The sequence below is a fragment of the Juglans regia genome, chromosome 8 (assembly GCF_001411555.2).
Source record: "Juglans regia cultivar Chandler chromosome 8, Walnut 2.0, whole genome shotgun sequence".
In the NCBI taxonomy this organism is placed as follows: Eukaryota; Viridiplantae; Streptophyta; class Magnoliopsida; order Fagales; family Juglandaceae; genus Juglans; species Juglans regia.
The window spans coordinates 7,348,895-7,416,911 of record NC_049908.1 but is presented as its reverse complement, the minus strand read 5'-3'; the positions used below and the strand labels follow the sequence as shown (position 1 = coordinate 7,416,911).

Genomic DNA, 68,017 nt, shown 5'->3' with positions numbered 1-68,017 from the left:
AATTTTAAAAATAATGTTGAACGTCAAAATAACACAAAAATCTTACAATTTCAGTCCGATTGGGGGGTGAATATCGTCCCTTTTCAAAATACTTAAAATCACGTGGCATCACTCATAGACTTACTTGCCCTCATACTCATACTCAAAATGGTATCATTGAGCGTAAACACCGTCACATAGTTGATACAGGTTTAGCTCTGTTAGCTCACTCATCTGTCCCTCTCCATTTTTGGACTCAAGCATTTCTTCATTCAGTTTATTTAATCAACTTGTTACCATCTCCCACTTTACAAAATAACTCACCCCATTTTCTACTTCACAAGACCCAACCAGATTACCATTCTTTACGTTTCTTCGGATCTGAATGTTGGCCTTTTACCACATCTTACAATCCACGAAAATTTAATTTTCGTTCACTCTCATGTGTCTTCTTGGGTCTAAGTCCAAATCACCGTGGCTTTTTATGCTACCATATTTCCACTGGCCGTACGTACATCTCTAAAGATGTCCGTTTTAACGAAAACTCATTCCCTTATTCATCTCTACCAAAGCCCACTCTCCCTTCCCAGCCCACTCACACAATTCTTCCCAATTTTCAGTCCAATCCGTCAACAAGTTTAGACTCACCTTCTTCATCTATTCTTGGACCTCCCCCTGCACTGCCGTCTTCTCCATTATCTACATCAACTTCAGCAGAACCATCACAGAGCTCATTGTCACCATCATTAAGTCCATCATCTTCACCTCCTCAACTGCACATGCACACAATGGTTACTCGTTCACAAACCAACTCCCTTTGACCTTCTACCTTTCATGATGGCACCACCAAATGGCAATTACCCCGTGCCTTCCTCACTGATCTCAATCTCATCCCTAAAACTCCAGCCACTTACACCATAGCCAAACAGTACCCAGAATGGCGCGACGCCATGGCTAAAGAATTTCACGCCCTCCTTGCCAACCAAACATGGACTCTAGTCCCTGCTTCACAAGCACCAAACACCATCACTTGCAAATGGGTGTTCCGAACCAAGAGACTTGCTGATGGTTCGGTTGAACGTCACAAAGCCCGACTGGTTGCTCGGGGTTTTCTTCAGTAGTCTGGCATTGATTTTGAGGAAACCTTCAGTCCTGTAGTCAAGGCAACCACGGTTAGAACTGTGCTTGCACTTGTCGTATCTCAAAATTGGTTTGTCCATCAGTATGATGTGCAGAATGCGTTTCTGCATGGGCCACTTAATGAAACGGTTTTCATGGCTCAACCACCTGGCTTCTCACATCCTCAATATCCCTCATTTGTTTGCAAACTAAATAAAGCCATCTATGGCCTTCGACAGTCACCTCGTGCTTGGTATGCACGCCTAAGCTCTCGGTTGGTTGATCTTGGTTTTGCCATTTCTATAGCAGATTCTTCTCTTTTTATTCATCACTCTGCAACAATCACTACTTTTGTTTTAGTCTACGTTGATGATCTGTTGGTTACAGGGAACTCCATGCAATACATATCTGAACTTATTGCAGCTTTACGCCGTGACTTCCCCATCACCGACTTGGGCAAACTGCATTATTTTCTTGGGGTCGAAGCTTCTTATAATTCCAAAGGTCTTCTCCTCACACAACATAAATACATCACTGACCTATTGCAGCGCACCAACATGCAAAATGCAAAACCAATAAAGACCCCCATGTCCACTTCAGAGAAGCTCAGTATTTTTTCTGGACAACCCTTTGAAGACCCCACCCTATATCGAAGCACCTTTGGATCCCTGCAGTATCTATCTTTTACAAGACCCGATCTTGCCTTTGCTGTAGTAAAAGTGTGCCAGTTCATGCATAGCCCTCGAGTGCCTCATTGGCAAGCCGTAAAGCGAATTCTTCGCTACCTCAAGCATACGTCCACTGTTGGCTTGCAACTCTCTCCCTCATCACTTGTTCAGCTTACTGCGTGGTCTGATGCCGATTGGGCAGGATGCCCAAACGATCGGCGCTCTACAAACAACTACTGCATGTTCCTTAGATCTAATCTTATCTCATGGTCATCAAAGAAACAACCAACTGTTCCAAGATCTTCAACTGAGGCCGAATTCAAGGCTGTTGCAAACGTTACAGCCGAAGTCATCTGGCTCCAACATTTATGTCGTGATCTTGGTGTACATCTAGAGTGTCCACCTCTGCTTTATTGTGATAACATGGGAACCATGTACTTATCCTCTAACCCTATTTTTCACGCACGTACTAAACATGTTGAAATAGACTTTCATTTTGTGCGCAATCGGGTGCAGAACAAATCTCTGCGGGTCGCTTTCATTTCTGGTAAAGACCAACTCGCAGACATGTTCACCAAACCTCTATCCTCTTCTCGATTTACATCACTTTGTTCAAGTCTTCATCTACAATCTCAGCCGCTCGACTTGAGGGAGGATGTTAAAGACAAAGATGCCCCTGCACTACCTGTTAGCCAAACTACATCACAGCAGCAGAACAATAGCTCTCCATCGTAACAAACTCTGCAGTGCATGCGTTGGATGTGTACACTCACTGCCATTGTGTAACAAACTTCTTCTACGTTAGAATATTCTGGATTCTTTAGTCTAGCTTCTATAAAAGGAAACCATGTACATTGCTTTTGCATCAATGAAAATACAATTATATTTTCAGTACTTTTAGCACTGGGCGACGATTGTTCTTGGTGCAAGGTGGCAACTGTGTGGTTGTTGGCTTTTGTTTGGCTCTCCAAGGTGGCAGCGATTTGCAGTGACTCATGGTTCTGCGAAGTGAGAGAGTTTTAGCACAGGAGAAAGCTGTGGCTGTTGCTGCTTGGGTCTTCTTCATGCATGAGGGAAAACGTGTATTATAGAGTTTGATTGGAAAAATCCTAGATGAGAAATAACACGAGGATAACCAGGCATGAGAGACGTGCAGAACGAAGAGAAGGGAAAAACTTGGAAGTTAAAAGTATGAGAGTTATCCTAATAACAATAAAATCTTAAATAGTAATAATAATAATACGATAATAATTCTATTAAAATTAACAATTTATTAATAACATAAAATCTGCTAAAATAATAATAATGATAATAATAATATTTATAGCTATATGAAATAAAACTTATTTTATGGCCTAATCTTAGGATCGGATTGTTACAAGTGCAGTCGAGCTAGCTTTAAACTTATCACTAAATTATATTTAAGTTTATGATCAATTTATTTATTTTTCAAATGAGTTTGAAATTGTCAATGAACAATTGGATTTTCTCATTGCTTTCTTATAAAAATAAATTACATTATTGGAATAGTTTATATATCATAAGTTTGCTTTAATAATTAGTTAGTTAATTAAGTAAAAATTATAACATTTAAATTAGTTGGGTAAACCAATATCTATCCACTTGCAAAAGCTAAATTGCAAAATATTGCAATTTAGTAAATCATATATAAATAATTTTCCCAAATTGTTTAAATTATATCATATATCATGACTTTATCTATGCATCGACTAAATAATTATGAGTTTGTTTATAACCTTTAGCATGTCTATGTCGAAATTAATATAGTTAATTAATTATTTAAAAAATATCATTTATATTTACAATTTTATTTACGTAATCTTACTATGTGTAGACTATCAGTTATTGAAATGTATGAAAATTTTTAAATTTTAAATTTAAATTCAAATTAAAAAAAAAATTGATAAAATAAAACTGACACTCGGTACTTATAATATTATACATAAACGATCAACACTATTCTAATTATTTTGCATAGTTTAGTTTAGAGGTAAGACTTGGATTAAATTTTTGTTATAATTCCATTGTCCGGAGAGAATTTCTAATTACAATTTTTGTTATAAATTAGTTTCCATTTATGTTATAATTCTAACATAAATGGAACCTAATCGAGTAGGGCATGGGACAAAGCTTGGTCACGTTTAATAGTCACATCATATTAAATTATAAAATCCTCATTATTAACGTATTGTCAGATATATTTTATTTAAGAACAGAATTTATGGGACACGTTAATGAGACAGGTGAGGGGTAGACAAGGAATCATAAAAGTAATACGAAAAAATGGTAAGTTCCGGTACGCGCCATTACGACATTGACCTAAGCCGAGAAGGGCCTTTAAATAGCAAATACATACATACCTAAGGTATCTCAGCGCGTGTGACCTCTACTACAAGTTACAACTTAAGACAAGCTTAGTTGAATTTATTATCTAATTATATTTTATATTTAGTTGAATTTATTATTTTAATAACTTTCAATTTATTTATAAATTTTTTAAATCTTATAAAATATATAATTTTATCTTAGATTTTTTATAAATAAAATCTTGGATTTTTGTATATAATAGAAACTTGTTATTGAGTTATAGTTTATATTTATAAATAATTTATTTATTTTTGATCGAGTTCAGATTTTTTTTTATAAACTATTTAATTTTTACAAAATATATCATTATATAATATCTTAGAATTTTATGTACATATATTGATAACAGAATTTATATATAATTATATATATATATCAATAATTATATTCGTAAAGTTCCAAACAATATTTACAACACCAACTTGATTACTACTTATTTTTTATACACTTGAAACAGTAATATAAAAATGATTATCACAAAATAGCTTAATTAATAAATAAAAAATTATATTCAAGTTCGTACTAATCGAATCAGATTTTAGATTTATTTATAAATCAATCATAATTTTATATCTATAAATAACTTAATCAATAAACGAATTGAAACAAATTCAAGTTTTAGAATAGAAAAAGTCTAGTTTTGTAATTCATCATCTTTATATATTACATAATATATTTATTTTTTATTTTTTTATTTTTTAGTTTTAATTTTTTTAAAATAATTAAATTATTCTATTTATTATCTATGTATCATATATTTGATAAGAAAAAAAATAAAAAAATAAAAAATTATATATAATATATGGTATCAGATGGTGAATATAATTTTTTTTTATCAAAATATTGGTTTATTTGCCAGTTATTCTCGACCGTATTCATAACAATCAAGAAGCCGTGTCGTGTTCTCACGCTCTATCGTCCCGGATGGGGCATGGGCATATCAACCATTGGATTAAAAAGAGCGAAGGGCCCACCTTCTGTCACCGTTCCTGCTGTTAACGCAAACCCAACGCCAACCGCATCAAAGTCAGAAGCGGCAGTGAGAGGAGAGCAGTAAGTAGCATTTAGTTGCTTTTTCCTGTTCTTACTCTATTCTGTTCTGTTACTTATTGGGACTATATTTCCCGGCATTTGATCAGTAAGCCTTTCAATGCATTAGGGAAATGTACTACGTTACCGATTCTTAATTCTGTTCCGAGTTTTATCTGCCCGATTCTGATCAATGGGGAGCGTTTCGTCCGAAGATGGGTTCGACCAATTGAGCGAGCGGTTCGAGAGCTACAGTTTGAGTGCTGACATCAGTGACTCGGAGACCTCTAGTGGCTTTTCCTGTCGCCGCTACGATCGCGAATGCGTGTCGAGTTCTTTGACGTCTTCGCCGCTTGCCGGACCCGAGTTAGTAGACAATCCCGGTTTCCCGGCGCCGGTGCCAGTGTTGTTGCCTGTGGTCGGGGGTAGACACGTCGTGATTCCGGCTAAGAGGACGGAGAAACCGGTGGCGGAGTTATCCGGTTAGGCTTTACCATTCGTTGCGTTTTCTTGGATTTACCTATTGCCGACAAAATTTGACGGTGATATTTCCTATCATACGTTTGATGGCTTATATGTTTGGCTTTTAGGTTCTAGTAGCCGAGGAGAAAACTCGGTAAAAAATGGAATTGTAAAATGTATGAGAAGTTTACATATTTAGATCATTCCCGGCAAAATTAGTTGTATTTCTATCTAGAATATTTAACCAAACCAAAAGCTACGATTTTTTCAACATGATATGTATTCTTTTTATTTAGATATTTAATTTTTATTATTTTGTTATTCGTTTTGGAAAAGTATATTTGCCATCTTGTTAACTACGAAAATATTTACTATCTTTTTAATAAATGAAAATAAAAAACTACGAAAATATTCTTTACTCCAACAACAAAGGAATTAATAAATGAAAATAAAAAACTATCAAAGATGAAAACATAAGTTCCAGAAACTTTTTTTGATATGTTGTTCCAGACAATATAATCTACTTTAAGAAAATCCGTTTGCCATCACCTCATTATATGTGATGAAAAATATTCCTCGCATAAAGGAGAGTTCTTCCATTAAAAAACAGCAAAGAGATAGATAGAGAGAGAAAAAGAACAAAGAAATTGAGAAATTTCTGAAAAGAAAAATTTTACTCATCATCCCTACACACCACACACCATACATATTTTTTTATTTTTTTCTCTTACCAAATATGTGATGTATAGATGATGAGTAAAATAATTCAAATAGTTTAGGAAGAATAAAATTAAAAACATAAAAATAAGTGTGGTGTGTGGTGTGTGGAGATGATGAGTAGCAAAGCTCTTCTGAAAATTATCTACCTGTTCGTGTTATAGATGACTACATGTGTTTTAGTCTATAGCTAAATACATGCAATTGCAGAGGTTGAGTTGATGAAAGAGCGGTTTGCTAAGCTTCTGCTTGGAGAAGATATGTCTGGTGGAGGGAAGGGAGTTTGTACCGCTCTTGCTATCTCTAATGCCATCACAAACCTTTCCGGTTTGTTTCTTCCTTATCTTTCAAAAAGATACTATTTCTTTTGTTACTTCAATTGGTCCTCTATTTTGTTTCTCGGAATGTGTCAAAAGAATAAAAGAAGAAAGTGAAGATTCGCCATGTTTAATTTATGTATTTTGTGTTATGTGGAACTGACTCATAATGCAATAGATAACATTAATTTTATGTTCTTTTTTCATCATATCATTCCAATCCTGATTCAGTTTTTTTTTAATAGTTATTTGGTTATCTTGAATTACATTTGGCAGCTACTGTGTTTGGGGAGCTGTGGAAGCTGGAGCCATTGGCTCCGCAGAAGAAATCAATGTGGCATCGAGAAATGGGATGGCTTTTATGTGTGAGTGACTCTATTGTAGAACTCATTCCATCTGTGCAAGAATTCCCCGGAGGTGGCACCTTTGAGGTCATGGTGACTCGGCCTCGCTCGGATTTATATGTGAACCTCCCAGCACTCAAAAAATTAGATGCGATGTTGCATGGAATTCTTGATGGGTTTCACGATTCAGAGTTCTATTACGTTGATCGTGGGATAATTGTTGCTGGCAGTGATGACATAGAAACATATAATTTGTCTAGATCCCCAGTAAGACCTTCAGTTAGGCAGGAAGAGAAATGGTGGCTCCCCTTCCCGAAGGTCCCACCAAATGGTTTGTCTCAAGGTGTGAGGAAAAAATTGCAGCACTCCAGGGAATGCACAACTCAGATCCTTAAGGCTGCCATGGCAATTAATAGCAGTGTGCTGGCTGAGATGGAAATCCCAATTTCTTACTTGGAGAGCTTGCCCAAGGTATGGGGACTGCATGGGGAATCTGTTCTGTTTTATATTCTTAGTAATCTATGCATTATGGATTGGAAATTGATGTTAGTGAACAACTGTTCAATATCACAGACTCTAGAAAAGCTAGCTGGTCAGCCATCATTAATTTGAATACATTGAAAGGGGACTTTTGGCTTTCTCCATGATAGTCTTATGGCAGATAATTTCATATAGTGCTTCTATTTAGTGAAAGTTCTTTGGATAGTTCGTAATGTGTTTGGAGGCTGCTAAATTACAGTTTTGGTGGACATAAAACTCCTGACGACATGATTTATTTGCAAGCATGCAAGCAAAGACGGCCATGGTAACTTGCATGGTAGCAGAGATTGAAGGTTGTATTGGATAAACGAATGCGGGGTCTGAAAAACCTTTCAGATTTTTGTTATTTGTTTATATATTTTAGTGGTTCTGGTGTACACAATCCTTTACCAAGTACTAATCATATAATCAAACACATGCAAGGACCTTGATTGATATATCTGGAGGCATAGGTATTGATGATGCGAATTTGAGAAACACTTGGAAAGTAAATAATTCAGGAATTTCCTACTGTTATCAATTAGCTTTTAGATTGTCCAATTTTGAGCAAATATGTTTTCATTGAAATTATCTGATTTGAACACGAACGTACATATAAATCCCTAGAGGTTGGCTCAAGTGGTAAGGGCCTTAGCCTTGGTAGTATGCTTTTCATATGTAAGTCTTTTGAGTACTTTATTTGTGAAATTACCACTTATACAAAAAGTTTAAGCTGATAGGAAAAAAGTAGATTTTAATTATTTGTATTAGATTTTTAACACTCTCATTTACGTGTGGGCTAGACTCTCTCTCAACGAGTAGACTTAAACGTGGAATATTTAATTAAATGGGGTAGAGTGTAGAGTTAGGGTTCGAACTCAAAACTTTTATTCTGTCTCTGATACCATGTGACATCACCACTTGTTTAAGCTTTTGAGAAGTGGTAGATCTAATTATTTGTAGTATATTTTTTACATTCCCCCTCGTGTGGGCAGACTCCCTCTCAATGAGTTGGCCCAACACGAAAAATTTAGGCCTCGTTTGGATGTTGAGATGAAATGAGAAATTTGTGAATAATAGTGAAATAGTTTGAGTCAATATGATTTATTGGGTTTTGGGAAATGAGAGAGAAAAAGTTGAAATAAAAATATTATAAAGTTATAATATTATTAAAGTATTATTTATTAATATTATTTTTATTTTGGTATTTGAAAAAATTGATTTTTTTTTTTGGAAGTTTGATAAATTTGTAATTATTAGGTAATGATTAGATGAAAACGTTAAAATTTTAAATTGAAAAGTATTTATGTTTGAGTGGTGTTTGGATGTTGAGATGGTCTCATGCCTTTTCCATGGTATGAACTGCTGATATGTTTTGAGGGAGAAGAAAGTATGTTGCTAATTCTCATGGTAGTCTTCAAGTTATCATTTGGTTATAAATTCTTAGGTGGAGGCCATTATCCATATTTTATTGTTGAATAAATTAGTATTGAAGTATAGTTTGAAATAAACCGACATTTTGTTTCTATTCCATCTTCTGTATCTGTTTGACCTGCAAAATGCATGGTAAGGACACACAAAATAAAGCGAGCTGTCACTCCATGTCGTCATACCGATGTGTCAGGGCAACGGTATTTCACATGTTAAAGTTATGCCCAAGAGAAATGTAAAGATTTAATATAGATTTATCTACACACTTATCCGGATAGAAAGGATGCTAAGTTATATAAGCATTTTGTTATCTTTGCTATTTATTTCTTTTGCTGCAATTTTGTTTGTATTTGTATGCATTCGGTAATCTCAAGTGGTGATCTACCTAGTTTCTGTCAGTTTCTTTATCACACAATTGTTAAGGATTCAATTCGCTTTCGTATACTTCTTGCATACTTGGGCTGCGTCTACTTACTTGATTCAATAAAATTTTATTCTTAAAAAAAAAAAGATTCAAATCATTAGACATTCTCAGTTACTAATTCATGCGACATGGTACTTGTATATGATCTCCTTTCTATCCATCTTAAAAGCAATTATTTTTTTCATCTTCCAATGAGCACCTAACTGCTCAAGACATTGATTTGTCATTTTCTCTACAACTGGGTTATCCAATCCTGTATGACATTTACTTTCTCTTCAGAGTGGAAAAGCTCATTTAGGCGAAATCTTATACCGTTACATTACTGCCGAGAAATTCTCCTTGGAGTCTCTCCTTGACTACTTAGAGTTTTCATCAGAGTACACTACTCTGGATATAGCAAACAGGATAGAGGCTGCTGTGCACATTTGGAGGCAGAAGAATCTGGAAAGGCATCCAATTCATGCAAAAGCTGGGAAGTCAACATGGGGTGGCAAGGTTAAGGGTTTTGTCGGTGACATAGAGAAGAATAAGCTTCTAGCAAGTAGGGCTGAGACCCTCTTACAGAATTTAAGGCTAAGGTTCCCTGGTCTCCCACAGACTGCTTTGGATATGAGCAAGATTCAGTATAACAAGGTGTACTTCCTGAGCATCTATCTTTATATGAAACTTGTAGTTCTCTGGTCCCCTTCTAAGTTTTGTTACGGTTGCGTAGGTGGCAATAACATCTATGGTCAGCATATCAATATCTATATTTAGAAGAAATCTCTTTGGAAAGATTGTCCCTCCACTCATGTCAATGTAGCATCTTGTATGGCATTTTAAAGAATGAACATCTTGGAAATGAAAACTATTCTGTTTTACTTGTAAAAAAATGAAAATGAAAACTAAAATCGCTTGAAATTAGGACAGAAATTGTGTAACTGATGGGCCACATAGAGGATCTCATATCTTTTGTTAAAAAGTGCTTCTATAATCCCCAGCACCATCTTCTCCTCCAAAGAACAGACACACAGTGAATAAGCCACTTATGCCAAATGTTATGGGTAATTTCTTTCTCTACTGCAGGATGTTGGGCAGTCGATCCTTGAGAGCTATTCTAGAGTGATGGAAAGCTTAGCCTTTAACATAATGGCAAGAATTGATGATCTTCTATATGTAGATGATGCCACTAAGCAACGTGCTGCAGCAGCAGCAGTCGCAGCAGACTCAACATCACTGTATGAACAGGAAAGGTTTGGTTGTTCTCTTCCGAAACAGAAGTGGATGATGTCACAGAGCCCCTTCTCAATTCAACACTTGCCCTGTGCTTCTCCATTAACAATACCGGCATTCCATTCTAGTCAAATAGATGAAAGCCCTGGTGGAAGGACACATCATGCAGTAAAGAACTTAAGGTACACACTGGATGAGAAGTTATAAAAATTAACTTTTCAATGATGTAGAAATAGGAGTATAGGATCTGGGAATCTCAATGCCTCATTTCAAACTGGTATGCTTCTGAATTAGTTTGAGCTAATAAGTCCGTCAAATGCAGCTGAAGATCTACTATTAGACTGATCGGTAATTTAAATTAGAACCCACAATTCTGTATATTTTATGATTGCAGAACGATGCCAGAAATTCTTGATGTACCTTGCATCTAGTGGTGTGTGATTTTCTCTCTATTTTTATTTTTAATTTTTGTGTGGGGGCAGGGGTGGGTGTGGGGACTGCATCACCAGAAACCAGTATAAATATATATATACATATATATATATATATATATCACAGAATTATCCCGACTTACTGTGTTCGTAATTCTGACTACAAGCCATGCTGCAGCCTTTGAGCTCAGCAAGTGGAAGTCACTCATCTGTGCTGCAGGACTCTCCTTTTTATGGCTTCTTTGTTCATCATCTCCAGAGCTAAATTGATGTTTTTGAACGCAACCTCAGAGACTAACTGCTAAAACTAAATTGATGTTCATCATCTCCAGAACTAAGTAGTTCTGAGAGAATGCAGCTCCTAGAGTAAAAGAATACGGGTTTTTCCATCTCTGACCATAAATTTTTGGGTAATTCCGTTAAGCATAGAACAATAAGAAAAGGAAAAAAAAAAACAAATAATCAAAGCCTGTCAACAGCCACCTATGATTAGTCAGTACTGCAGATATCATGTTTTTTCACTTATTAAAAGCATCGTACCATCATTCTCCCACGAGATTTGCTTCCATCTATATTTTAAGAGGCATTAAAAGATTTCATTAAAACTCAGCCAACCATCTTCTCCTCTTTTTAAGTTTCTATAATGCAAGAGGATATGCGTAAGCCTACGAACAGAGGCTCATGCGAGATTCACGTTTTCAAGTAACAACCCTCCATAATTCTCTGCCTGCTTTTACTCAGCACAGCAAAGCCACCCATTATATGTCTGTCCAAAAGGCTGGCTGGGTTCAAATCCATAACTTCAGTTACACCTATACTGGCCAATATCTGCTCAGTGATAAATGAGTTGGCCCAATCTACTCAAAACCTTTGTAACGATTTCAGATCAAATCGGTTAATTTGATAACGAGTAGAAATGAAATATGAATAAAATATTATTTTTTAATAATATTATTATTTTAAAATTTTTTAAAATTAAAAATTTAGTTATAATTTATATAAAAATATATAAAGATAAGAAGAAATAAATTAAGAGTATTTCTCAATCCAAATCGAGCCCAACTCTTTAATCTCTCTCCCATATTAGATTATGATCCTTTTATGTTAAAATTTTGCTATTCTCAAGATATTGTGATCACAGGAATCAAATTTCCTTTTCTAGTAATGAGACTGCCCAACAACCGCCTTGTGGGAGAGATCGCGACAGATTATATCACAGAGAATGATTCACCTAATGGCTGGTACATCCTCGATATAGCCCAGTGATACTGAAACTCCTCAAGAAAAGGCGACAAACTTGTGCTCGTGTTCAGCATATTATAGCATGTTCACAAGAGTTCAATGAAAATCCAGAATGTTAGGTGGCCCCCAACTCAAAGAACATAGAACTTGTTCGGCAAGCACAGCAAGCGCTAGCAGCTAACTTTGTGCTGTTATTTGTCTTGTTCGGATAAAAGATAACATGGTACTGAGGTATCAGACACCAAGCTTTATCTGAGGAATTGTGGTAATAACTTCACAGGGACAATCATTATTCTATCCAGTCAAGGACAGACTTATATACCCAATTCTTCCTTTCTTTTCTGATGTATTCCTGCTTGGAATATTGGATCGAATTTCACGTGAAGGGGTGAGAGTTCTCTCTATTAAATTTTGGGCGTCTACGAAGAGAAGAGTTACACGTGTGGGTAGTAATATTGTGATCATAAAGCAAATTACACAAAGTAATGCAAGGCTTCTGTTTGTTACGTCCAATTAATCTATATACACCTTTGCATGCAATGCCTGATACCTTTGCATCCAACCAAGGAAAAAAATGAACAGACATATTTGACTATTATACTTTCTTTAATCAAGAGTGTTTTCGAAAAACAAAAAATAATAATAATTTGTTAATAATAAATCTGTCAACGTACTTGTAGACTCCACTGTTTACTCGACTGAATTGCCTGCAACTAGATTTTGATAAAATGCTGCAATTACTAGGGTCGGCCATAGCCTCAGGCCTCTTGAGAAAGCTGAAAGGTGAGGAGGGGGCCGTGCTTTCCAATTTTGCTTTCAATCTTGACCTCCCCACCTAGCTAGAAAGCAAAAGGCTACCCACTCAAGCACCTTTCATGATTCAACTCAGCAGTGAAAATAAACAACAAAAAAAATGTAATAGAAAAAAGCTACAAGAGAAAGACCAGAGGAACTTTTCATCATTTATACGACCCTTCTATAGCTATTTTTGTTAAGAGATGCCAGTTTACTGCTTTTGTTTTTGTAAATTGTATGTGGTTTTTTTTTTTTTTACTACGCGATGCATGTGAAAAAGTGTGGGAAGTACTGCTTTTATTGCATTATTTAAGAGCACTGCCAGTTTTCAATCATGAGCCTACTAAGTATATGCAGGTTCTGAAGTAGTAGGGTAACTTATTCAGTATCAGTGACAGCCTGAGTGCCTAAATAATTAGGCTAACTACTAATTTATGGCTATCACTGAACCTCGGTAGGTCATCAAACCTCTCCCCTCTCTTCTCCTTTGACTGTATTTTCACCATGTTTATACACAAAGACAACAATAAACGGAAGATCATTGCAAAAACAATTTCCAATTAGTCCCAGAATGTCACCATAATTTTGGTCTCATGAGCTCTGACAGAATACTGTCTTTCTTCCCATTTCCGCCATACCCTCTACTTTTCATCATCTATTTTTTTTTTCACCTTCTGCTTTGTACGAAGTACAGGTAGAGATGGCTTTCGTTCCTCAGAAGGTTTTTGAGCTTTTAATTTTCCTGCATCGGATGGAAATAAAAGAAGATACAGAAAAGACCCTAGGTAGAAATACCCAAAAGATTATTAGAAGGCACAAAGAAGAAATCAATTAGGGTTCCCAAGTGCAGCCACACAGTATCTACATATGATCAAACAGAAACCATGGAGTTGTTATGGAGGATGCTTTTGATAAGTGCACACAACTTATGTAAGCAGACCAAAGGAAAAGGCAATAAACACGAGAAGAAAGTATAGATGAAATATATATATTTGTTCCTTTCTTGTTTGGAAACAAAACGAAAGTAAAGTAAGGGTAATTAATTCAGTAGATGAGCATCAACTCCAAGAACTGCCATTGCATTACCATTCATCATCAGCAAAAAATAACATAGAATGATGGATGGAGCTAGCCAGCAGAACATGAAGATCTATCATGAAATATGAACGCTCTATTATACCTTGGGGGGATATATCACGAGGGTCTTACAAATAGAACGGCTGGAGAGGATATACATCACGAGGATCTTACAAAGAGAAGCCAACAGAGCTCAGTTGGCAGTATGCCCACCTCCATGAGAGAGAGAGGACTAGGTTTTCTATTGAAGGGAGGTGGACAGAATGCCAATAAACTCTGTTAAAAACCCTTTGATAAACCCACATGAAAGCTCTGTACTTGTATTCACCATTGAAGATCCAAACACAATCTCATACACACACAGACGGAGGGACTGAAAACTACATGGGAGTGGGAGAGGGAGAGGGAGAGGGAGATAGGCAGATGGGTTCTATTTAAGATGTGATGGAGCAAGCACATTAAATGAGAGAGAGAGAGAGGGGGTGGGTGTAATTAATAATTGAGAAGGAAAGTGAAGTAGAGGTGGTTTCAGTTTAAAAAAAAAAAGAAAAAAAAAAAAAGATAAATAATCACAGATTGGATGGTTCATTCACATAGGTGGCATATTTAGAAGATCAAAGGATGATCATAGTTATTCTTCCCCTTCCCCTCGTTCCTGATGAAACAAACCCCTATGGCTATACCTCCTTTCCCCTCCCATCAGTCTTTTCTTGCCTTTCTCATCCCCCTCTCTTAACCTCTTTTCGTCCCTCGTTTCTGATGCCGAAAAGCCACACACCCACATCTTCTCTGCAGAAATGAAGGAAAGGGATTGGCCAAGTTTAGCAACCGAATCGATTTCGGATTAAGGAGAATCTTAAGTTATATATTTCACCTCCTGTAGTTATGTGATGTAATGTGACAATGGCTATCAGCTATCTCTCACACGTACCGTCAAGGGCTTACCAAGAAATTATCCAAAAAATCTGAGGTAGATTTAGCTGGAACCTTCCTTCTTGACGGGTCTTAACTAAATTATCTGCTGGCTTTCATAATTTCATTCGCGTGAAATTAATCCAGTATTAACTGCTATAAAATATTAGAAATTTATCTACTGTTGCAGCTAATAGAACTGTAACGTCTATCTCTAATTATCCTGTTAATTTGGGTGTTAAGGTGATTTACATCATCTGCAATAACTTCTTCATCTTCATCCAAACCTATACAATTTATTTTATTTAAAATAATCTTATTTTTTTCATCTTAACTCATCATTATTTATCGATAAAACTTTTATTATTATTTCATTATTACAAAAACAAACTAATTCTTGATGTGATTTATTATTTTTTTAACTTTTCATAAAAATTTAAATCATATATCAAATTATATCATGTATTTAAATACATCTCAATAAAATTCATAAAATTTACTCAAATATCTAAATTCATTATTATTTACAGATAAATGTATGATCTATGTTTTTTTCAACTTTGTGCATATGACATGATGCATGCTGGAAAATTAACATACGAGGAATATGATCCCTTTTGGGAATATTATGGTCTTGTTTAGGTAATTAAATTATTTCATCTCATCTTATCATTATAATTATTTTAAATTTTATTATAAAATATAATAAATAATTTAATTTTTTAAAATTTTAAAATAATAATAATATTAATAAATAATATTTTATTTAATTTTAAATTTTTATCTAAAACTATCACCTCGAACCTATATGTAACACATAATTAAAATCGAAATCTACTTATATTCAAGAATTTGTTCAATTATATTACTTCACTCCAATCCAGAAGAGACAAGGAGAGACAATGAGAGATGTACTTATCCGTTTTATAGTTGCGGTGTGGAGTCCATACACGCGCATTGATTACACAAAACGTTGGACATAACAACCTATGGAACTCGAGTATCCTCTTGATGAAGTCAAATGTTTAATTACATCGGCTCCGTTTGACAATTCTTTGCAACGGTCAACTTCAGCGTTTTGGGTGTTTCTGTGTTTAAAAGGTGTTTTGTGTTGTGAATATGCGGAAAGTGTTCTTGGGTTGTTTTTAGGAGAGTTTTGAACGAAATATTAATAATAATAATAATTTTTTTTATTTATCATTATTTATTATTTTATATTTCACATCATATAAAATAAATAAAAAATTATCAGATATAGAGTATAGAAGTAAATAGTAACTGATATATACTAAAACTCTAATAATAATGCTCCTCATATCTTTTTTATAAAAAAAGTTTTGAAGAAAAACAAAAATATGGTAGTGATCTATACGACCGTCACGAGATTAGATATGATGTTTGTTTCTCATGATCTTGAATAGTAAAAGTATGAATCACGATAATCATGATAAAGATGTATTGAATGTCAATCTAGCATTTCTAAAATATTCACTCGCTATTTCTTTTAAGTATGATTAACTCATATATATATATATATATATATATGTATGTGTTTCATGAGATCTCATTACAACTTTTATATATCAAAAGCATGAATCATGATAACTATGATAAAGATGTATTGAGCGTCGAGTTTTACATTTAATTTTTTAATAATGAAACTGAATTTTATATTAATTTCAAGAACATTCACTAGCTCGCTTGTCATTTAAAACATGAACTTATTTGTTTCATGAGATTTCGTTAGAACTTTTATATATCAATTTCAAATAATATGCAGTCTTATTCAAATCCTTTCCATAAGCTAGAATGTTGCACTAAAGTCATGTTTGGATATAAGAAATCTTTCATCTGATTTAAGCCTGCAAGAGACTTATATAGAAAGATCTGACGTCGAGGAAGAGAACAAAATTTGTTGAAATTTGAGTTGCGTTTCATTTTCTGGAACTTCGTTTCTTTCGAGCTTTTTCCACTTTTGCAAGTCGAAGAGGGTGAAAATACCCCAAGGACCCTGTGCCCAAAACTAAATGGGAGAACCATGAATGAAAAAGCTGCTTCTTCCATTTTTCCCCCTTAAGAAAATTTCTTCATTTTCTTTATTTATTATTATTATTTTTTTAATATAATAGCTGACGTGTTAGTGGGGTTCGCGGGTAGGCACATATTTGTGCCTTTCTGTAGCACTACTCTATTAAAAAATAATATTATAACAATATTTTATTCAACTTTTAACTTTTATCTCAATTCAATATCCAAAAGATACCTAAATTTTACCATGCAATTGTGACTAGCGCAACTCTTATGCTTCCGATACTCCCATTAATATAATCGCAATAAAATCAAAGATGAATGATCCGCAACTATATATATGGATTGTTTTGTATTAAAATTTGTGAAATTGAATTTATAAACTTAAAATATTGTTTGAAAAAATCATAAGGAGGCTTTAATTTTCTGTAAAAATGTTTAAATTTATTCTATAGTTTGAAAAAAACCTAAACAAATGATTAGATTTTTCTTTAAAAGAATAGAAAACTTTCTTTGATGTTTAAAAATCACTTAAATAGAGATTGAGGTGAAAAAAAAAGAGTTCTTCTATACTATATAGTAACAAACACCACACACTACTCATATGGATTTTTTTTTGAGTTCTTCTGGGCATCAGTCCATAGCCGCAGCACACCAGTGCTGTGGTTTTTTTTTTTTTTTTGGCACCCAATATACTTAGTATGCAACGACTTTTATGTACAGTAGAGTACGATTTATAATTTCTCTTTTTTTTTGCTATAGTAAAATGTATCCGTTTTACTCACAGACAAAACTCTCGATTTTTTTTTTCAAATTAGTACAAATTTTCTCTCTCCAACTTCAGCATCGCCTCTCTTGCTCGTTTCTGCCGCTCTTATGCCGTCGTTTGTCTGCCATCGTCACGGTGTTCACGGTGGCATTTGTTTACGCGGTAAAGTGTTGCGACGCTTCTCTCCCTCCAGCCTTTTGCCTCTGCCTCCTGTGTTCGTGTGTTTGTTTTTTGTTCTATTTCACCGTCGAGATGCTTGTGAGCACTTATACTGTGAGCTCAGAGAGACAGAGAGAGATATGGAGGGATATGTGGCAACTATAATTAATTTTGTCTTTCGTTGGAAAACCCAAATGCCACTTTTCCCGTTTTCTTTCCGGTGAGCTTTTCGCTAGAAACTAAAACAAAACAAGAAAAAAAGACTGATGTTCTCATCCACTTTTTTATTCACATTTTCATTTTTTCGTTCATTGCAATAATGAAAACGATTTTATTTTTCTCCGAGCTTTGACTTCTCTGACTTGTTTTTCTCTTTTGTGATTGAAGAAACTCAAATTTTCGAATGTAGAATGATCATGAATACATAAAAAGAGCTGGGCGTTCAGCGTTTCCCTTGGCTGGTTGGGTCTGATTAAATTCTGAGTCGTCAAGCCTTTTTCAAAACTCAGATGTTGGGAGGTAAAAAATGGACAAAGTTCGAGACGTGAGGCGTCTCGCGTCTCACGCGTCCGAGATGCTTCGGAGGGGAGATAGAATCGCTTGATCTTGGTGCTTCGTGGTGTTCGAGTCGTTGTTTGTGGGCGATTCAGCAGGAGTACATGGAGGTATTGGACCGTTGACATTAGAGTATGTTTGGTTATCAAATTCATATTAATTTATTATTATAATTTTTTTAAATTTAAATATAAAATATAATAAATAATTTAATTTTTTTAATTTTAAAATAATAATAATATTAAAAAATAATATTTTATCATTTTAATTTAAATTTTTTTAACATTAAAAAATAATCTAAATCTACATCAGCTGGTGTGGAGTGTCATATCCTAGACTGGCTTTAGAGTAGATTTATTAAGAAAAATAAAAATAGAAAACCATACGCAGGTATTAGTTGGCCGGTTGACAACTTGACAGATGTCTCGTCACCTCAACAAGATTTTACTTTTGACGGATTAAGATCAAGCATCTTGAATTGCAAGAGTAATAATACATACGGTGGAAAAGCCAACCATCTCAGGCATGGGTCCTACCAAACCAGAATCACCAAGTGTGGAATCACAACATCAGAAAAAACTACAGCATTCAAAACCCACAAAGCAATTCCTTTTTGACCTAGCCAGGAAGTGGAACCCTAAAAAAACTGAGAATAAAAAGGTCAAAACAGGTCAATCTCGGCAGTTACAGTATTAATTAGCAGCACTCATGTCTTCCATGCATGAACCTTTTTTATATAGTCAGTCCAGTACTCCTTTTTACATTGACTGGAATACAAAGTTGGTGTGTTCTGTTGTTGTCAAGAGAGAAAGAAAGAAAAAGAAAAAGCCAAAGAAATGCACAGATGGGAGACAGAGGAAGAGATATGAGAAATATCCCCTTTTGTCGATCGATACGTCGCACTCATCACTCCCACAAGGCATCAAAAAACCCTGTGCACGCTCCCTTTGAAACCTTCATGCATCAATCCTTGTGAGAACACACTTCCACAAATATTCATTGTTTATACGTGTTCGCGTGTGTGTATTTATGATACCAATCCTTGTCTACTCGTACTATTTATTGCTCCAAATCTACCTCCTCAACCATATGCCATTAATCTTTTTACTCTATTCATTTCAGAGTTGGATCGACCACACATGCATGGAGATCAAGATCAAATAATAAAAGCTAGGGATCAATCCCACGGAGAATTAAGAATTTATAGGTGGATAGTTGCTGACTTTGTTGCCATCCTAGCTGTTTACACCCCCATTAGTCTGTGAGGTGCAGACCTGTTAATGTTCTGCTGCATGCATGCTGTGTTTTTGTGATCTAAACCATGATTGAATCATTGGAAAATGAGACATTAAGAAGAATAATTAATGTTTCATCAGTAACTAGAATAAGTGCGAAAATTAAATTCACCAACGCCATGCAAGTTCAATATGGCCGGGGTTCTGTTGCTGCTGCCGCCGCCCTGCACCTTAGATAAACACACAGAATCGTGGCATTTACCTTCAATTTCTTACCTTTTTCTTTAATTCTGGGGGTGAAAGTGGCATGAGATCATGGAACAAGCTGCAAAATGAAGAACAGCTGTCTTGGTTGCAGGATATATAAGAACATTTCCTGTGTAATATGGAAAGTCATGAAACGTGATCACCAGAAACAAAATAATTTAGCTTTTCGTTTCTTTATAGTTAGAAGCATATATGCTTAATTAATCTAAGCTTTCAAAAAAGTTCATGCACTTTGTTCCCTGCGCTCTGTGCAGTGTAAACTTTTACCAACGTTTTCTCTTACATGTTTCCTTTTTGGAAAAAGGCTTTTAGTGTTAGGTGCCATGTCAGGGATTGGGGCCATTCGTGTTTTCTATTTGTATAAAGAGAAATTATAGACAAGATACGAGTTTGTCATCGTCGTTGTAATCATTTAAAAAAATAATAAAAAAATATAAAATTTATATAAAAATTAATTAATTTTTAATAATAAATTTTATTATTTTTAAAATAATTATACGATATCTACACATTTCAAGACATTACTCTTATATAAAAGCAGCGTCCGAAGTCCAAGATATTCACAAAAAGATCACATAAGAAACTGAGATTCCAAATTGTTCCGTCTTTGCTGCATTTTTCAAATGAGAGATAAATTATAAATGACAATTTCACATTTTTAATTAACATCGTTGAAGATATATTTTATTTTATTTTATTTTCTCCTTCGTAGTTGCATTTTTTCTTGTCTGGATTATATATGCATGAAGTAGTCGTACCAGCTGGCTAGTTGGCATGCAACGGCTTTGACTTCTAAAAGAAAGTGTGAAGCTGAGGTGTTAACATCGCTACCTAATAAATTCAAGCTATATAAATGTCAAACTTATCTATTAAAATGCTAATTAATTATATCACTGAGACCCATATATATATATATATATATATGTATGCTGCCATGCATTCATGATGGCTCTAGACATAGTACATATATGTAGGTCCTTCATATATACACAATGTCAAACTAATATTAAAATGATAATTATTTCACTGAGACCCACACACGCACACATATTTATATGCTGCCATGCATTCATGATGGCTCTAGACATAGAGGCCCTTAATATTCATGCATGCGTACTGCGGTTATATATATATATATATTATATTATAATTATGCAACAATATAAAATCGAACAGAAAATTAAAATGGAGTTGATCAAGCCAATAAAAACAGTTAAAATAGTCTCCATTTCCATGTCGAGAGAGAGAGAGAGAGATGCATGGGTCAATTGGGTTGAATGTTAGGGGAAGTAGGAAGAGAGGCGTTGTGTGTACGTGGAGGAGGAGGAGTTTTCAAATTCAAAAGAAGAATGATGAGGGTGATGACGATGGTCATGATGTTGATGTTGGCCAGTCTCTTTCCAGCTCTACTTCCACGTGATTCTTTCTGTCTTTCAAGTCTCAAGATTCAAGACTAGCTGTATCAACTATCAAAGCCCCCCCCCCCCCTCTTTACATTTCTAGTCCCGCGCAACCCAGCAAGTGAGATCCAGCTTTTTCGTTCTTATATATATATACGGTACAAAAGACCGTTTAATGTCGTGACTCTGATTCTGATACCCTCTTTCCAGCATTTTCCTTAGTTACAAACCTCATGACCAGAAAGAAACCTGGCTGCATCTCATGATGAGAGATTGTAGTTTCCAAAACCTGTGTTGGATTCCTTTGCGTTTTGCCTACTATGGGACTTTTCGAGTCCATCATATAGGCTCTTTCAAACAATAGTTTGATGGGGCAGCTGCTTTTCTTTTTGATTGGAAAGCCTAAACAAAGATTAGAAAAAATGGACTTTTTCTTTTCCTTTTGGTTTTCCCCCTCAAACCACCTTGGCATCACAAAACAAAACAAATTGTGTTGACTACAAGAGGACGTATCAGACTGGAATCAAATTGTCCAATCTTTCTTGTCAGACCCAAAGGAAGAGAAACATTCCAGAGATCTATTCCATAAAGCGAGCTACATCTCCTTTTGCTCCGGACTAGGAATATGTCTCAGTAATTATCCATGATGTAGCTAATTCCAGAGCAAGCAACATAATGTTGTATAAAGTCAAGTTCAGAGAGTGTAAATTTCTTAAAGTATTTTGGAAATAGTTATAATATATTCAGTCATTTTCATGTATTCTTTAATCATTTTATTGATGTGATTGACCAAAACAACTATTTTATATTAAAAAAATGATATAACTAATCACATTAGTAGATTACACGAGAAATATGCAAAAGTCAAAGTTCAGAGAGAGTAAATTTCTTAAAGTATTATGAAAATAGTTATAATATATTCAGTCACTTTTATGTATTCTTTAAGCATTCTATTGATGTGATCGATCAAAATAATTATTTTATATTAAAAAAATGAAGAAACTAATCACATTAATAGATTGCGCAAGAAATATGTAAAAATAATTACACATAGAATTTTTGTTTTGAAAAAAAAAAGACCCACAATTAAAAAAATGAGAGGAGACAAAGTAGCATTATTAGTATATATATATTAGTAAGCACTTGAGAAGGGAAATGAAAAACTGTTCAACGGTTCGGTTCCCATATCAAACTTGGACATTGGAGGGCTTTTATTGATACACTATGTACACCATGGCTGGCTGGGAAAAACCAAAGCTCAGCCTCAGGCCTCCAGCCCAAAAATAGACATGCACATGCCTAGGGAATAAAATAGCTGAAAAACCTTACTTCTGCCATGCTGCATATCTATGGCCACTAGCTGCCAGTGTCCATTCCCTGCCAGCTGGACACCAGGATCCATCACCAATCTTCATGCACACTTTCTCCCCAATCATTGCAGAGTAGAGATTTGGCTGTGCCTCCAGAATTGTAATAGATGAACGGCTGTGAATGTCCTGACGCCTTCGAATGTCCATCTGGAGACATCATATTCGAGAAGCTTAACTATGGATAATTTTTGCTCAAACAGAACAACTCGACAAGTGAAAATCGTTGGTAACGTACCAGTTTCGTGATTTGGTCACGAGTCGAATCACCCCAATCGTAAAAATGGTCATAAAACACTGTTGGTATCCCTGGATGCGTGAGAATGTATGCATATCCCTGCAGAAAATAATACGTTAGATCTACTTTATAATAAAAGTAACTTTACAATTTAACATACCATATCAAACCACGTCAATTTGTGAATTTAATTTTGTGAAATCTGTCTGTGGCTAAAATATTCTCTAAAGGAATATTTATGCACCTAAGCAAATATTGGTATCGATAGACACAGAAAATAGGAGACTGGTGACATGGATGATCAAAAGTTATTACCTTGCTCTATTAGATTAGTTAAAAACTTGGATGATTAAATTAATAAGTTATTTTCTTGTTAGGATCAAAATTTATACAAACCAACCCTGGGACCCCAAGAATTGAACTTAAGCAGATATATTACGTGGATACAACCAGTTCACTTACCTCCATAATGTGATTTGAAGGAAAGGGCCAATGAGCCTGCAAGAATGAAATGATCATGTTGAGTGTATTCAATATTCATAGTCTCTATTAGTGAAACACAAGATTACTTTCTAAAACTACTAAAACTGATACAATAAACATGACAACTGAAAAATCTATACATTAGGCCAGTAATGTCGGAGTTGGAACGAGTCCACAAAGGTGAGTGGCACTGTCAACCTAACAAAATTTTAATCACGACATTATGTGGGTAAGCTATTCTATGGACCAAACAGAACCTGTCCAGTGTACACTCTGGATTCAAGTTACTCATACCAACCTTTAGCACAGGCCACCTAAACTTTATATCCAGGGATTGGTGGCATGTATCAAATTTTGTTTACACTAGAATAATTTGACAGAAAGCAAAAGAATAAAAGATATGATGTCATCAGAAAGACGCACAACACACAGCAGGAGATGCCTACTTGCCGCAATTTCATGCGTTAAAAAAATAGTCTCCATGTGTGCCTGAGCACCGAGCACAAGAAGCAAGTGCAATAACCTCCTACAATGATCTAAGAACAATCTCAGCCCTCTTGCAACAATAGAAAAAGAACATCAGGTACCTGGGTTGAGCCTGTATCATGGTTATCTAAGAATGTGACAGCTCTTGAAGGCCAAAATCCCATAACACCCGGTGGTTTCCCTTGAGCATCACGAAGTCGCCAGAATTGTCCCTTAACAGCTTCCTACAAAGAAATACATAAATAATTTTGTTTCTAATGGAAATGCTTAGAGCACTCTCATTGGATTAACCAAAGTTAAAGAACATTTTTTATGAATGTAAGAGAAATTTGACTTTTGGCTATTCCATTCACATAAATATCCACATTGGAATAACTATTTTTTTATTATATAACAATAAAATAATATAAGATGAATTTGGTTTTGGTTATTCATATCAAATCTCCACATTAGATTATACATTTATTCATTATATAGTAACGAATAACTAATAATTTCAAAAATATTTAATTTTTTTAACTATTAATTTATTTTATTTTATCATATTTTACTACTCTACCTATTATATATTAATTAATAATCATATTCTTATTAAATTAATATATCACTAACTCGAATTAATATACTAATTATGATAAAATATGTGATAGAAAAAAAGGGAGAGATAAATAAATAATAAAATATGTATTTGATGTATTTATAGTAACTTTCAAATTTGGAAAAACTTTTGAAAGTCACTGTAGCTAAATTCCAAATATTTAGAATTTAGCTAATCCATTGTGAGCATATTTTGTTCTCTAATAGCTAAATACTCGATGGATTTAGCTTTTAGCTAATCCAATGAGAGTGCTAAGACCTCAATGGAAATTGAAGTTCTTGTAGTAACTTAACTAATCAACTTAACTAACATATTGAATGGATAAATTTAAAAACCCCAATACCCTAATCCTATGACAGCATAATTTCGGATACATAACAATTTGGAATACCTGAAGAATTCCCTTTGTTGTGAAGTCAAATGCAGTTGAAAGTTGTCCTGTGCCATTGATCCAGTTGACTATCCGCTGTCTATGGCTATCTGCAGAAGAGTTTACAAATGGATAGAAAAATCGGAAGTGTCCCCAAGCACAGGACCAAAAATTTTTCATCATTTAAAAAAGGGAGGTACACACTTGGGGATTTTTGGGGGGGGGGGGTTTGTTGACATTGTAGAAGACGAGGTTTAATATAAGACAGCATATGATATTGACCGATGAAATTACAATATCAACATCGCATTTCTTGGCCAGCAAATGAAGCCAAGTTCACGCTTTCAATATGGACAAGCTAGTATTTGTAAATTAATATTGAACTTTCAAACCTGTGTTAGTTGTTATGGAGAAAGAATAGTGAATGGAGGAGCGGATTTCTATATTCAGCTCTCATTCCATCCCATATATGTAGGAGAAACATTAACAGAGAAACAAAGGAATATTCAGGCAAGAGACAGCTCATAGGGACACTTCATCAACCCTATCTTCTAAAAGGGTGTACTATAAAGCATAGCATTCTCTAACACTCCCCCCTAAAGCTGGAGCATTTATGTCATATAAGCCCAGCTTGGAAAGGAAACACTCAAACTTACTCCTACATAATGACTTTGTAAAGTCTACAAGTTGTTCTGCAAACATAAAAAATGGTGTAGCTATGTCTACACTATAGTATCCTGCCTCGTACAAAATGGTAGTCTACTTCAATATGTTTGGCCTTCTGGTGGAACACAGGATTGGAAGCAATATGTATAGCCGATTGGTTACCACAACAGAGTTGAATAGAAGTAGGTTTCAGAAGCTTAGCTCTTGAAGAAAGTGCTGCAATAAAGTCAACTCACCAGCGGTATAAGCCATCGATCTGTGCCTGCTTCTACACTCAACTGAGCAACTACACTTTCAGGTACAATACCCGGGGTGGATCTAATTCCAAATATAGGATCCTAATATCGTTCGGATTTAGATAAATGGCATGGGTTGAGAATCGAGCTGGACCACCAAATGAACTAGGCTGGGTCCAAACCAATCTAGTTCGTGACCAAGTTGCATCTGGAGATTCTGGACCAAATGAACTGAGCTGGATCTGAACAAATCTGGGCCATGACACTGAAAGAAGCGAGCCTTGCCAAAGTGATTAATAAACTCTTGTGCCCAAACCGATTGAGAAATAGTCATTCAATCAACAACTACTGAACCAAATCACTGTTCCCAACAGGGGTCTTCCCTGTCAGCTCTGGCAAGAGGCTTCACCGGCAAAGCTCAAAAATTAATCGACAACTCCAATGCCAACACCAACAAATACCATTGGCACTGAAGACACCATCAGATACACCCAACGAGCAACCAATGAGGCAAGGCAACACTCTTCACTGGAGGCCACCGCAAGCCACCATGAACTGGCCGAAAACTTCCCAGATAACATCGAGGATGACCACTTCAGCAGACACTAGGGCTACCAATATCCAATAGAGCAACAGCAACAGAAAACTCTACGATCAGAAAACCAACCAGCATACAACCACCGAGAACCACTATTAATTGCCATGAATCGACTAGGAAGGGCCACAGAAAACTCCAACCAACCAAAAACTCAACACCCTGGGTAACCTCTCATGTCCTGAAATCAGTAACCATGTCAGCCATTTACTTGTCTGTTGCTCCTCTACCAGAGTTTAAACAATGATATGATGGTAATGGAGATGACAACATACCAAGCCATCTGCATACACCCATCCACAACATCCTAATGTTGGAAGCTACCACTAAAAACAGCAACCAGATGCAAAGAAATAAGGAATGGAGAAATAGAAGAAAACAGAAAAGATCGACAAAAAGGAATAAGACATGAAGAAGGCTACCAGAACAAGGAAAGGACTAATGTCCTTGCTCCAATACCACACAGTTGTTATGGAGAAAGAAATAGCGAAAGGAGGAGCTGATTTCTATATTCTGCCTTCATTCTATCCATTCCATATACGTAGGAGAAACATTTATGAAAAGACAAAAAAAAAGTTCTGGAAAAGGATCTGTTATCATCAACCCCGTCTTCTAGAAGGGTTTGATATAGCATAGCATTCTCTATAACTGCATATCTTGCATGATACCATCCAGTATTCCTCACATCTCTTAAAAAGCTAACTCACTACTCTAGCAAATAAGCTCCTGTACCCAGACAAAACTCGAGAATAAAACTTAAAAGGACTGGGAATAACCATCCTTGCCCAACAGGGATGCATTTTAACAGGAAATAAAAGAAAACTTCATAGGAAGCAACAATGCTCAAATGACCAATTATGTGAGGAATGTGTGCCTTTACCTGAAGTGCTTCAGACATACATCAGAAAATATATGTTAAAAGAAGAGCATCAAGAGAATATGATATCCAATATGATAAAATAGTGCAAATCAAGATAACTTCATGTCTACAAGTTATCAGACTCCAAAGCCAAAAATAACTAGTACGTCTATCCTGCAAAACATATATAAAATACTACAAGAAACATCTTGGTTATGCAGTCAACATCAAGAGTCGCTTTATTATTTTCTATTTTTCTCATTATTCATTCCACAATTTTTAAAACCAATTTCTGGTCCCTGAAAAACATAAATGAAGTAGAATACCTTGGTTATAGTCCAAGCCTTGATCATTGTAGTTGCAAGAATCCCAGTACTCCCCAACAGAAAACATTGGCTTAGCTCCTTCAATATATTCTTTCACATATTTTGCTGAATAGCTAAATCAATGCATTACAGAGACATGAAGAATGAGCCGAGTAAATCCAATTAAAGCAAAATTGTTTTCGGAATGTATGAACATTACCCTCTTGCAAAATCAAAACGAAAATCCTGAAAGCCAACACTCTTGCGTAGCCACTGGAGCCATTCAGTAATATCTTTTCGAACAAATTCTTGGCAATGATCAATATTTGGAACTCCAGGGAAATTGTCTCCAGTGCTTCGATTACCCTGGAACATGACAGTACAGATACATTACAAAAATAGTACCCATCATGCCAATTGTAAAGATTTAGCTGCAATAAGTTTTGTTTAATAGGAAAGATTTAGCTACAATAATTATCTTTACCAATCCACCAGTACAAGACGTGACAGCATGTTCATCCCATGCTAAAGGAATTCCATCATAGCGGTTATACATTCCCCCATGCCCTTGGGTAGTACCAATGCGATGATTGATTACAATGTCAGCCATTGCTCTAACTTTGTATTGCTTCATTTTTTGAAGTAAAGTTTTCAAAAGGTGCTCCGAACCATATGCAGAATTGAGGGAATAAAGGTTCTGTGGAAGGTAACCTGTAATTGAGAGGAAAATGACAACAAAAACAGTAAATTAGTCAAGTATCTGCTAAAAAGACAACATGTGATTTTTGGATGTTTAATGAATTGAGGCCTCCAACCTTCAGGTGCGATGGAATGACTTGCTGGTGGCAACCATGCTGAAGTAAATCCAGATTTTGCCATATCAGGAACTTTGCTTTCCAAATTTCTCCACCAATCATGTTTTTTATTAGACTCCCAGTTAAAAGCCTGTCGAGCATTTTTAATCATGTCATCATCTATGTGCTTCAATGTTCATAGCAAGTTCAAGCATTCAAATACTTAGATCCGTTAAAATGCGATTGAATGTAACCAAAGCCTAGCATGTTTCAGAATAAAGCTACAAAAGCTTCAGTATTAGATACATGAAAATTCCTATTTGGATAAATTAAATTGTTGGCTTAATTCCCTTTTTCCCTCATGAACTACCACCTTATTGCCACTTGCACGTAAAATGATACTTGTTAATGATGTGTGTGGTAGTTTGTGGAGGGAAAAGGAATTAATCCTAATTTGTTCTGTTACATACAGATGACAGATTTTATGTGTAGAATATAGAGTGACAATAATGGTCCCTGCTATGTCTTTTAGTTCTATGGTTACATTGTTTGTGTACAAGAGTATTCTCAGGTATACTCAAATATTCTCAAACGTTTCATTCCCAAACATTACTTAAACACAAAACACATTTCAATTTCAAATCTTCAACTCTTTCATCTAATCATTACAACTTTCCCAAACCTTCAAACAAAATACAAAAAACAATACAACTTTTTCAAATTTCAAAACAAAAATCATATTTAAAAATAATATTTAAACAATATTTTAATTTTATAATATTTTTATTCAACATTTTCTCTCTCCTTTCCCAAAACCCAATAAACATCTTAATTCAAATCATTTCACTACTATTCACAAATCATTTCACTACTATTCATAGATATACTGAGATATTCTAAAGTATCCAAACGAAGCCTAGACAACATCCTTGTCAAATTTACCTGGAAAAGAATTTCCCTTCCATTGCGTATGACTGCACCTGCAAATGAATCCAAAACCATGATTTAAGAACATTCAATCTCATCAGGTGGTTTGGGTATAAAAAATCTAAGAACATTCAATCGGGCTCTACTTGGAAAGTGGCTATGGAGGTATAACACGGAGACAGAAGCCTTATGGAAACTGGTAATTGATTGTAAATATGGAAGTCTATGGGGGGGTTGGTGCACTGAAGAGGTAAATGGGGCCAGTGGTGTTGGAGTTTGGAAACATATTAGGCGTGGATGGGGGGATTTTAGTAGTCATGTTAAATTGGTGTTGGGGAGGGGTTCTTGTATTAAGTTCTGGAGGGACACCTGGTGTGGGAATGAGGCTCTAAAGGATGCATTTCCAGCAGTTTTCCGAGTGGCACGCAACCAGGAAGCTTCAGTTGAGGATCTTACGTTACTATCAGGAGACCAAGTGCAGTGGAACATCACGTTTAGTAGAGCGGCACAAGACTGGGAAGTGGACATCTTTGAGGCTTTTTTCAGCCTGGTTTATTCTGTGAAGCCAAACAGACAACAAGCTGATAGGTTGTGGTGGACTCCTGCGGGTAAGGGCATCTTCTCAGTTCGTTCCTATTATAAGTCCCTTTCCCGAGCCGTAAATAATTCATTCCCATGGAGGAGGCTTTGGCGAAATAAGGCGCCCCCGAAAGCGATCTTCTTTACATGGACAGCAGCGTTGGGGAAGATTCTGACTACCGACAATCTGAGGAAACGCCGGATAGTTATACTAGACTGGTGTTGCATGTGCAAGAGATCTGGTGAGTCAGTGGAACACCTCTTGCTACACTGCGAGACAACTAGAGCCTTATGGGTGGAAGTCTTTAGTCGGATAGAGTTATCTTTTGTTATGCCGGCCACTGTGGTAGATCTACTAGCCAGTTGGACACTTCCAAGAGGAGCTCAACAAATCAAGGAGGTGTGGAAAATGATCCCGATCTGTATTATGTGGTGTATCTGGCAAGAACGCAATGATCGGACATTCGAAAACAAGGAGCGGTCTTTGGAGGAACTTAGAGCTCTATTTTTCCGTACTTTATGTCTATGGGCCATTGCTTTAGATTTTAATGGCCTGAATTTTCATGACTTTCTAGTTTCCCTTATGTCGACCTAGATAGGTCTTATCTCTTGTATATCACTTGTGTACTTGGGTTATTGCCTATCTCTATTTATATAATATCGATTACTTATCAAAAAAAGAAATGTCCATGTCTTTTCCTTTACAAACCAACCCTATTTTAAAAAATAACAGTTAATCTTACAGATTATGGCTTGTGTTTATTTCATTAATAAAAAATAGGGCATGCCTCTTTTAATCTGGAAAAAAAAATATGAGGCTCTAATTTGGTCCCTGGTGTTAAAAAAGATGCAATCAAGTTAAAGATTTTGAAAACTGCAGTCAAGTCCCTTTTCTGAGCTTGATTTTATAGAAGTTTATAATTATCCTATTAATTTCTTGTGTGGCCATTGAAAGTCAACATTATATTTTCTATCTCCCATTTCGTTCATGATTCAAACATTTTAGTTGTCATTTCCTGAAACGATAATTCCACTTTAATTTATTTATTTTCTTTGCTTTCCATTTATATATATATATATATATTTTTTGAAAGGCTTTGCTTTCCATTTATATGAGTATGTGTATCATCACACAAAAATAGCAGAATTGTATAGCTCTCATCATCTAATTAATATTTAATTTACCTTACTCAAAATCATTATGTTCATATCATTCTATATCTAACCACATTTTCTAACCATAACCATGCAAGCGAAACACAAAACAATTGACAAGGCTGAACTATGTCACCTCAGAGGTACAGGTTGCAGGCATTGATATATTAAGATACTAGATTCCATCCTTAATGGGAGAAAGCATATTTTATTTCAATTCATGACTTACAGCCATTTTAATTCCACCAATGTTCTCATTAGTAAGATACCAAAGAATGAAATGCATTTCCAAAGGTAAAAAGAGGCATACCCAGATCATTCTGCCCATTACTTTCATCAAAATCCTGCAATTAACCAACGATAAGGTTAGACAAAGAAAAGCAAAAAGCAAGTTAAAAAACTTCATTGAAAAGTATTCATGTATGAAGAGACAATTTGTTTAAAAAAATCTGCCTCCCCAGCCGTTGCAAACACTGAGCGAGAACGGTAAGGGGCGCAAAAACAATGTCGTTGCGCGGGGATGCGATTCGCAAAGCTGGGGCAAACAAAGCCGCCCGGCCCTCAATTTTATTAACCAAGTAAAAGAGCCAGATGAAAAGCAGGATTCATACGTTGCTCAGGTAACTCATAATAATCAGGTGGCAGTCTTCCAAACGTTGATGCCGGATCCCACAATATAAAGCACCAACAGATCTCCTGCATCCACATCAAACTCACAACTTAAGGCTACTGTTCGACTTATACATAGGCATCGAGAGAAACATTAGAGACCCATTTGATATTCAAATGAGAGAGGAGAAACGATGCCATGCGCAACACATCTAATCAATGTTAACACTTCCCTTTCCTCACCCTGGTGCTCATTTCCTCAAAACAGATAGAATGGCAGGAATCCGACTGCGGAAAACAAAAAACTTAAAGCATATTTGACTTGTAGATGCTGCTACAATTTATAAACTGACAATTCTGCTAAGAGACATGTCACATGAAGAGTTACCCTGGGACATGGCTAAAGAAGCGTAATTCTTTACATGTTTCCGAATCATATAAGAACCAATGCTTATGCAATAGTTACAAACTGAAACCCAAATAGGTTAGCCATGCAGTAAGATCTAGCAGGCATTTTAACAAAGAAAAATCAACAAGAAAGAATTGAAAAACTTGAGTTTGAGTATATAATGGTAGCCACAGACACAAATCTCGAGGTTGCAATCGAAGCGTGGGTTATGTGCTTGCGCTTCGGACCAATAAATAGAACGAAAAGTTGAAGATTCGACCGAGACAACCAAATTGGAATCACGCAATACCATCCATAAGACGAAAAAAAAAAAAAAAAGCAATCAGAGAATCTCGAAGTTACTCGATAAACGATTCGCTTTTCGCCTTTTACGCAACTAAAGCAGCAGGTTCCGAATTCTCTCTACTGGAATGGAAGGGAAAGGGAATTGGCTTTTTTGAATGAGAACTGTTACCGACACAAGGATCAGTAAACCCACAAATATCTTTACAATCTGATCTATATCTTTACAAATATTTTCCTTTTTGAATTGGGTTGGGGAACCTCTACGTCTGTCTCTTCGGCAGTTTGTTTACGCGGTGGCTGGAGGGAATGTTCACATTCAACAGTAGTCAGTAGGAGTGCGACGCTGGAGTCGCTGACTCGGAAGTCACAAGGCGTTCAATGCGGTCCAGTAACTCCTGCCGCCAATCTGGTTTACTAAATGTCCGTGTTAATCGCGTCGTGATCATCTTTCTCCATTTACGGCTCACGGCTCTACTCTGCGGGTGTAGGATAACACATGTGTGGTCTTGTGCACGCTGTGTGCCCAGTTCTTAAACATTAAGCTAACTTCATAGTCAAACTGATTTAACACCTGACTGACACATCTGACATTCTAATACGTCGCAATTTTCTAATAATCTTTTAACGAAGGGAAATGCTAGATGCCCGCTGGGAGCTCCAGGTGGGTTCTAGTATTTTTTTATATGTATTTTTTTTTAATTATTTTTATATAAATATTTTTAATAGCAGGTGGACTGTAGCATCACTTTTTAACGAAAGATTAATAGCAGATATTAATTTTATGAAAATTAAAAATTTAGACATTAATTTATTGAAATGAATACTAATTTTACATTTAAGCAAGAAATTTAAGACGCAAGCGTAAATCATGAAAAATAAATATGAAACTCAAAAATCAAATACATATTTATAATGATTTATTGGTGGCGTTTTTCTTTTTATAGTTTTTACTCATTTTTTCTTTATACAAGAAGTATTACAAATACAAAAAAAAAAAAAAAAAAATTATAAAAAAAATATATAAATATATGCAAAGAGATCTTATAATCTTCATAAGATAAATCTATTTTATAATAAAAATAATTTTACAATCTAATATATTATATCAAATTACGTTAATTTATAGATTTAATTTTACAATATATATTCATATAATATGTTAAATTTACTTTATAATAAAAATGACATTATAATTTTTTTTTATAAAAGGAATAATTTTATTGCTCAACAAGTCCCACAACAAATTATACACTATTTGCAAGACATCTCCTTCTAATAAGAGTATTGGCATTGATTTTATTAAAAAATTAGTTAAATGTAAAATGTAGCTTATTTATTTCAAACATAGTTGTATTGGATTAGCTAAAAAATCAATTAAAAATTTTGAGCTACAGTAAAATATTATTTTTCTTTATATTTAAAATGTTACTGTTCATCAATCAAATGTGTTTTTTTATTCCGATTTAATCCCACAACCATCTTTTTATTTTTCATGTATAGTACTAATATAGGTAAACAAGTACTTGGCATATAGTGATGAAATATGAGTCATTGAATCTGGTGAGCAATAATTATAGTAAACAAGTAATAAATGATGATGCCACGTAAGTATGATGTGGGTAATTAGGTTGAGAAAAACAAAATAGTTGAGAAATAATAATTTAAATATCAAATTAAATTATTAATATACATATAGTTAGTGTAATTGTAAAATATTAAAAAAATTATTATTATTTTGATGAATTCAATGACTAATCTAATGTGAAGTTATGAATAGAGAGATTTTGAATTTATGAAAAATATGTACTTTTCATTAAATTTTAAAAATAATTTTGATGAAATCAATATCAATACACTTACAAGTGATCTTATGCCCATGTCTTTACAAAAATTAGTTACCACCATGGTTGCATAAGACTCAGCCACCCTAAGTGTAGCATTTATAAGTTTATAATCTATGTCAGTTTAATTGTATTAAATTAATTTACGTTAATTTATAAATTTACTTATAATTTTTTTTTTCATATTTAAAAGAAAAACTCTATAGGAAACTGGCAAGAGGAATCGGGGGGAAACTACATCCCACGTAGCAACATGTAAACGACACCGTTTACTCTTTCCTCTGTCTTCTCCTTTTCATTTCATTTCAGAATTTTTTTCCATCTTTCCTCAGTCTTCCACCTTCCAACTTGAAATCTTTGTTACCATCATATCTTTTTTTTGTAACAATTAAATTCGACCGCAGGCATGAGAACAATGGAAAACTCCAATAATTCTATTCTCGTCTTCACACCTCCCTCTCCCTCAAGAGAATAGCTCACTTCTCAGACTACGTTGTTGTTCCCAATTTGAAATTCTATCAACACCAATTTTTGTACACACTAATCGGTAAAGGTAAGTGTTGTGTTATTCCAATCTCAGCCAAAATCCTTTTTTTTTTAGTCCCTCAGAATAAAGTCGATTAAAATGAGTTTATTTTTCTTAATTGTTTTTCATCTCCCAGATTTCATTTGAAGTTTCACATTAGGAATTGTAGAGACTTTTATGCGTTACTCAACATATGGCGATCACTTATTCACTTTTGATCTAAATGTTATTTGAGGGTAATAAAGAAATTTTCAGAGTTTTGGTTTTGATTAATAAAAGTTTTTGATTTTCTTCTTATCTGGATTCGACAGGCATTTATTTAGCAAACTTTGTTTGTGTTATTTTGAGAGTCTCGGTTTGATTAATATTATTTATTTGTGTTATCGTCGATCGCAAGTTTATATTTTTAGTTCTTTCTTTCAAATTCAAAATCGCAGAGTTTCAGACCCAATGGTATCTCAAATTTTCCGGTCAAAATGTTACAGTCTTCTTCTCAATTTACAGATGGGTTTCGAATTGAGTTTGGATTTGGGCATTTCTCTCTTTCAGATGTTTCTTCTTGCTCAATCGTCTTCTTGATTTTTATAAATTTTTTTTTAAATCTGATCGATGTGGCAAACTTGATTACTCAACGGTTGTTGCATACCGGTTGTACGTAGAAGAGTTGTATTCGTAATTATCCCTGGTTACGTAAGTGCGGGCCTCAATTAGGGGTGACAAATCGTGTTAACGGGTCGCGTTCGTGTCGTGTCAAGACATGTATATTATACTATATAGGTCAACCCTAACCCGACCCGTTAAGCTTATCGTGTCAAAATCTCAAACCCTAACACGACCCAATAACATAACGGGTCATGTCGTGTCAATTCGTTTTAACCTATTTATGTAAATGGATTGAAACAAACCCAAAATTAACCTCTTTAATCTAGTTAAGTTTAGCATAATTTTATATAAATGTTAAAATCATAATATCTATAAAAAAAATATAAAACTAACTACAAGTCCAAAATTACAATCTAAACAATAAAAATATCGAAATTAAAATCCCAACAATTTTATTTTTTAGGTATAAGGGTATAATTGTAATTTTAACTTTCTTAACGGGTCATAACGGGTTATAATGGGTTATAACGGGTTGACCTGTTATTAACCCGTTAAGCTATCGTGTCTTAACGGGTCAACCCGTTAAGGGTAAACCCTAACTCGTTTTTATCGTGTCGTGTTTGTATTGAATTAATGAATCGTGTTACATATTGACACCCCTAACCTCAATCTCAAATGCGACAAAGAAGGCTCATCAATTTATAAATTTATTTATAAATTAATTATTATTATTTTTTTTTCCCCATATGTCGTAATTCTCCCTATTCACGTAAGTGTGGGCCTCAAATTCAATATCAAATGCGACAAAGAGGGGCTCACCAGGGTAATCGAAGGAAGACGCTGAGATTTTAGCCGCATTCCGACTCCTGGGAGTACCAAGGGCTATAATTCCTGAAACAAATCCATAGAAAATGGCCGTCGACTGGACCCAACTTCCCGGTGAACTCCTGGAATCAATCTCCAACAACCTCACCATTTATGCTGATTACCTTCGATTTCGATCCGTTTGTCACTGCTGGCGATCCTCCGTCCCAAAGACCCCACGCCACCTACCTCCCCAACTCCCCTGGCTCATGCTTCCTCATACCCGATCCCAATCTCAATCCCACCGCGCCTTCTTTGACGTCTCCGCCCAAAAAATCCGCCTCCTCAAGTATCCAGAGTCCTCCCACCGAAAGCGTTGTTGTGGCTCCTCCCATGGTTGGCTCGTGATCATGGACGAAACCCCAGCCATCCTTCTCATAAACCCTCTCACCAGAGCCAAGGTTCAACTCCCCCCGCTCTCCACTTTCCCGATCGTCCTCAGCTTCAATTACTATGAAATCGGTAAAGAGTATGCCCTCACGACCCCGTCCGGTGACATCTACAGGTGTAGTTTGAGGGAAATGCGCGACTCTTTCATCAAGAAAGTCATTCTCTCCGTGAGCCCGGCGGGTGATAACAACTTTATTGCACTGGCGATACTCAACCTGACGGGGGACTTAGCCTTCTGTAAGAACGGCGACCAATCCTGGACTTTTATTCATGACGCGAAGTTTTTCTCCGAGGACGTTATATATCACAAAGAGCTATTCTACGCTGTGGACAAGAACGGCGCCATAGCGGTGTGCGATGTCAGCGGCGCATCGCCGAGGGTTTCGATCATCGAAACGCCGAGTCAATTTGGGGGCGACATACAGTATCTGGTGAATTCAGAGGACGACGACGAGTTGTTACTGGTCACACGGTATCTGGATCTCGTATACGACAACGTTGACCTGAATGCATTCTTCAAATCGGTCAAATTTGAGGTTTTCAGAATAAATTGGAACGGGCCGTTGTGGGAGAGGGTCACCAGCTTAGGAAACCGGACGTTGTTTGTGGGGGGAAATTCATCGTTGTCATTGTCGACTTCTGATTTTCCGGCATGTTCAGGGAACTGTATCTATTTCACCGATGATTATTGCGAATTCAATGAGGAATTCGCCTTTGGAGACTATGATTTAGGCATCTTCAAGTTATGTGATGGAAGCATTGAACCTTTACCCTGTTATCGGCGAAGTTCGCACTCTCAGATACAGGGGCCTCCAATTTGGGTTACACCAAATCCATGATAATAACGCGTCTTGACTGTAAGTACGTGCAAAGACTCCTTTGTTGTTTATAGAATTACTTTTTCCATGTATCTTGTGTGTGAATTACTCCTTTGTTGTATTGCGTATGAAATCTCACGAAGTGGTGAATTTAGCACCCTTTCCTAATTTGGTGGGATTTGTATATTGGAATTGTGCATTATGGTGAATTATTCAGATGAGAGTCACTCAAATGCATGCTGAGATATTATAGAAGAGCCTTTTCCTTTATCCATGGCATGGTTAACTTGTTAATAGACTTGACAAACACGCTAGAAAAATGAAAAACAAAAGGGGATTCTGCTCCAGTCTTTCCCAAATGATGTCAAATGTCATTCTCCGATGGAAAAACTCTTACCAACAGTGAAGTCAAAAAGTCAGATAGCTTTTACCAAAGTGATTTTGTATGAAGTGAATAGATGAAGCATTTTGGATGGATGCTTCAGAGGAACCACAAGCCTGAGGGAGTATGGTTTTTATTTTAAGAATTCATTAATGAAGTTCAGGTTCTTTAACCAAATTTGACTGAGGAGTTTTGTTGGGTTTCTTTATTGATAGATTGCTTATTCGAACTTAAAACCTTTTTGTTGTTTTGGTGTGAAAGCGAGAAGAACCATAACTCTAGGAAAAAGTAATGTTATATACATACTCTCATTCCATTATTTAAGATGCATCGTATTTATCACTATTGGATGATAAAGAATCATCCAATAAAAAAAAATCAAATGGTGATAAATATATTACATCTTATATAATACATAGTAGAATGAAAGTAGGATAGTAGTATGGTGAATAAAATTTTCATTTGTCTTAGGACCCAGTAACACACCAATACATTCACCAAGTAGCTTGCCGCCTTCGTTTAAAGCTCTTGTTTTGGTTCCTTCTCTGTCTCTGCGTTTCCCTCCTGTCTTCGCTACCCATGTTATAGCTTAATTTTCATTGGGACTTTCAGACAATTCGAACAAGGTCTAATGCCATGCTGCTTTGAGTGCAATACACCAAGAATTCGTCATTCGAGCATTTTACGGAGTTGTTTATTAAAAGTGAAATGTCATTATCTACAGAGAGAAGAAGTTTTGTCTTCTCAAATATAGTGTGGATGAGTGGGAGGATGATAATCAAAGTTTTAAAAATAAAACTCGGAGAAAGTGAACAAAATACGTGATCGATTCATTTGTTCAAGCAACCGATTTATAAATAAATAAATTATAATTTGATAGAATAGTGCTATTAAAATTCTCAAGGCTTTATGTCAAAAATGTTTCGGGCATCGTACAACGCACTTCTCCTGTATATAGTTGAGCGATCTGGCCATACCAATTGGCAATTACCCTCGGTCCTTTATGCGGAGACGCTTAAGATTTAAGCCAGAACCTGTCCTTGGGAGGAAGGAAGGAACAAAACGTGTCATTTCCATCGAGTTGTCAATTGCGAGTGTCATACTTCCACTATGCAAAGTAAAACGGAAAATGATTGAGCCACCGTTAGGGTTGGGAGTTACTGTTGATTCTATTAGGGCTGAAAACCGATGGGTTCGGCGCGGTTTCGGTGCCAAACCGACGCCGAACCGATGTCTGCCATGAGATGAAAAAACCGGCCGAAACCGATCGACTAGGGGAGAGAAAACCGATATTATCGGTCTCGGCGCGGTGTGGTTCGGTTCCTCGGTCTGCCGTCGGCGTCTCTGTCACGGAGGAGGGATATGCCGCCGTCTACCATGAGAGAGTAGAAGAGAGTTGCAACTTGCAGGTGAAACAGAGCGAACGGAAAAAGACGCGGGGAAGAAGAAGAAGAGGGGCGAGGGGCAATTAAATCCATTTGAAACGACGCCGTTTAGCTTTTAAGCCAAACGGCGCCATTCCATATATATATTTTTTTAAGTTCCAAGAGAAAAACGACGCCGTTTCACTTAAATAAGTGAAACGACGTCGTTTTATATAAGAAATATATTGTAAAAAAATATATATAAGACGTCGGCCGGTTTGTCGGTTTAGACCGGGATTGAACCGCAGACCGAACCGGCCGACGTCGGTTTCCTTAATTTCCTACCGTCGGCCGACCGGTTCTTTGCCGGTTTCGGCCGGTTCCTGAATCCGGCGGTCGGTCTGAGTCGGCGGCGGTCGGTCCGGCCGGTTTGTGTACAGCCCTAGATTCTATCGTATATTTTTTGATGTATTTTTTTTATAATTATTTTTATATAGATTTTTATAATTTTTTAATAATATTTTTTATTTTATGATTAATTAAATATTTTTTAATAATATTATAAATTTTTTTTTTTTTTTTTAAATATTAAAATTTTTTTTATAAAAAATAACTGTAAAAAAAAAATATTAAAAATATATATCAGAGCCAACAATGACTCCAGCGATAGCTCTAGCAGTAAACAAGTAAAACGTACAAGGAACATAATGTGAAAGAAACAATAAAAATAAATAAAATAAGTTGCCATTTGAGATACGCAATCCTTGCCGTATGTTAGCCTTATAGCTGGCTGAATTGTCATTTCTCGTCGTGATCGTCAGCGTGGGTCTGCTCGAGCCCCAAGGACGACTTGGGAGTCCGACGAAGACCGTAATGTCATGGTAAGCATCGAAGGAGACGGTCTCAAGTTCCGCCCGTTCCCAAACTATAAAGCTGTGTTTCTAACCCACGAGAATTTGAATTCCTCCGAAATTGGAAAATTCGTAAAATGGCCGTCGACTGGACTCAACTCCCGCGAGAGCTCTTCGAGTCAATCTCAAAGTGCCTCACCATTTACGCCGATTACCTCCGATTCCGAGCCGTCTGTCACAGCTGGCGATCCTCCGTCTCAATCATCCCGCGCCACCTACCTCCTCAGCTGCCTTGGCTCATGCTTCCCTTCACCCAATCTCTCCAATCCCACCTCGCCTTTTTTGACCTCTCTGCCCAGTCACTCCACCTCCTCGAGCTTCCTGAAGCCGCGTCTCACTGCAAGCGCCGCTGCGGATCCTCCCACGGTTGGCTCGTGATCCTAGGCGAAACCCCAGAAGTCCTTCTCCTCAACCCTCTCACTCGATCCAAGATTCACCTCCCTCCGCTCTCCACCTTCCCCTACGTCCTGAGCTTCAATTACTCCGAAGTCGGTAAAGAATACGAGCTTCGAGGCACCTTCGGGGACATCCACCGGCGTGGTTTGAGGGAAATGCGCGACTCGTTTATCAAGAAAGTGGTTCTCTCCTCAAGCCCGCAGAGTGATAACAACAATAATAAAAACTTCATCGCGCTGGCAATTCTCCTTCAACCAGATATTTTAGCGTACTGCAAGAACGGCGACCAATCTTGGACACTGTTACACAGAGCGAGGTTTTTCTGCGAGGACGTTATATATCACAAGGACTTATTCTACGCGGTGGACAAGCAAGGATCTATCGCGGTGTGCGATTTACACAGCGAGTCGCCGAGCGTCTCAATTATCAGAATGCCAATCGAATCCCGCGGCGACATGAGATATTTGGTGAATTCAGGGGATGAATTGTTGATGGTAACGCGGTACGTAGAACTTCATTACGATGACATCGCCCCATACTTGCTGAACGCGTTCTACAAAACGGTGCGGTTTGAGGTATTCAGAATGGTTTGGAGTGGTCCACAGTGGGAGAAAGTTACAAGCTTGGGTGACCGGATGTTGTTTATCGGAGAAAATTCATCCTTCTCGTTACCGGCTTCTGATTTTCCGGGATGTTTAGGGAACTGTATATATTTCACCAACGATGATTGTGAATTCAGTCTTGATAGTGATTTTGGAGAGTATGATTTGGGCATCTTCAAGATATGGGATGGAAGCATCGAACCTTTACCCTGTTATCAGCGAAATCCTCAATCTCAGGTACACGGGCCTCCAATTTGGGTTACACCGAATCCTTGCTGATGTTTCGTCTTGAATGTAAGTACAGATTTCTTTGTGATTTTGGTGTCGTAAAAACGAGATATCATATGGTGCATGAGCCATGAGGAGTCTGTTGCAAATGCTGTCACATAACAGTTTTGACTTTTTTTGTTTAATGCTGGTTTTGGTAAATGAATCAGATCTATAGGTTTTTCAGTTAAGGCTTCGGAAGAATTACAAGTCTGATGAGCAATTTCTGTCGGGGATTTTAGATTTTTTTTTAATTGAAAAATGATATTATGCCTCCTAAATTTCAGTTAATGTATTTTTTTAAAAAAATTAGAAGTGATTATTAGTGTATTAATATATATATATTTTTTATGAATATTTAAAGATATTTAAAAGAAAAAAATTACAATTTGAATTTGCATTAGAGTCGCCCAAGTGGACCAACTTGAATGGCAATGATTGTAGCACTACCCTTTTTTATTTGCCTTCTTTGTTTGATTCTAGGTTTATTTTATTTTTGTAGTTCTTTTTCAATTATTTTAGATATTTAGGTCCCTTTGATCATATATGATCCAAGAGCTTTGTTGGATTTGTAAATATCGATGGATTTATAACAAGACACATCTTAAAAGCCTGTCCTGATTTTGAAGCGGACACGGAGACGCATCTTGAGTTCGGTTGGGTGCCTTATTGGGTATTGTCGCCCGCACAAGAGATGCTTGTTAAAATGTTAGACTGAAAGGTCGTTGATGGTTTTGAGTTTTCTGGTACTGTATTTCATTTTGTAAAAACAATAATACCTACTACAAATCAAACCTCACAATAGCAATGAATAAATGAAGAATATGATGAATTATGACTCCGTATTCACAGCAAAGCTTTAATACTAGATCTTTGTTTATACTCTGTATTAATTCAAGATACGAGTGCACAATGTTGATCACGAATATGTTTCTAAGAAATATTTTTCTCTCTAATTATCTTCTCACACAAATTGGTATGTTGATGCAAATTTCCAGCTATGTCTGTAACAATCTCAGCCAACCTGCAACCAAAGAAAGAGCCTTGGAGAACCCTGTGGGGATGCCTCCGTTAAGTTAGAGAGATGTTAGCTTCTCTCAACCCAAAAAATGAATCATTTGCCCTGGAATGTGCCGAGTAGTAGACGGGTTGGGGTGTTCTATATGGCATGGTCCTTTTGGGAGTACAATTTTAAGTGCGCAGTTTGGTATAATTCCTTCACGGGAGCACGATTTTGCTGTTGATAGCGTCCTTCTAACGTTTTATACGATCCCAATGAAATTGCTAAATTTTAAATAATTGTAATTTAACTATAATGACTTTCAAAATATTTTTTAAATTTGAAGGTTACTTTATTTCTTTTTCATCTTTCTCAATCAATTGCTTCGACTTCTTTGCTCTCAATTATTTCTCTTTCATTTTTCTCATCAACAACATTAATTTAATTAAAATATGATTATTAATTCACATATAATAGGTAGAATAATAAAATATGATAAAATTAAAGAAATTAAAAATTTTAAAAATTTAATATTTTTTAAAGTAATATTATTTTATTACTATATAATGAATAAATGAATAATCTAACGTGAGAATTTGATGTGAATGAAATAGTTAAAGTTAAATTCATTTCATATTATTTTATTATTATATAATAAAAAAATAACTATTCTAATGTGAGGATTGAAATAACTAAAATCAAATTCATCTCGCATTAGTTAAAAGTGTCCTTTAGATTTGACTAATCCATTGAGAGTGCTCAAGCTATGATTCTCATTTGTAGTGATAGTAAACTTCATTTACCAAATAAAGTAATTTCTCTTTAAATGATATTTGTAGTAAGTTTCGTGTAAACTGTTAAATTTTACAACCCTAGAACTGTAATTTTTCTATGAAAGGAAAAGTTGTGGTTTTCTGGTAAGGAATGATTGTTTCAACTTCACTTTTGACGACTCTGCCAAACATGTAAGAATTTGTAGGTTCTCCAGTGAGAATAGGAAAAAAATCCCAGATTCTAAAGATAAATGGGCAAAGAGAAGAAAAAAGAGGACATTTAGATGTTGTAAACATATAGACTTTGTTGCTAATGAAGTGGCTCAGATTTCGAGTCATGGAATAGGGGAATTTTGATGGAATTTCCAGGCAAAAGAGATGGAATTTTGATCTTTGGATTTCACTCTCAACACTAAAATCTTAGATGGAATAAATATTGTTGAGCATTTGTCTAGTTTGTTTTCATATATTTGATAAAATGGGATAAAAGTTAAAAATTAAATAAAATAATATTAGAATATATTTTTTTAATATTAATTTTGTTTTGAGATTTAAAAAAATGAATTGTTTATTTTATTTTATATAAAAATTTAAAATAATTATAATAATTAGATAAAATGAAATAAATTATAAAAATAAACGAGATCTGGCCCGGAAAATGTCTCACAGGTTGAGAAAATCTTGGAACCGTGAAGTCGGAAATGGACTGAAAACGAAGCTCGTTAACTCATTAGTCTAAGCAATGGCCCAGAAAATACTTCAACGCGTCCAAAAAATTAGCTAGAGAAGTGCTAGGTTCATTAAAAAAAATAATAAATAAATTCACAACATAATTAAATGCCAAGTTAGATTTCTTTATTTCTTTTTTTTAATAGAAAAAAGTGTTTGACAATCTAATATACCACAATAGTCACATGGATTTTATTTTGTAAAATCTCAATAAAAAATTTCTCTAATTTGAATATGTAAAAGAGAAGTCAGTTGCAGGAAACTCATTAGGTGCACCCCTAAATTAATCAAGATTTTGGTCCATCCAATCGGCGGTGGTCTATTTAGGGAAGTCAGTCGTTGAATCCATCCCACTATGAGTCAGTCATATGTCCAATACCATACCAATCAAGACAGACTTGTTTCCATTATCATTTGGAAAATATTTTAAATATAGAAGAATTTCGTAAAAGTAAACTCACAAATTGATGTATCTTAATATACTATATCAAATTATAACATTATTTTTCTTATAATATATATATATATATAATATTTTTCTTCTCATTCTCGCTATAAACATTACTAATAAGGCTTTTGACCGAGAAAAACAATTTCTTCGAGACTTGTTTTAGTCCCGCATCGAAAACGTATAGAATAGGGGGGGCAAATGATGGGTTATAAGAAGGGGCTGGTTGAGCAATTAGAAGGTATCTTTGCGCTTGGGGCAATGACGCAGCTAGTGAGGTTCTAACCGAGGCGCGTCTATTGCTGGTTGAAAACTATTTCCAAACCCCCTCTTAGGCCTGGGTTTGCCCCTGGCCTTCGAGAATTTCTGGAAGGGCTCCCCTCTGGGGTAAAGCCCTACAAATTTCAGACCCAAAAATTTTCCCACTCAGCAAACAAATTTTATTCAAATCCTCTGTGATCGTTTATGAACTTGACAACTATTTTTTATTAAACAAGCGAATTGATTGTAAAGTGGATTTTATGAAACAAATGAATTGAATTTGAATGTTGACTCTTTGACAAAATACACTCAATATTTGTGAAGAATGAAGCTTTCAACTATTCACTCATACATTTTATATCTATATGATTTTTTCTTAGTATGTTTTATATAGGTATGAATGTGTTCTTTTATAAAGTGTGGGATGGTAAATAGTTGTTAATGAGAAGAATTTTTCTTGTGGTTAACTTTCTGTACATTTTTTTTTTGTTTCCCTCACCTGCTTGATAAAATGACAGGCTGAGATAGAGGGATGCAGAGAATGCTTTTCTCTGCTTGATGAAAGGAAAAGCTTTTCTGGAGATCGAGGGTTGATGTTTTTATTAAAACAAGACCTTGCCACATGGAATTCTCGAGGCCTGGATTTCAATAATTATCTACTGTATTTTTTCATGAGATGTTTTCTAAAAACATTTCATCTCATCTCATCTCATCATTACAACTTTTTTAAATTTTCACACAAAATAAAATAAACAATTCAACTTTTTCAAATCCTAAAACAACAATAATATTAAAAAATATATTTTAACAATATTTTATTCAACTTTTTAACTTTAATCTCAACTCATCTCTAAAAACAAACGAACCCTTAATTTTCATCAAATTTTAAAAATTTCCTCTTAGTAGTTCCGCCCCTGCTTGTGTTTGATGTTTTCGACAAAAATATTGCAAACTGTGAATAATAGTAGTCTCGTAACAAAATACGATAATCGAGACATACAGAAGAATCCTTCGTGAATTCAATCAAACGAACAATTCAACTCAATTAATTGACTGTACTGAAAGATATCTTCTGGACTCAGCATAACCCAAAATTAAAAAGGCGTTAGTGTTCGATTGAAGCAATTTATTCAGCAAAATGCCATCAATAAAAACTCAGAAACAAAGATCCAAATCACTAGCCTAGTTTTCAAGCACTTTTCTTCTGCATATCAACTACCTTTTTCCAGGAGTCTCGGCTGGATATCTCGTTCCACCATCTTCCCACGTTCTTTCTCGAAGTGAAGAGCTCGCCTCTACCAGAGACACCAACCAAGTACTGGGTGTTGGGCAAGTGTGAAAGATCAGCCAGAGTAAATTCATCGCCGGCCAAGAACCGGGTCTCCCCGAGCCTTTTATCGTAGATGTCGAGCACCCTGGACAGCTTTTCTTCGTTCTGCTTGATCACCACTTGGTCTTGCTTGATCTTCATTCGCGGCGCGAACGCGAGCTGAAACACTAAAACGGAGCTTGGAGGGCTGAAGCTCTGCCCTTCCGCCTCTAGCCACTGTTCTATGGATGCTTTTGCCAGCGGGTTCGTTCCATACAGTCCTTTGTTTCCTTTGTCCGCGTACTTCTCACAAATGTACCGGCATATCGCTCGAGACTCTGAATTACTCGAACACAAACAAATAGAAACAAAAAGTAAAAATCAATGGAGTTATGTCGAATGAAAAAAAAAAAATGAATGCAAATAACGAAGTCTGGCTACATTTACCGAAGAGGGAGACGCCCCCGTCCTCAAATGCTGGTACTTGGCCAAAGGGCTGTTACATTAAAGAACCACATGAGAGAAAGAGAGGGCGCGAAAGAGAGAGAGATTGGAGTATGTCGAAGTACCTGGATCTTAAGGAATTCGGGCTTCTTGTGCTCGCCCTTGGCCATGTTGACGGAGATGAGCTGAAAGTCGACATTTTTCTCAAGGAGACAAGCTAAGACCCTGGACACAGCCGTGGACATGGGTGGTCCGTGCACTTTTACTGGCGTCGCCATTGGTTGGAGAGAGGTTTGGGTTTTTGCTTGCTTTCTTGCTCCCTCTCTGTGTACTCAATAGGTGTATTTCTTGTTTGGTTTTGGACCATATATACAAGGAAGACTTTATCCTTTGCTTGCTTGAGTGAGTAAATTTGGGACCAGCCAGCAGGAAATATTTAAAGAAGATTTTAAAGTGCAAGGCTATAAAGTGGGCGGCTAAACAAATATGATCATCGCTCTCTCTCCAGGCATAGTGCATAGACGTGGCTCTCTCTTTTCCCAATTGTGATGGGGTCTCCTAATTCAATGTCCCCCACACTTCTCATCGTGAGTTGATTTATGTTTATCACCACCTGAGTGGTGATTCTCTCCATGCCCTCACTCTGTGTGCCGTTAAAGTGTAAATTTCTTTATATATATTTAAATATTTTTTAAATATTTTTAAAAAATTAAAAAATTAAAAGTTAATTCTTTAATTATTAAATAAAAAAACATTAATAATCAAAATAAAAAAATAAAATGAGACCAGGTAATAACATTACACTAGTTAACTCCCTCCTAATTGCCATCGGAGCTGGTGCCGCGGTTGAGAACGTTGTTAAAACTTAAAACTTAAAAGGAAAAGTTAAAAATGTTACTATAAATTAAGTTTGTGGGGGAGTTTTGTAATTTTTGTTAAAAGTCGTTGCTTATTATGCTTACCAGTCTGTGATCGATAGCACGTTGTTTCTCGTCAAGAAAGCCACACAAAACCCTCGATACTTTCCGCGATCGCCATGGAAGCTCTAAGCTCCTTTGCAACCATCCTCTCGTCCTCGTCTTCTCCACCTTCTATCTTCTCTCCAGTGAGGCCCGACTCATCAAGACTCGTACGATTCACCTTGTCTTCCAAAAGTAAGATTTTTCCTTCATCCTTTTCCCATATTATGCTAATTTCTGGTTCTCTCGTTTTTCTGATTGGAACGTTTCGTATCGGTTCAGAGGAAGGAAACGATTTCGATCTCCCATCCGACCCCAAAGACTCCAGTATTGTCCCCCTCTTCGGCAATCACACTCTTTCCAAAGTAATTACTTTAAATTTATTGGATTTTTTCACTTTTTTATATTTGATGAGAATTAGGTAAAAATTGGCGTATTGTTTTTGGGAAATGAATAGGATGCGGCGATGGGATTGGTCTTGAGCGCGGTTTCTGTGAGAGGTTGGACGACCGGATCAGGTATGGAGGGTCCGTCCATCCCCGCCGGAGCCGAAGATGGATCCGGTACAGAAAGGATCTCGACCTTCCCGTGGTCCCTCTTCACCAAGTCACCACGTAGGCGTATGCGTGTTGCCTTCACCTGCAATGTTTGCGGCCAGAGAACCACTCGTGCGATCAATCCCCATGCTTACACTGATGGCACTGTGTTTGTGCAGGTAATTAATTCTCTCTTTTAAAATCTGTCTGGTTGCCTAGAAAGTAAAATAATATAAAATATATAGCTTCTTTCCCGTATAAAAGTTTACCTTGAATTTATATTCGAGGTTGAAGTAGGCTCTGTTGAATTGTTTTTTTTAACCAATTTTACATGCTTTTGTTTTTTGTTTAAATTTATTTAAAAACTGATTGAAAGAAATAAAACTTGTTGCCAGTGCTGTGGATGTCATGTATTTCATAAGCTGGTGGATAATTTAAACCTGTTTCACGAGATGAAGTGCTATGTGAACCCGAGCTTCAATTATCAAGCCCCGAAATGGGATGAGGTTGGCTTCAAGTACCTTGATACAGAGGATGATAGGGATGATGGATTTCCCAAATAATGAGGTGAAGAACAATTGTATAAGTGGTGTACATTCCTTTCCTTGTTCGTGGCAACTTTTTCTGTCCCATTTGTAAATGTTTCTGTTATTTTTAGTATTCTTTTCATATTGGTAACTGAAGTCAAAGTTGGATTCATCAATGAAATTTGGTAGAATGATAAGCATTGAAACGTTAGGTATTGACTCATATATGTTGTTTTTAGGACTCTTGGAAGAGCGCAATCTCTAGATAGATTTGAAGATTCAAATTTTGTTGCAAATCCAACTTTCCAATAATGAGGTCATTTCAAATGTTAGCAGTCAGGAAAGGTCTGAAATTGGTTGCCGTTAAAAGATTTATTTGTTCTCTGTGAAGTATTCTTCAATTGTGAAACAATCTAGCGGAAAAAGGAGTCTAACAGCAATCTGCCTTGATTGTTCATATTCCAATTGTTTCTTTGGAAGTGTAGGTTGGCCATTCTATTTGTACGAGTTGCATGGGAGATGCTAATCGCTGATTTGGTTAATGCATGCACGATAGGGTGGGAAGTTGTATAGTGATAGTCACTATGGATACCCTGGGGCCTGGACATTTTGACAATAGGAGAATTGTGGCAACCCCCACTCACCAAGTCCTACATTGGGTAGAAGTATGATAGAGGTGCATTTAGGTTGCGTTTGGTTTCCAAACTTAGCTGAGCTTAGCTGAGTTCAGTCTAATTTTAAGCTGAGTCTAACATCCAAACACCCAACTCTCAAATTACTAAACCCATACCAATTCAAAACCTTCTTACACGTGGGACTCACGACCTTTTTCAACTTAAAACATCTTTATATGTGTGACTCATAACCTTTTTTAATTTTTCATAAAAAGTACTAAACTCATCTTAACATCCAAACACACTTTAAACTTAGTTTAGATGGGCTCCACATAATTCACTCTACTACTCAACTCATTACTATTCATAAAGAACTCAACTCAACTGAGCTCAGCTCTATATCCAAACGTAGCCGTGTAAAGTCCCAGGTTGGTTCCTTATTTGGTTAAACTGGGTTTCATAGTGATTCAACTTCCATATGTAACATTGACTAGTCAACTTAATTTAAAGTTAAATAGACCTTTGTATCTAATTGGAATCTTTGAGATGAGAGTTGCTATGCAATAGCTTATGCATTACTAGATAATTGCTCTTAATATGTATGGAGGATTCATGTCACAAGTATTTGAATTCATTCTTTGGAAGAATCATTTTGTTGAATAACTTCATAAAGACTTACCGTTTTGCTCAAGGATCATGTTTAAAGCTGTTGTCACATAGGTTTTAAACCATCGTGGCTTTGCAACACTATGCAAGGCTTCAAGTAAACCTTCGTTTGTTTATTATCAAAACAGTAATTATACAGCTCTAATGCGGTGAAAATGTCCCTGTACTTATTAGATGATCATATGAAGTTGTGTTAGAAATCATGTTTATTTGTCCTTCTACTTAGTAGTATATTGATTATTTTTTCAAAGCCTTATTTTCGAAGTAATTATTCTGTATTCAGAAACAATGTGCTCTTCATCTTACCTAACAATAGGATCTATAGATTAAATTCATTCATGTAAAGTGGGTGAGTATGATCATCTGACAAGTCCTCACCTGAGAAGTTGTAGATCAGGGATGAAAACTCATCTCCACATTTATTTATACACATTTGCTTCTGTGGTCATCGGCACTTTGATGGATGGGTTGAGTAAGCAATGCTGCAAAATGGATTTGTCATGCCTAAAAAATCTCGCACAGGAATGTTCCTTGGTCCACATATTTCCAAGGTTGGAATGAAAAGATGCATCCAAGATTTTTCTAGTAAGTATCTAATGGGTCCTCAAAATGACAGGGACACACATTTTTAATAAAATTTACGCTTTCTTCTTATTCTATGGCTTTTAATTATCTTAGTGATATTTTGTCACAAGTGAAGAAGAACCAGAACTGCCGTGACTGGTTTATTGCCTCAACATACACATTAGATCTCATCTTTCTTTTAAAATAACAAATTCAAATTCAAATTCAAAGATCGATTGATAAAGTTACACCAATAAAGAAATATGGCAGTAAGATGAGAGTATGGTATATTTAGCTCTTGTTTTTTAAAGTAATAAATTTAAGGATCAAATGATAATATCGCGTCCACATCCACCCAGTATAACACAATTGGGATGGAGTTTGTATAGCATCTAACGTGGTGTTCCTCTAGCTGTATTTTTATTTTTTGTTTTTTATTTCAAATATTTTTTTTAATAAATATTTTTAAATTATGTTTAAAAATTAAAAAAAATATATATCAATACACTAATAGTCATTTTCTTGATCGGTAAGCAAATTTAATTTAATTTTTTATAAATAAAATTAAATATATAAACGATGAAAATGAGGGAGCATGTTAGCGTTATTGCATTTTCCATCTGTCGAATGCTCCCAAGGAGATGGAATCATATAAATGCAATATCTTCCCATGATTAGAAGATCAAAGAATTCTTAACAAAGATGCAAAATCTAATTTAGTGGCTGTCGTCCTCAACTAATTAGGCTTACTTCATAGTTCTAACATTTCAACCTCACATTGGGAAAGTCCAAGCCACGTCATTGGATAGTATCCAACCCAGCCAATGGCAACAATCCCCAGCAGATAATCCCTTCATCCACTCATGCACAATACACCACACCCATTCGTTATCTAACAACAGATCTCTCCTCCAATCCATACCACACAAAATCAGCCTCACCCTATTAAAATCCAACCCTCCTCTCTGCTCCTTTCGATCCCCTCCAACTAGCAACACAAAACAGAAAAAGGAAAAATCCTTATCCATGGCCACTGTCACCTCTGCAGCTGTTGCCATCCCATCATTCACCGGCCTAAAAGCAGCCGGTGCAGCCAAAGTTAACGCCACCGCTAAAGTCTCAGCCTCTGCCTCTGCAGTCCCAAGGCTCAGCATCAAGGCTTCACTCAAGGATGTGGGCGTTGCTGTTGCGGCCACCGCCGCAAGCGCACTGCTTGCAAGCAATGCCATGGCCATAGAGGTCTTGCTCGGCAGTGATGATGGGGGCTTGGCTTTCGTTCCCAACAGCTTCAGCATCAGCCCCGGAGAGAAGATAGTGTTCAAGAACAATGCAGGTTTCCCCCACAACGTTGTATTCGATGAGGACGAAATTCCCAGTGGTGTCGACGCCGGGAAGATCTCCATGAGCGAGGAAGACCTCCTCAATGGCCCAGGAGAGACGTACGCTGTGACCTTGACAGAAAAGGGAAGTTACTCCTTCTACTGTTCTCCTCACCAGGGAGCAGGCATGGTGGGAAAAGTGACCGTTAATTAAGTTTGTTTGAAAGGTAGCTCTGCCAAGGATAAATCATGATCATGTTTCCATCCCTTCTACTTTTTTTTTGTAAAGGTAGTAGAGCTTAATAATCAATGTATGTGGTGAACCTGGTTTATCATTCTCTTCCATTTGAGATTTGTAGATTTCTGGTGCAGTTCTTAATTGAGCATTTTGGGTGCTTTTGTTTTGATTTTCGTCAAGTTTGAAGGCAAAGGAGATTAAATTATGCCCAAAAAAATGGTGATACGAAGTGTGTGATATGAATGATAGATAACAAAGGATTCTTAAGCCAATTGGTTTCAAACCCAAGATGCAAGGCACTTGTTTGATTACACAGTTCATATAGTGACATGATTTGTTAAAAGTTAAATAAAATATTATTATAATAATTATATGAGATAGAGATGATATGAGATAATTTTGTGTAACCAAACCAGCGGTTTTGATTTTACAACTTTCCCATATTCTCAAGATGGAAGATAAAATAAGCGGAAAATATTTAAGAACGTTTAGGCAACATGAACCCTTATAAATTTGTCTCACCCGTATCTTCATGTTAATTTTAGAAATAACACAATCCTCTCGAGCTAGCACCCGTTTTACAGTCACTTTCATATTATTAAATTTTGCAACCATCTTTATAAACTATCATAAAATTTTAAATGACTAATATAATATCCAAATGAATTCAAAACAAATAAAAAAGGAATTTAAAATAATTTTTTTAAGAGACGGGAAAATATAATATTTTTTCACTTCTTGTCTACACTTTTCAAAATTTAGTATCCGAAATTTTTTTAAAAAATTAATCTTCAATTTAATTTTTTTTCCTACCTTTTATAATTAGTTTTTAAACTTTTTTCTCTAATTTCGATATGTTTTTTTAATTTTCTATTTTTTAATAAAAGCCAAATTTTTATGGAGCTATGTGTAACAATGTTTTGATAGTTTAAAGGGGTGATTCTTGAAATTAATAGTTTAGAGATGATTGCAAATATGTCAGTGGTTTCAAGGAGTTTTTAAATTTATTCCCCAAAATCTTTCTTCACGAATGTACGTATTATAAACACAGAATATATAAACATTGCACTCACTCTAGAGTGTATCTCCGCCATTTAGACATCATCAAAATTCTAGGATTTAGAATGAGAAAGAATTAAACACATGAAGTAAAATTTGTAGTATTTATCAAGTATAAAATATTATTTGGTAGACTCAAATGTTATAGTTTGTAGACTTTACATTTCTGTCTTACTTTAAAAATTAGGGATCGTTTGGATACAGAAACTATCTCATCTCATTATCACAATTTTTTTAAATTTTCACACAAAATATAATAAACAATTTAACTTTTTCAAATTTCAAAACAATAATAATATTAAAAAAAATTTATTATGATAATATTTTATTTAACTCATCTAAAACAATCACATCTAATTTTACTATCCAAATGAGCCATTATAGACTTCCCCAAAACAATTCTTACAAACCTTCATCTAATCTGATTTTTAGTACATCTCCTATTGATTATAGTGCTAATTAGACTTCCCCCACATTGGGTGGGCGTGAGAAGATTTAGGATCTGTTTGGATAGTGAGATAAGATGAATTGAAATAATTTGTAAATAATAATGAGATTATTTATCACAATAGTACACTACAGCATACAAGGAACTCACATCCAATTGCATCCCTCAAAAGGATCTGGTCACAACATTAATTATCTATCCCACATTTAAATTTTCATGAGACCTATTTCTTGACGAAGGTGGACATTGGCACGACTATCCTTATCAAAAGGACAAAAAGGCCAATTACTCTCATGGATAGTCCGAAAATTGTAACGACCAACAAGAAAAAGATGTGTATATAAAACCTCTTTTTATCCTTCTTTATATCAAAGTGAATATCTGAATATAAGTGTTAGATATATAAAATATATATACCGACGTGACTTGATATAATATATTAGATATACTTTATAGTAAAAAGAATTTTATAATTTAATACACTACATCACATCGAATTACATCAATTTATTAATGTATTTTTGTAAAATTTTTGTGGATAAAACATTTCTCATACATCTAATACGTTAGTTACTAATTTCCAGAGAGAGAGAGAGAGTGGTCCACTTGTAAACAAAATTGATCACCCCTGCGTGGGTCGAGACAGCGGGATAGGTGCTTTTACGAGCAATGCTGGTCACTTATGTGGCATGCATGTGATGGACATTGTGGTTCTTTTTGAATTTAAGACTTTTTATGACTACTACATGCCTGCCACATCAGCAACTCATGTGTCGACTGTAAAATCACACAGAAGGTGGCAATGAACAGATGAGGGGAACATAAGACTTTCACTATCATATAGCTGGAAAGTCATCAATGACTCAAGGAGTAATGCCATTTTCTCTTCTACACAACTCATTCAAGTCCAACTTGTGATAAGAAGTGTTAAAGGCATGTATCATGTTCTGAAAATGTGAACATACAGATAATTTTACCGTTGAGGTGCTTTTCAAAAATAGGCTCGTGTGCTGTTTCGTCACCAAATCGACTTTGAAGGCAACCTTTATAAATAGCAGAATATGTTGCCATGTTGTCAAACAGACTCCCAATGCGACTGCGAGCAAATGGTTTGGAGTAATTTACACCTGCTCAAGATTACTGGGGTAAGATGGTTGTTGCAACTTGAGAGTTCTATTCCTCGTCAACATGCGAATATCTAATAACTAAAGGGTTGAGAATACCAGGGAGAATGCTTCCAGTTGGGAGCATTCGTATTGTTAAAAACTATACCTCTGCATTGTCGCAATTGCTGCCTCTGTGAAATAACATGGGAGGAGCTGCTCTTATCCTCATACTCTGAATGAAGGCTATCATCTACACATACAAATTTTCTTAGAATTTGTCTCTATAACCACAAAGTATAAAAGGTGAAACTATAAGAATTTTAATTGTATATTGAAACATTTAGATAAAAAGAAAAATACAAAGCTAAAGACCTCAAAATGAACAAGAAAATATTTTTAAGATAAAAGGCATAGGGAAGCTAGTCCGAATTGGGATTACAATGATTGGGACTCTGAAATTTAGGCTTTGCTAGCCTGAATCTAGGAGGCTTTCATGCCCTTAGACACAAGTTCGTTGATCTAATTATTCAATGCAACATGACATCGGAGTCATTTGAATCATAAACTATATATGCAACACCCCCTTCCCATAGGCTAGGGATGTCACGCACTTGCGTAAATTAAGCCAGGCAAGAGACTTGCGTAATTAAATAAAAACATTGTTTACCTCATGAAAGAGTTAATCAAATAAACCATGTCTAAAACATAATCATAGTTTCCCAAACCAACTAAACTGGAAAAGACAGTCATTAAATGGGGGCCCACTTGGTTATCCAATAAATTGCAATTGTGGTTTCCAATATGGCCCATCAAACATAATTTAGGCCCAGTAAACTTTCCTTAAAAATATTAGGCCGGGTCGTTACAATATACCACCTTAAGCATTGTCTTATTTTATTCTCTCATCCCATATAATGAGCAAGTCCTGGTTTAGACTGATAGGTAGCCACATCTAACAAACATATGGCAGTCTACACGGTGGTGTAAATCACATATGGATTTATCTATTGAACCAGCATATATAACAGAGATATGCCACTCTACGCAGCAGTGTAAAATCATGAATCTTAACTAATTCGACCATCGAAATGTAGAAAGGACTTTTAGTTCTGCTATCAAAAGACAAGTGCTGTCGTTGATAATGACTCTAATGCACATCTTCAACATAACATAAACTCTCTTACCGAAGCAAATCCAATGCACATAATACTGAATCCAGGGAAATTGAAAGGTGCCTGATCAGACAGGAATAAAGCTGAAAGAACAATTTAACCTTGTTAAGATCAATTGGCTTTGGGCTTAATATAAGACTGAATAAATTCCCAATCACCTGTTAGAGGAGAGAAAGCTAAGGGAGAAACAACGTTGGCAAAGGAACATATGCCTGAAATGCACCCTTGAGCCATTCCCTGTAAGAGACGGGAACAAAAACAAAAGAAAAGCGATTAGTCAGATGTAAAAAACAGAACCTGTGCTGGGGGGGAAAAAAGCATCTGCTCTAATTGGGACATATTTGAGGCCATACAGACTGCAGGACTATTTTTCTGCAACTTCATCTCTTTTTTTTTCCTTTATTAATTTCACTTCACTAAAAGAAAAACAATCCACGTTTATTCTTTAATGGGATAAAAGCAGCAGTCAACAGATTTATGCCAACCAGCAAGATATTGAAGGGACTCTTTAAGAAACTTACCTGTTCGCAGGACCCAACTTGTTTAGAAACAATGCTCCTCATCTGCACATTTTACAGTAATTTATTTAACAGATTATAAGTCTATAACCAAGTAAATGCGCAATAGATTGAAACTACAAAATGAAGAAGACTCACACATGGATGTGAGAGAAAAAACAATATGGAGAACATAGCAGCGACGTAAGGAACCTATCAGCATTCAAACTGTTAGTCAGACTGTAACATAATCGAAGTTAGCTAAAGCATATACCAAATTTAGTCTAGAAAAGAATAAAAGTAGTCTTAATAAAAACAATGGAGCAAGCAAATTGAATAAAATTAAAAGGAAGAAACTTGGATTTGAAGTAAAGTTGCAAAGAAGTACCCAGACAGACCACGCAATGCTGTAAAGAAACATCTGCATTCAAGTCCATAAGTTATTAAATGAGAACATGATCTACATGCTATATAACTTTTGCTTTGAAAAGGTGACAATCAACTTTGACAGAAGTTCTTATGCTCAAGCCGTGGTGGCATCTAGGGGAATTATAACAGAGAGACAAGGTGCTTACATGTGCACAGCTAAAAAGGAGCCCTACTGAAAGCAGCTTCTCCTCTCCTAGAGCAGGAACCAATGCAGGCATGAGGAAGAGCTGCATGATAGCTTCAATTTTTATTCTTTATTTTTGACATCGACTTCAACATGGAATAGAAGGAACCATGGCTATATTGAAAATGACTACGCAAGGGGAATGCAAGTGGCACCCAAAAAAAATGTCTAACATACCTGTGATATCGTCCCTGCGATCCCAGAAATGACCATTAAGTCAGCAAACTGATCCTTATTAAAGTGAAATCTGGCCTTTAGGTAATACTGCAAAGGAAATAACAAACTTCAACACCATAACGCCTTATGTAAGTAAAATTATAGGGTCCACTTGCATAACATTATATTTCGGTATATAAACCACCTGCATAATGCCAATTCATGACTTTTAAGTTACCCATTAATTAAAACCTTTTAAAATACAATGTCTAAATTTGAAGATTTTAGGGGTAGTTCTTAAGAGCGACCAGAAAGTAGGTCATTTCAACCAAGCATGAAGAAAATTGAAATCATTCTGTTTTTGTCAGCATAAGAGGCATAGACAGCAGTTCATATTCAGGCAACCATTCTTGTGTTAGTTGTTTTTCCAAAAAAAATGTGCAGTGACTTACATTAAGAAGAAGGGAGTGGCCACGCACTAGAGGAGTGTTGAATTAGATGATTAAGGATCCGTTTGGCAACACAACTGTATATTTCCTTCTCATACATCACTCAAACACAACATTTTTCAATTTCAAATCTTCAACTTTTTCATCTAATCATTACAAAATCATTACAACTTTCCCAAACTCCCAAACAAAATACAAAAAACAATATTTTTTTCCAAATTTCAACACAAAAATAATATTCAAACAATTATATTCAAACAATTTTTTAATTTTATAATATTTTTATTTTTCTCTCTTATTTCCCAAAACTCAATAAAACATTATAATTCAAACCATTTCATTACTACTAACAGATATATTGAGATATTTTAAGTATCCAAACGGGCCGTAAATTACACTATTTCTGACAGCTTTAAGTTTTTGGAACAGTGAGTATAGAGCCACTATAATTACGTAAGTTCATAAAACAAAAATGCGTGTAATTCATGGAAATAGAGAAGTACCATCATCGAACCATGAAGGCCAAAATCTGCAAGGTTGCTAAAAAACGCAACAATTGCAGCTTGGGAAAACGTCGAGCTGCAAATCGAGTAAATATAATTATTCCCAACAAGAAACGTTAAGATTCAAGAACCTGTTTAGAGGAGAATGGACTACAAATTTTCATTCAAAAAAGCCAAAAGGCAAAAAAAAAAAAAAAAAACATACGGACCTAGTCTTCAGCAAGGAGACCATGTCCTCCAAAGAAGGCATACTTTTGAAAAGCTGCGTGCCATTCCTAGTCGATTCTCCATCTGGTTTGGTAAGGTCCGGTTTTTCCTTTGAGATCAATGAAGCCGTAAGACCGTGGCCTACGACGGAATCAGGGAGGAATACTCTCATGTACACCGCTGCTACCACCGCCACGGAGGTCGCAACCTAATGACATGTTGTTTAGTGGATAAGGACCACCGGGAACTCAAATGAAACTTGTTCATTAATTCAGAGAGAGAAAAAGAACCTGGAAAGTAGAAGAGGTGGACAGAAAACGAGCGGAAAGTGTTCCACAGACGAATGCAGAGGATCCAATCCCCGATAGAACCCCGAAGGCCGACGCTCGCCGGCCCTCAGTAACATTGTCTGCCTGAAAGAAAAAGGTATTGAATTCGAGAGGTTTTGGTACTTCCTAACAGAACCTTTTGCAAACGAAAAAAAGTAGAGAAAAATTATAAAAAAATAAAATTTGGATGTGTTAATGTGGGAATTTTTCAAATTATATATAAGTCTTCTTATTTTTTTATCTTTATGATTCATATTTTATATTTTTTAAAATTATGAAAATAAAAAAATAAAATTATATATATTTTAAATAATATACAGAATATAACAACTCAAAAAGTAATACTGTATACGGAGAATGTGTATCGCTTAAAAAAATAATAAAAAAAGTTGAGGTTATTATTAAAATAAGTTTTTTTATATTAATTTTAAATTTATTCACTTCTTTAAAAATATATATGAAATTTGATCGTACTAAAATTTTAAATGTCAAAATGCATTAACACACCATACTGACGTAAAGTTTATAAATAACGTTTTAAGTAAATTTATATACTGACGTAACGTTTTAACATCAAGCTACTTATTTTATAATAAAAAAATATTAAGCTACGACTCATCGAGCCCTCAAAGTCGTATGCGGGTCAAGTCATAAGCTCAACTATAAAGGCTCGATGGGAAGCGAATGGTTGAAAGCTGAAGCCCATCCAAAGCCCACAATTCACCTAATGGGCCATTCCAAAGCCCAAAAGATGCATTAACAGTGAAACAATAGATAGACAACATTACTTTTTAAAAAATTAATATTATATACAGTTGTAGAGTGTATAAATATTTTATAATTATTTTAAAAGAATAAGATTTATAATTAAAAAATTAACTTTTTTTTATATAAATTTTATATTTATTTATTTATTTAAATAATTATGTCACATTTATATATTTATAACTGTAATTATCATTTTTAAAATTATATATAACTAGAGGGAGAGAGAGTCACCACATAAGCAAGTGCAAGGCAGTGAACGCTGCCCTCACAAACCATGGCAGTGAGGGTCTTTAACACATAGTACATGTAGAAGAAATTCCTCTCTCTGCTGTACGCTAATACTCCTGCAAAAGTGTCACCAAATGCTGTCGTCATTTTAATCCAACGTGTTTTTCTTCTTTTTCAAAATTTACAAATATTAAAATACAAATTTACAAATGCTGTACGCATTGGGTGACCTGGAACTCACTAATTAATTCGGCAATAGGTGCCTCTTCAGATATGATCAGAATCTTCGTGATAAAAAATTAGACAAATCAATTATATAAAAAGCCATTTTTAATAGTATTTATTGATTTGCATAAAAAAAATCAAAGAAAAAGGATTTTTTTCATTATTTTATTGAAAAAAAATGATGAACAATAAGTTTTTGAGGAAATTAGATATATAGAATTCGATGAGAAGAGAAAAGAGCAATCGATATCTTACACTTTTTTTTTTAATAAAAAAAAAGTATAATAAATATTTCTATGGCAAAAAAGATATTGTGTGGATTTTTCTTAATAAAAATTAATGCCATGAGAATATATAATTGATCTATACATAATATTATTTTAGTCACACTAGTGGGTGTTTAATTTAAAATAATAAGAAAATAAATGTGATTTTATTTTTTCCTCAATCATATGGGCCCTCCCTCCAGGAATATGGCTTAAGAAATTAGAAGTTTAGCATATCTGTCTGGAGACAACCTTATGTCAATTGGACAATCGACACGCACTGTTATAAATAAACATGGACCAGCAATTACAGCATATATTAAGTGTGAACCCAATCCTTTTTATCTCCGATTGTCGATAAAAATAATATTAAAGATAAGAGTACTACTTATAACCTTTATTCTGATATTCTTTTTTCTTTTTTTCAAAAAAGTAAAGTGCTTTTTTTTTTTTTTTTTTTGGGACTTGGGCTTGTTTGGTTGTTAGACTGTATTCAGTTCAGTTGAGTTCGGTTTAAATTTAGATATCTTCTAACATCTAATACTTAACTCTTAAATTATTAAATTTATCTCAACTAAAAATCTCTTTATACATAGGACCCACAATCTTTTTCAACTCAACACCTTTTTATACTTGGGACCCATAACATTTTTCAACTTCCCCATAAATACATTTAAACTCATCTTAAGTGGGTTATATAGAATTCACTTCATCATCTCAACTCACTATTATTCATAAAGAATTCAACTCAACTCAACATTCAAACGCAGCCTTATTTATCTTGTAAAGCTTAAATGTCACCAATTTATTTTAGTTGATTCCACAATATTTCAATTAGTGGTGTTAGAAATATAATTTTGAAATAAATAAATATTATGCACCAGCCATTATTGATCACTTCCATATCCTACACTTAGTTTTTTTTATAAGATATTGGAATGTGGAGTAGTAAATAATAACTAATAAAAAAAAATTCATTTGAAATAATATAAAGTAGTTGTATAAATATTGAAAAATCTCTACTCCACATAACATCATTAACTAACATGGCATGGAGTCACGTCAACCATTTTTTTTTATTGAATAATGAATGAGGGGGCAATTGGCAATTGTTAATTGATGTCATTAGAGTGTAATGGGTAGCATAACCCTAACTCTAAATATTAATATTATTCTCTAAACTTTTGAAAATAATCATGTGCGAAGGTGTATTCAACACTCATATTTAATAGAGAATTATTATTTTTTTTTTATCATTAATTTATCATTCATAATTGTACTAAATGATGTGATAAATTTTAAACAATTTTTTATTTGATAATAATCACATATTGAAAATAAAACTACTACAAATATAAAGAGATTATACAAAAATAAACTTACAAACTGATGTGGTTTCATGTGATACGTTAAATCTACTTTACATAAAAAATAAATTTATAATCTGACGTACTGTATTAAATCACGTCAATTTGTAGATTTCTTTTTGTGTAGTTTCTTTGTGGTTAAAGTATCTCTATTGAAAATAATAAATTTAAGAGAAAAGTAGTTTGGCTCTTCTTATTAACGTATCATGCACCGACACATATTGAGACCATGTTCTTTTTCCACCACAAATGGTGAGGGGAAAGTGAAAAGGATGAGACCATGATGAGTGATAGATTAATATTGAGTTTCAGCTGGAAAGAAAAAAGGAATTGCATACCAAGGGGAAGAATGGTGAGAATCATTGGGACTGTAAGCAAAGTTTTCCGCCCATACTTGTCAGAGAGATTTCCCACCAGAGGCATCATCACCAGTGTTCCCAGCCCTATAATCTGCATAAATCATGAGTTTATATCCCTTATCATGAATACGAGAGAGAGAGAGAGAGAGAGAGAGAGAGAGATTTCTATGCTGCATGGCTGAAAGTTTTGCTTTCAGGCAAATCGAAAACACCTGTTACATTCACAGCCTTAACTTTCAAATTGATGTATCTGAAATTACCAGCATACAGACCAAATAAGCAATCAAATCATATCCTGAATAATGCTCAAGAAGTCTTCAATCCGGGATTTGTAATGAACAAGAACATGATCTCTCTCTCTCTCGCTCTAGAAAGTCGCTTTCTAACTCTCTAGTGGGAAACAAAAATGATGAAGAAGATAACTGGGAAGTAAATTAGCAAAGCCTGGGTTATGAAGAAAATATTACCCCCTGTTGAAATCCACTGAGATAAATGGCCAATGAGCACTTGTCTTTTCCAGGACAAAGCGCCGACATAGTAACATCTGTGATAACCGGAACCACCATAAACGTAGAGATGTCACAGAGAAACACTGTTATGAAGAGGTGGCTCAACCCTAATAGCTCTTTCATGTTCACCTCTGTCCCTCGAAAGTTTTTGAACGAAAGCAAATGAAACAAAACTGGGGTGGGGGGCAGCCGAACGATAGCTTGCCAGCCATGATCGGAAGCAACGACAGACTTATAAAAGTATCAATTATTCCACTAAAGCAGTTAAATGTTCTGTGGGTGATTTATAAAACACAACCTTTAAAAAAAGTAACATATACATACATATATATATATATATACATACATATATAAAGTTCCCACTCCCAGAAGAGAAAAAAGTATCCACTTATATATAAAACGTTGGGGTATAGCTGTGAAATGGGTAGAATGACAGAACAAAGTCAGGTGAATATGCTCTGGTCTCCCATGCTTAATTAGGAAAACAAAAGGCTGTGACATGGTTTCCCATTAGTCGAGGGAGACCTTACATAGTAAGTAAGCTCTGTTCTTTCATTAGTTTGCAGTTTTCAATGGTTGATCAGCATATTTTTCACTGTACTTGTTGAAAATTAGAAAAATACTCAGAATCGTGTGGTTGAAGGATTCTGTCTGTCTCAATTTTGAATTATGTTGTTAGTTGGTACTCGATTAATGTTCCTTACTTCACTTTGAGAAAGTGAATATTAAATATTAAGAATATAATATAAATAATTAAAATCTATCTATTCACATCTGTTTAAATTTTTAAGAGAAACGATGATTTAGAAGTTAAGTTAAGCATTCCAACTACATGAGATCAGTAAATTAGAAGTCGATTAAATTGAAGTTAGAAGTCATGTCTTGGAGTGCTTGTGTCAGCCTACCAAAACAAAGAAAAAAGTTCGTTACTTCCCAGAAAGGGGAAACGTCACTGCATTGCTTCTTCCCTGGCCTGCAATATCTATTGTCGAGTGGGCCTGTGATTTTACTTAAAACAAACTCCTATTTACAAATCTGTGCCCATCCAAAACGATCGAAACCAAGTCACATCAATTGGTAATAAAAGGAAATACTTGCGTTTTGAATATTCTATTAACTTTAGGTTTCAAGGAATAACTTGTTTTGTAATCAACTGCTAATTAGCAATAGACATAATATTTTTCTATTTGAAATCATTGGATCACAGACCAGTGATGGGAGCCACGTGTACAGAGCCAGAAAGAAAGAAAGAAAGACTGGTACGTATGATTTTCCTATTATGGGCGGACAAAGTGTACGATGAAAGAAAAGAAAAACTGGATTTTTGTGGGAAAAACAAAGGGTGCAGTGCACAGACTGCATTTTACATTGTTACTGCATGCTGATTTGGGTCTTAAATTTAATAGGGAATGTGGGTCACCCGAGTTGGAAGTTCGTGGAAATGCATAAAAACCGAAGGAGCCAAAAAGCTAGGAAGCCTCGTGAAAGTGAATGGAAATTTCGTTAGAATGGAGAGAGAGAGAGATAGAGAGAGAGAGTTTTAAATTGCAGGAGAGATTAGCTACAATTATTCAGTGATATAAACACGTCAAGTAACCTTAATTTGTAAATATATTTTTATAAAAAAAATTTATGGCTAAAGCACTTCTTTTATTTATTTAGATAATTTTTAATTAATAGGAAGAATTGACGTTTAATATACGAATAATGTTATTATATTTCTCTATTTTACTTTCTCATTTTGACTGTTAATGTATTTAATTTTTTTTTAAAAAAATTTTATTTATTAATTAAGAAAGTGACTATTGATATATTGATATTTTTTTTATATTTTTTAAAATATTTAAAAATATTAAAAAAATATAAATTAAAAAAATTAATTTTGCGCAGGCCCATCATCACTGTTGGCCGGCAATCTAACAGCACTCCCAATATGCAGCTTATAATAATTATAAAATCAAAACACTAATTAATGTCCAATAGTCTACCTAAACCATGAAATAAAAAGCATACAATAAGAAGGAGAAGAAAGAAAAATTTCTAAGCACCCGTCCGATCAGTAAAATTAAAAGAATGTGATTGAATTGGGTTATATATATATCTTGCATCCAATATTGGAGAAAAATAGATTGCATGCAGCCTAAGTTGGATATATATATATATATATATATATGATAAAAGGAAACCTGGCCGGAAAATAGAGAATTAATGGAAAACTGGGAAGGAAAAAAGATGATCATTAATAATAACTTAGAAAGCTTTAGGAGATGAAAGAACTTACTGCTTGTTGAAATCCAGTCAGGTAGATGGCGAGTGAGCATTCGTCTCTTCCGGGACAAAGTGCAGACATTGTAACATCTGTGATGGCTGGGCTTACCATAAAACTTGAGAAGTTGTGCAGAAATATTGTCATGAAGAGGTGGCTCAGCCCTGACAACTTTTCCATATCTCTCTCTCTCTCTCTCTCTCTCTCTCTCTCTCTCTCTCTCTCTCTGACCTGCTACAGCTTAAGCCTAAAGACAGATAGGATTAAGGAGCTAAAGGAAAAGTGACCACCCTTCACAATTTAGCTGCAAGAAACGCTAAAAGCATGCTAAGGAGCTTCGATCTAAAAGAATAGCGAGGTTGTATATATACTTTCTTGATTTGTTGCTCTCGCTATTACTTTATATATGTCGCATGAACTGTATGTGTTACAACCTCGCGTATGTTGGGGCAGTACGGTCACTCTAGAGAGTTGATTTAGGCTGCTATTGGATGCTGAGGTGTTCTCATGTAATTTGAGTTGATATGAGAATAATAGTATTTTATAAGTCTCATTGATATGTATTTAAATATAAATAAATTGAAATATGTATTTGCATGTATGAAATATATTGAGATGGATTTAACTTTTCATGAAAAGTTTAAAAAGTATGGGGTCGTCCCACGAACAATTGGTTTGAGATGTATTGAGGTGATCTTGACATCAAAATATAGCCTCAAACCATAGGCCTAGAGTGTCTAAGTCTTGCAATGGGGCTTTCAGCCTGGCGCACAAAACGTCTAGTACTCATGTATTTTCATGAGATATTCAATTCTTGAGTCAGTACGTAAAGTATATCGTTTAAGATTAAAATTTTAAAATAAATTATATCATATAAATATTTTAGTATATAAGCTTCACTCACCTGCTTAACAATAAAATCTTTCTTATTTCCTAATAAAAATATTATTTAATAGGGAGTGTACTTTAACTGCACTGAATTTGAGGTGAAAAGGGTAGAAAGTGCGAAGGCGAAAGATGCGTAGCTGCTATTTCATGCAAGGACAAAGCCTCAATTAAAATTTGGGCCCATTTTCAAGGAGTGGAGGATGAAATTACGATTCGACGCGTGCAAGTTTAATCTACGCTCACTTTGGTAGGTTTAGCAGCACTCCCAAGGAAATAATACTTTGCCTAGGCCCAATAACTCCAAATTGGGTTTATCCTCGTAAATATAAATCAAGAAAAATGCTTCTTGCAACCGGCCTGTGCAACCGGTGGGAAATCTCCATGTTATTAATGAAATGCAGAGTTTCATTTTTACGTAGGAAGAAGAAATCTAGCTAACACTTGTGGAATTTCATCTTCTTCTCCACGAAGCCACAGACGGCCACTCTCTCATTCGTCTTCTCCATGAAGCCACAACCACTCCCCAAGAGGCACTCCCATTGGTCAACTAAAGTTGGCAACGAAGAAGATGATGAAACTTTACTGGCGTCTATGACCTAGATGAGACTGTCCCCTGGCTTTTTGTGAATGCTTCTTTTTTATTCGCATACTTGGCCTTCGTGTGAAAAAAAAAAAGGCAAAGAAAGGAGAAAAAGCGTCTGAGGGAGAGTGAGTGACATCGTGCGTTGTGGGTAGGAGAACCAGATCTGTAGTGGTGATCTGGTGAACCAGCTGATGGGTTGCATCTGTGTTGGGTATCGAATCTGTGTTGGGTATTCAAGATCACGCACATTACCATGTTGGGTACCGAATTTGCATATGTGTTTCTCTTAGGCAGTTGCATCTATGTTTATCACTGTGGGTTGAAGCCTGGTTCACCTGAGATTTTGTGCTCTTACGAGTATTTTGGGGGTCGCCGTGGGTTGCATTTGTGCTTGTCACCGTGTGTTTGTCATTGTGGGTTGATTTATTTTTACGGATATTTTGGGGGTCTAGGCATATACCCATTTAATGGAGGACTTAATTCTTGTTAGGAGCTTGAGGAAGAAAATGAGAAAAGAACTTGCAAACGAGGAAGCTGCGACCACGTCTTCGTCTGTTTGGGAGGAAGGCTTCGTGTTCTTCTGTGGGAAGACGAAGGGAACAATATACCCATTTAATGGAGGACTTAATTCTTGTTAGGAGCTTGAGGAAGAAGATAAGAAGAAGAAGATGAGAATAAGAACTTGCAAACGAGGAAGTTGCGACCATGTCTTCGTATGTTTGGGAGGAAGGCTTCGTGTTCTTCTGTGGGTAGACAAAGGGAACAGTTCTTCAAAAAGGAGGGCAAAAATGATGGAACGTGGCGTTTGGTATATACGAAACACAGTTTCGCACCGGTTATGCAGCAATTCTCCCAGGCGATTGAAAGTAGAATTTCTCATAAATCAATAAGCTCTTTTACCTTCTTTTTCCCCTCTATTGAAGGGGAAGTTGGGCGACTTTTGACCTCTTTTTCTTGGGCACTAATTGGCTCTTGGAATCTACGGCTTCTTCGTTTCCACTTTCAATTACTTTTCGTTCATCCCAACAAAAATTTGTAAAAATATTAGCAATATAAACCTGCTTAGAGCATTGGAATGACTTATACATCTTCACATTCATCTTTATATTTATATAATATCTTTCTAAATTGGTCTACATTAGATTATCCATCTTCAAAATTTTACATAGTTATGAATAATATTTCTTTAAATTTAAATAATACTATTCACTCTCCAAACTTTATTTTACAGTTTTTTTTTCTCTTCTACCCATTAAAATCAATTTTGTAAAATTTGTATTAAGATGATTTTGATATATGAAATTTGTATTAAGTTGATGATACAAAATATTTTTTAGTACATATTAATATTTATTGATAAAATTGGTGACAATCAAGCTCGATTGCGTCTCCAAATCACGGAAAAACACACCTAGGGTCAGGTGTGCACAAAAACAATCTTTGATAACGACTAATGAAGAAACTTAAGCCTCGGTTGTTTATACAGATGAGAGAAAATGAAAACTTTATGAATAATAAAGAGATAATTGGTGAATAATAATGAAATAGTTTTAATTAAGATGTTTTATAGAATTTTAGGAAATGAGAGAAAAAAAAAGTTGAATAAAAATATTATAAATTTAAAATATTATTAGAATATTTTTTTAATATTATTTTTATTTTAGTATTTGAAAAAGTTTAATTATTTTTTCTTTTTTGTTTGAAATTTTGAAGAAGTTGTAATAATTAGGTAATGATTAGATAAAAAATTTAAAAAAAATGAAATTTTGAAATTGAAAAATATTTGTATTTGAATGGTGTTTAAATATTTAGATGAGATAATATGGAATGAGATAAGATGAAATTGGTTGAGTCTATCTGTGAAATCAAACGGGACTTAGTAGAAATAGTAATATTTATGGCTACGAAAAATTCTACATACTATATCCTCGTTACATTTATATTTTCTTGTGTCAATATGTAATTTTATCCATAAATTGTACTTTACACACTCAAAGTTCAGACTACTAAGAATTTTACACTTTGCACTGTAATTTATCAAAATTGACATATTGCAATCTCAAATTTTATCCATAAATTGTATTTTACACTCCAATCCAGTTATAATTTTCGAGATGAAGGAAAAATAAAAGGCGTGGCAAGATTTTAATAATTAATCTTGATGAAGGCTACAAAATATCAGTTTGTTGTACTTTGATGGTTCAATATGCCAGTCTAGTTAGGGTGTA

General features: G+C 35.2%; 8 protein-coding genes and 1 non-coding gene across 13 annotated transcripts; 6 read left to right on the top strand and 3 right to left on the bottom strand.

The window, feature by feature from the left end:
• Window positions 1–5,195: 5,195 nt before the first annotated feature.
• Window positions 5,196–11,074, top strand: LOC109018895 (rop guanine nucleotide exchange factor 1-like). Its single transcript, XM_019001087.2, has 5 exons — window positions 5,196–5,665; window positions 6,573–6,689; window positions 6,956–7,494; window positions 9,677–10,030; window positions 10,463–11,074. The coding sequence occupies exons 1-5, from the start codon at window positions 5,377–5,379 to the stop codon at window positions 10,814–10,816; spliced, it is 1,653 nt and encodes a 550-aa protein (XP_018856632.1). The 5' UTR covers window positions 5,196–5,376; the 3' UTR covers window positions 10,817–11,074.
• An 11,497-nt stretch (window positions 11,075–22,571) lies between these two features.
• Window positions 22,572–32,866, bottom strand: LOC108991050 (probable alpha-amylase 2). 3 transcript variants are annotated; one of them, XM_035693181.1, is made up of 13 exons: window positions 32,498–32,866; window positions 31,749–31,833; window positions 31,448–31,481; window positions 29,419–29,456; window positions 28,498–28,627; window positions 28,167–28,393; window positions 27,903–28,048; window positions 27,704–27,816; window positions 25,043–25,131; window positions 24,155–24,277; window positions 23,547–23,582; window positions 23,085–23,183; window positions 22,572–22,996 (listed from the first exon to the last, which is right to left on the bottom strand). In XM_035693181.1, exons 2-13 carry the CDS (start codon window positions 31,764–31,766, stop codon window positions 22,805–22,807), a joined length of 1,245 nt encoding a protein of 414 aa, XP_035549074.1. In that variant the 5' UTR covers window positions 31,767–31,833; window positions 32,498–32,866; the 3' UTR covers window positions 22,572–22,804. The 3 variants fall into 3 exon arrangements, with proteins under 3 accessions (XP_035549074.1, XP_035549076.1, XP_035549075.1); XM_035693183.1 differs by having other exon boundaries at window positions 22,575–22,996; window positions 29,419–29,450; window positions 32,498–32,830; XM_035693182.1 differs by lacking the exon at window positions 32,498–32,866 and adding an exon at window positions 32,331–32,429 and having other exon boundaries at window positions 22,575–22,996.
• A 3,297-nt stretch (window positions 32,867–36,163) lies between these two features.
• Window positions 36,164–37,752, top strand: LOC108980503 (F-box protein SKIP23-like). Its single transcript, XM_018951439.2, has one exon. The coding sequence runs from the start codon at window positions 36,322–36,324 to the stop codon at window positions 37,501–37,503; it is 1,182 nt and encodes a 393-aa protein (XP_018806984.1). The 5' UTR covers window positions 36,164–36,321; the 3' UTR covers window positions 37,504–37,752.
• A 2,218-nt stretch (window positions 37,753–39,970) lies between these two features.
• LOC108980498 (F-box protein SKIP23-like) lies at window positions 39,971–42,668 on the top strand. Its single transcript, XM_018951435.2, has 2 exons — window positions 39,971–41,431; window positions 42,403–42,668. Exon 1 carries the CDS (start codon window positions 40,217–40,219, stop codon window positions 41,414–41,416), a length of 1,200 nt encoding a protein of 399 aa, XP_018806980.2. The 5' UTR covers window positions 39,971–40,216; the 3' UTR covers window positions 41,417–41,431; window positions 42,403–42,668.
• Window positions 42,669–44,597: 1,929 nt separating this feature from the next.
• Window positions 44,598–44,749, top strand: LOC118349336. The gene has a single exon (XR_004802308.1). It is a non-coding gene; the product is annotated as a U4 spliceosomal RNA (small nuclear RNA).
• Window positions 44,750–45,570: 821 nt separating this feature from the next.
• On the bottom strand, window positions 45,571–46,790 carry LOC109013944 (glutathione S-transferase-like). Its single transcript, XM_018996219.2, has 3 exons — window positions 46,494–46,790; window positions 46,372–46,420; window positions 45,571–46,262 (listed from the first exon to the last, which is right to left on the bottom strand). Exons 1-3 carry the CDS (start codon window positions 46,644–46,646, stop codon window positions 45,805–45,807), a joined length of 660 nt encoding a protein of 219 aa, XP_018851764.1. The 5' UTR covers window positions 46,647–46,790; the 3' UTR covers window positions 45,571–45,804.
• A 511-nt stretch (window positions 46,791–47,301) lies between these two features.
• On the top strand, window positions 47,302–48,613 carry LOC109013958. The gene is made up of 4 exons (XM_035692913.1): window positions 47,302–47,522; window positions 47,610–47,692; window positions 47,785–48,042; window positions 48,259–48,613. The coding sequence occupies exons 1-4, from the start codon at window positions 47,405–47,407 to the stop codon at window positions 48,424–48,426; spliced, it is 627 nt and encodes a 208-aa protein (XP_035548806.1). The 5' UTR covers window positions 47,302–47,404; the 3' UTR covers window positions 48,427–48,613.
• Window positions 48,614–50,924: 2,311 nt separating this feature from the next.
• LOC109013946 (plastocyanin B'/B'') lies at window positions 50,925–51,960 on the top strand. Its single transcript, XM_018996221.2, has one exon. The coding sequence runs from the start codon at window positions 51,261–51,263 to the stop codon at window positions 51,765–51,767; it is 507 nt and encodes a 168-aa protein (XP_018851766.1). The 5' UTR covers window positions 50,925–51,260; the 3' UTR covers window positions 51,768–51,960.
• Window positions 51,961–54,114: 2,154 nt separating this feature from the next.
• On the bottom strand, window positions 54,115–64,695 carry LOC109013947 (hippocampus abundant transcript-like protein 1). 3 transcript variants are annotated; one of them, XM_018996222.2, is made up of 15 exons: window positions 64,334–64,695; window positions 61,523–61,634; window positions 59,330–59,442; window positions 58,292–58,414; window positions 58,004–58,209; window positions 57,795–57,870; window positions 56,864–56,950; window positions 56,649–56,729; window positions 56,462–56,494; window positions 56,233–56,286; window positions 56,098–56,139; window positions 55,735–55,813; window positions 55,589–55,659; window positions 54,571–54,654; window positions 54,115–54,425 (listed from the first exon to the last, which is right to left on the bottom strand). In XM_018996222.2, the coding sequence occupies exons 1-15, from the start codon at window positions 64,496–64,498 to the stop codon at window positions 54,420–54,422; spliced, it is 1,332 nt and encodes a 443-aa protein (XP_018851767.1). In that variant the 5' UTR covers window positions 64,499–64,695; the 3' UTR covers window positions 54,115–54,419. The 3 variants fall into 3 exon arrangements, with proteins under 3 accessions (XP_018851767.1, XP_035548796.1, XP_035548797.1); XM_035692903.1 differs by having other exon boundaries at window positions 59,333–59,442; window positions 64,334–64,694; XM_035692904.1 differs by lacking the exon at window positions 64,334–64,695 and adding an exon at window positions 62,011–62,305.
• Window positions 64,696–68,017: the final 3,322 nt, after the last annotated feature.

What these genes read in the sequence shown, in the direction of transcription:
- LOC109018895 (XM_019001087.2), top strand. Translation starts at nt 5,377, where the DNA reads ATGGGGAGCGTTTCGTCCGAAGATGGGTTCGACCAATTGAGCGAGCGG. An exon ending in TGCCATCACAAACCTTTCCG is followed by an intron (nt 6,690 to 6,955) that starts GTTTGTTTCTTC and finishes TACATTTGGCAG; the next exon opens with CTACTGTGTTTGGGGAGCTG. An exon ending in ACTTGGAGAGCTTGCCCAAG is followed by an intron (nt 7,495 to 9,676) that starts GTATGGGGACTG and finishes CTTTCTCTTCAG; the next exon opens with AGTGGAAAAGCTCATTTAGG.
- LOC108991050 (XM_035693181.1), bottom strand. An exon ending in TCATTCCATCGCACCTGAAG is followed by an intron (nt 28,394 to 28,497) that starts GTTGGAGGCCTC and finishes TCTCAATTACAG; the next exon opens with GTTACCTTCCACAGAACCTT. An exon ending in CGTTTTGATTTTGCAAGAGG is followed by an intron (nt 27,817 to 27,902) that starts GTAATGTTCATA and finishes GCATTGATTTAG; the next exon opens with CTATTCAGCAAAATATGTGA.
- LOC108980503 (XM_018951439.2), top strand. Translation starts at nt 36,322, where the DNA reads ATGGCCGTCGACTGGACCCAACTTCCCGGTGAACTCCTGGAATCAATC.
- LOC108980498 (XM_018951435.2), top strand. Translation starts at nt 40,217, where the DNA reads ATGGCCGTCGACTGGACTCAACTCCCGCGAGAGCTCTTCGAGTCAATC.
- LOC109013944 (XM_018996219.2), bottom strand. Translation starts at nt 46,646, where the DNA reads ATGGCGACGCCAGTAAAAGTGCACGGACCACCCATGTCCACGGCTGTG. An exon ending in CCGAATTCCTTAAGATCCAG is followed by an intron (nt 46,421 to 46,493) that starts GTACTTCGACAT and finishes TTAATGTAACAG; the next exon opens with CCCTTTGGCCAAGTACCAGC. An exon ending in CGGGGGCGTCTCCCTCTTCG is followed by an intron (nt 46,263 to 46,371) that starts GTAAATGTAGCC and finishes CGAGTAATTCAG; the next exon opens with AGTCTCGAGCGATATGCCGG.
- LOC109013958 (XM_035692913.1), top strand. Translation starts at nt 47,405, where the DNA reads ATGGAAGCTCTAAGCTCCTTTGCAACCATCCTCTCGTCCTCGTCTTCT. An exon ending in GCAATCACACTCTTTCCAAA is followed by an intron (nt 47,693 to 47,784) that starts GTAATTACTTTA and finishes GGAAATGAATAG; the next exon opens with GATGCGGCGATGGGATTGGT. An exon ending in ATGGCACTGTGTTTGTGCAG is followed by an intron (nt 48,043 to 48,258) that starts GTAATTAATTCT and finishes ACTTGTTGCCAG; the next exon opens with TGCTGTGGATGTCATGTATT.
- LOC109013946 (XM_018996221.2), top strand. Translation starts at nt 51,261, where the DNA reads ATGGCCACTGTCACCTCTGCAGCTGTTGCCATCCCATCATTCACCGGC.
- LOC109013947 (XM_018996222.2), bottom strand. Translation starts at nt 64,498, where the DNA reads ATGGAAAAGTTGTCAGGGCTGAGCCACCTCTTCATGACAATATTTCTG. An exon ending in TCTCACCATTCTTCCCCTTG is followed by an intron (nt 59,443 to 61,522) that starts GTATGCAATTCC and finishes ACACTTTTGCAG; the next exon opens with GAGTATTAGCGTACAGCAGA. An exon ending in TCGCAGGGACGATATCACAG is followed by an intron (nt 56,730 to 56,863) that starts GTATGTTAGACA and finishes GCTATCATGCAG; the next exon opens with CTCTTCCTCATGCCTGCATT.